Source organism: Triturus cristatus, chromosome 8 (assembly GCF_964204655.1).
Source record: "Triturus cristatus chromosome 8, aTriCri1.1, whole genome shotgun sequence".
NCBI classification, from domain to species: Eukaryota; Metazoa; Chordata; class Amphibia; order Caudata; family Salamandridae; genus Triturus; species Triturus cristatus.
Genome location: NC_140591.1, coordinates 1228193040 through 1228265128, shown reverse-complemented (window position 1 = coordinate 1228265128; position 72089 = coordinate 1228193040).

The following is a 72089-nucleotide window of genomic DNA, read 5'->3' as shown; positions in this document are numbered from 1 at the left end:
AATGAATGTTTCAGTCGGTTTTTCTGGTGCCCCGGTTAGCAACCCGATCTCAAGTCCTATGACCCTTTCTGTTGGACCTTGTGAGCTGAAAGCACCCCTTATCCTAACGACAGGATGTGGTGAAAACCTGTTAGGATTGGATTTGTTAAAGAGATTACATGCGACATTATATTGTTCCCCCTCGGGAGTACAACTTACGCTGGGTAGGGAAGTGATTTCTCCCATGTCTTTGTCAAAGACTAAACTGCCAGCTGAATTGTTGTCTCTTCCTGATGCCCTTTGGGCCACTGGCCCTAATGATGTGGGCCTTTTGGAAATACCGCCGTATGTTGTCACTTTGAAAGCCAATGTTAAATTGCCACGCATTCCCCAGTACAAGATCTCTAAGGAAGGTGAAAAAGCGTTGTTAGCAATTATCTATGATTTAATTGAGAAGGATGTAATTGAAGAGACAAGAGGCAACGTTTGTAATAGTCCTGTTCTGCCTGTTTTAAAACGTACTGACCCTTCTCAGCCACCTGTTTACAGATTTGTGATCGATCTTAGAGAGGTCAATAAGATAGTTGTGCCACAGTTTCCAGTCGTCCCTGATATAACTGCCTTGTTGACTATGATCCCAGCTTCCGCTGCCTGGTTCTCAGTGATCGATTTAAAGAATGCTTTCTTTAGTATCCCGATTGCAGAGGAAAGCAGGGATATTTTTGGCTTTTGTTTAGGAGGTCGAAGCTTCCGTTTTAAACGCGCTCCACAGGGCTACTGTGAAAGTCCATCAATATACAGTCAGGCTTTAAAAGCACAGCTTGATGCACTTGTTTTACCTAGTGGTGCTACCCTTATTCAGTATGTTGACGACTTATTAATCGCCGCAGATACTGAGGAGATTTGTAAAGGAGCTACATCGTCATTGTTGCGTCATTTGTCTGCCTTTCATCCCAAAGTGTCTCTCTCTAAACTGCAATATTGTCGACAAGAAGTGACCTATTTAAGTCATCTCTTATCGAAGGAGGGAAGGAAGCTGACCCCAGAAAGAATCCAGGCCACTGCACAATTAAGCGTGCCAAGGACACAGAGAGAAGTGCGTGCTTTCTTGGGCATTACTTCATACTGTAGGCACTGGATCCCGAGTTTTTCTTTGCTGGCAAAACCATTGATAGCATTAACATATAAAGATACACCGAATCCTGTCCCATGGTCTGAAGAGTGTCAGAAAAGTTTTTGGGGAATTACGCAAGGCATTATGTTCAGCTCCTGTGTTGGGTACCCCCGACTATAGTAAGCCTTTTACCTTGTATGTTTATGAAAAGGACGGTTGCGCATTGTCAGTGTTGTTAACACAGCCGTTTGGAGACAGACCGCGTCCATGCGCGTATTTTTCGTCGACTTTGGATCCGGTAGCGAGGGCATTGCCAAGTTGTTTAAGAGCCACAGCGGCAGCAGCTGTGTCTATTCGACAGTCTGCTGGATTAGTGATGAATAACACATTGATCGTAATGGTTCCCCATGCAGTGGACACATTGTTAAACAGGACCAAGACACAGCATTTAACTAATGCTCGATTGTCAGGGTATGAATTGACACTGTTAGCAAACCATGTGCACATAAAAAGGTGCAACACGCTGAATCCAGCTACATTATTGCCAATTTCAGCAGACACAGATGAGGTTGAACCGCATGATTGTCTGTTCAGAACAGAAGAAGAAACAAAAGGGAGAGTGGATCTTAAAGATACTCCCCTGGTTGAATGTGATGGTACCTTATGGGTGGATGGTTCGTGCTTCAAGCTTCCGAATGGTGATACGACTGCTGCATATGCTATCACGACTTTGCACACGATTGTTGAAACTGCACGTATACCACATAATTCAGCCCAAGCAGCAGAATTAATTGCACTTACAAGAGCATGCGTGTTGTCGAAAGGAATGAAAGTGAACATATATACTGACAGTCAGTATGCCTTTGACGTGGCCCATAGTTTTGGGCTTTTTTTGGAAAGAACGTGGGTTCCTCACCTCGCATGGAGCTAAGATTCAGAATGGTCAGTTAGTGAATGATCTCCTTGAGTCACTGACCTTGCCGTTACAAGTCGCGATTGTGAAATGCAGCGCACACAAGAAGGTTACCGATGATGTTGGGCATGGTAATGCATTTGCTGACGAAATCGCGAAAGAAACAGCAAAAGATGTGACAACTCGAATGTATGTTGCAGGCCCTGCAAGATGGGTTGGTGATGTTGGAATGTGTGAAGACACGATAGAGAGTGTGAAGTCCCTTCAAGCTGAACCCACAGAAAAAGAATTGAGTGTGTTGAAAGAAAGTAAGGGTAAATTAGATGAAAACGGTTGTTGGGTTGATTTGTCAGAACACCGGCAATGGTTGTTACCTGATGCATATGTGCTTCCAGTGGTTACGATGGCACATGGAATGGCACATATCAGTGTGAAAGGGATTTGTAAGTTGTTGGCTCCAGTATGGCAGAATGCTGGAATTCCCAAGTGTGCGGAGAATGTGGTCAAAAATTGCATGGTATGTTTGAAATACAATCCTGGTAGGGGAACCCCAACTCCAGCTGGTCATTTTGCACCTCTATCATATCCATTTGAGGTTCTGCAACTAGATTTCATCCACATGGAAAGGTGCAACAATTTGAAATATGTACTGGTTGTTGTTTTCGCTTTTTTAAGATGGATAGAAGCATATCCCCTAAAAGACAATACGGCTTTATCCACAGCTAAAGCCCTCGTCAAAGAATTTTTCCCTAGGTTCGGAATGCCAAGGATGGTATGGAGTGATAACGGGAGTGAATTCGTAGGTCGAGTGATGAAGGATGTGTGTGAGGGACTAGGCATTAAGCAGAAGTTCCATGCTGCAAATCACCCCCAATCAGCTGGATTAGTAGAGTGCTACAATGGCACCTTGAAACTTAAGTTGGCCAAATTTCAGGCGAGCTCCGGACTTAAATGGCCTGACGCTCTGCCCTTAGCACTCCTATCAACAAGAATGACTGTGCATTCACGAGTGGGACTTAGTCCGTATGAAATCGTGTTTGGCCGTCCGGCCAATATATGGGGAGTGCCAAGGCCGACAAAATTTAGTGAAATCGAACATCCAGTACTGCTTGATTATCTGTATGAATTGATGGCTAAATTGCGTGTCTTACACCAACAGGTTCACGATACTCTGCCCCATGCCTCTGAAGCCCCAGGACACCCTATTAATCCTGGAACGTGGGTGCTGATTAAGAATTTTCAACGTACGAAAAATGATGAGCCTCGTTGGATCGGCCCCCACCTAGTCCTTCTATCGACAAGATCAGCGGTTCGAGTGAAAGGGAAAAAGAATTGGATACACGGCATACATTGCAAGAGGATCCCTTTGCCCCTACCGTATGATCGGTGGGTCCAGGAGGGGATCGCTGACTCTAAGGCCGAGACTGTGCCTCGTTTTGTGCCTTTTAGCGATGCACGTGTAAAGGGAACAATTTCAGAGCAAGAAAGTGACGACATTCTGCAAGAAGCTATATCGCCATCAATTTGATTGGACACCACAGAGCCTGAACTCTTGTTTCAAGACCAGACAGTACCTGGGAAAAACAGGTATAATTTGAGGCCAAGGACAATGGACAAATAAAAATTCTTTCCTTTGATATTTTTGGATAGCGCAGCTCTCTCATCTGAGAAACTTTTCTATTTTTTATTTTTTGAACCACCATCCGGGTTTAGCTGTAGGGTCGCGGTGCCAAGACTTTGGGGAACAAGCCGGAGACGTTAGGTCAACGGTTCTGGTTGGTCTAGGGCGTTCCCTGAACTGACAGGTGTACTCCTTAGCAGAAGATACTCATCCGACGCGAACAGCACGATTAGAGGATGGAGTTTCTCGAGATGAAGAGACCCGCTGAGAAAATAAGTTTTAAGAGCAGAATATGTAAAATAATGAATAGCAAATGTTTTGTAGTATTATGTCTGTTTGTACTATCTAGCGTAATTATGTTTTCTGTAGGTTGTGTATTATTGTCTTTCCAAGTACCATTTGTACCCACTGTACAGCCCACACCTCCTCCTACTGTTTTTCCACACTCTTTTCACCCTCTGCCTGAACACGAACAAGCTAGACGCTCTGAATTGGTAAACATTTCATTTGTTCAACTCCTGCACCAGCACCAACTAGTTATGAACACAACGAATTGCTGGGTGTGTGGTTTGATGCCGCATACCATTGATAAGGGTATCCCATATCTAGTACTGCCGTTTAGCTATAATGGTTCATCATGGGCATTCCAGACTATGTTTCTATTTGCGCTTGAAACCTACTCCCCGCGACCACCGCGTTCCACTAGACTTAACTCGAACAATAAAGCCTTGATGAGAGGAGTTGCAGATATGAGTAGAGATATCGATGCATATACATCTATTCCCAAGGATGAGTTGCGAGCTTATGTAGGTTGGAACGCGACGGGGTATAGCATTAGTTTGGGTGAAAAACAGCGCAAAAGTTCATCCCCAATTTGGGTTGTACCACACATGGGTCGCCTTTGTTTGCAAGGCAATGGACAAAATCCGAGAGCTCAACTAGGAAAGAGTGACTGTACTGAAACGTACACTTTTCCATCACAGTTTTCCCCTGCGTTTTTGGCTGCCAAGGGTACATACTTTGTTTGTAGTGATCGAGCATATACATGGTTGCCCCCTGATTTCTCGGGCTGGTGTTATGTTGCGAATTTGCTGCCGCCGACATTTACTGCTGCCTCTGATTATCACAAGACCAGAGTTGTGAGAGGCGTTGTTAGTCAAGAGGATACTGCCGGTCAGGAAGCAGGAGACTTTTTCTTGGGTTTCCTGCCGTTTTGGGGAACAATGGTCAATAGTAGGAACCTGAGACAACTGACTCGTGTAGTGGAAACCACTGTTAATGTAACGGCTGGTGCCCTTGGTAATTTGACAGCTGAGCTCCAAGCGGATCACCTCATGACGTTGCAAAACCGTATGGTTTTAGATGTCATACTTGCAGATCGTGGTGGGGTATGTACTGTTATCCAATCAAGCTGTTGTATTTTCATACCAGATAACGCTCCGACAATCTATCAGGCCATCTCCAAACTGCATAAAATTTCCGAATCTATCCACGTGGATAAAGGAGATTGGTCGGTAATGGGGTGGTTCTGGGAACTGATATCAGCTTGGGGATGGAAGATTCTAATAGTCATTGGAACGATCTTAGCCATTCTTTTCCTGTTCTGTCTATGTATACAGTGTGCTCCTGTAATGTGTAGCCTCTGTGTTACATCATGTGTAAGGAAACCTGTATCAAGGGACGAGCTAAGCAATAGGATGATGCTACAGCAACATCTCCATGACTTTATGAACATAGACCTGGACTCAGATTAGTATAGTTATTGCCTATGTAAGGGTAAAAGGAGGGTCTGTGGTACTGTAAAATTCGGAACCATGTCGGTGGCATGGTCCCACCATGCCAATTTTGGTATCAGCGAACCGCAAATGAGTAACGCGGTATGTATGAGTGTTTTTGTCATGTTTCACTGATGAATTCACCGTGCATACGATACCACATATTGAACCCTTGGGTTCCATTTTAGAACAGTAGCCATTTTGTGGTTGCCCTCACATAGGCTGCGCTCTAAGGCCCTGCCTAGGCCTAAAGGACACGTACACCTTCTGTGACTTCTCTCTGACCTGTGCAAACTGACTCCGCTGCCCGAGGTCAATCCTGTCCGGCCAGTTCCTTTTCTCACGGCCTAATGTGATTAGCATCAGGGCTCGACCCATCATAAAGTCCTTGTTCACACACGATCTCTGACTAAGCTATTTTCACACCTGACTCTGTTTCCTACTCTATGGCTTGTCTTATGAGCAGGAGGTGCCCGTTTTATTGGCGTCCGCTGTTATCTGATGAGGGTTCTGAGCCTTGCTGGGTACAATGACTGTATGCTTAATGAACTGAAATGTGGGATTGTCATTATGGCTCTGCTGTTTCTTTGAAACTAAAATATGTGAATGACCACTTGTAAAACAGGGGCGGTGTTGCCCTCAAGCGTAATTTTGTGTATATAAGTAAAGACTGGTTTTCGGTTCGGGAGCAGTCTCCTGAGAACATACATCGTGGTGTACTTCTCAGATACCTGTGATTGGTCTGCAGCCAATAAATACGATCTTTGATTTCATCTAGAAGACTCTGTGTTTCTGTTGGTCTAAAACAGGAAGAACCCGAAGTCTTAGGGTGTGTTCCCCTGCACCGCTGGGTTCTAAAAACCCGGTACTTCAGTGTGGTTGTGGGTGTGGTTGTGTGTGGTTGTGTGTGTGTTGCTGTGTGTGTGGTTGTGTGTGTGGTTGTGGTTGGTTGTGTGGTTGTGTGTATGTGTGGTTGTGGTTGTGGGTGGGATTGTGGTTGTGTGTGTGGTTGTGTGTGTGTGTGGTTGTGGATGTGTGTGGGTGTGGTTGTGGGTGTGTGTGTGTGGTTATGTGGGTTGTTTGTGTGGTTGTGGTTGTGTGTGTGGTTGTGGTTGTGTGTGTGTGGTTGTGTGTGTGTGTGTGTGTGTGTGGGTGTGGTTATGTGTGGTTGTGGGTGTGATTGGGTGTGGTTGTGGTTGTGTGGTTGTGTGTGTGTGGTGGTTGTTGTGGTTGTGTGTGTGGTTGTGTGTGGTTGTGTGTGTGTGGTTGTGTGTGTTTGTGTGTGTTTGTGTGTGTGGTTGGGTGTGGTTGTGTGTGCGGTTGTGTGTGTGGTTGTGTGGTTGGGTGTGGGGTTGTGTGGGGGTTGTGTGTGGGGTTGTGTGTGTGGTTGTATGTGTGGTTGTGTGTGTGGTTGTGGGTGTGGTTGTGTGCGTGTGATTGTGTGTGTGTGTGGTTATGTGTGTGTGTGGTTGTATGTGTGGTTGTGTGTGGTTGTGTATGTGTGTGTGGGTGTGGTTGCATGTGCATGTGTGTGTGGTTGTGCGTGTGGTTGTGTGTGGTTGTGGTTGTGTGTGTGGTTGTGGTTGTGTATTTGATTGTGGTTGTTTGTGTGACATTAATACTAAAAGCATCTCAAAATAAATGAACACAAACATCGAGTTTGTGGAAAGAGAAAGCACGTTGTAAGTCAAACGGGCACAGCACAGCATTAACACAACAAAACAAACAAGATCACTTAGCGAAGACTGAGTGCTGATAATGGATACACACAGCCCATCATCTTAAGAGTTCGATTGCAGCCAATGTGTAGTCAAACCTGCCCCCTCCTTGTGAGTTGCACCCCATATTTCATGAGTTGTAACTGCTGCACCCACCATAGCGCTTTGAGATCTAAAGCGCTACATAGGTCTAATCGATTAACCTGTCACCAACATGCTGTGCTTTTAAAGAGAATGTGCCAAAAGTTTCCAGCTTCCTCATCATGTCCTCATGAAAGCGCAAACGAAAGGACTCCCTAAATGGTGCAACGGACATGAAGCAGCTGCTGCGATCAGAAATAAACAATGTGAACGTTGTCCAGTTTCCCAATAACATTTCCTTAATTTTCTTTAAGTCACAAAACAGTAATACTAAAAGTATCTCAAAATAAAGGAACACAAACATCGAGTTTGTGGAAAGAGAAAGCACATTGTAAGTCAAGCGGGCGCAGAAAAGCATTAACACAACATGTTCTTTGATGTTTGATGTTTTTTGAACGAGAACATCAAAGGGGCACCGCGAAAGTGATTGCGGGTGAAAGTGAAAGTGATCGCGGGCGCTTAGTGAGCATGACGAGGTTTGCCAGCCTCTGCTCCTAAGCACGCGCCTGCGCACATGCACTGTAGCTCTAGGCTGGCCATGGTAGCATTTATTGAGCCCTCACAAAAAGGCTCGCCAGACCAGTGCATGCGCTGGGTCAGGCGAGACCTAAAAAGGGGTCAGGCCCTGGGGGATGGGGTTCCCAGGGCCAAAATATTAGGAAAAGAAGGGGGGCCACTCAGCTTAAAAAAGAAAAAATGGTGTGTGTGGTTGTGTGTGGTTGTGTGTGTGGTTGTGTGTGTGTGTGGTTGTGTGTGTGGTTGTGTGTGTGTGGTTGTGTGTGTGTGTGGTTGTGTGTGTGGTTGTGTGTGTTGTGTGTGTGGTGTTGTGTGTGGTTGTGTGCGGGGTTGTGGGTATGTGTGTGGTTGTGGTTGTGTATGTGTGGTTGTGTGTGTGTGTGGTTGTGTGTGTGGTTGTGTGTGTGCAGTTGGGTGTGGTTGTGTGTGTACAGTTGTGTGTGGTTGTGTGTGTGTGGTTGTATGTATGGTTGTGGTTGTGTGTGGTTTATGTGGTTGTGTGTGTGATTGTGTGTGTGGTTGTGGGTGTGGTTGTGTGGTTGGGTGTGGTTGTGGTTGTGTGTGGTTATGGGTGTGGTTGTGTAGGTGTGGTTGTATGTGTGGTTGTGTGTGGTTGTTTGTGTGTGGTTGTGTGTGGTTGTATGTGTGGTTGTGTGTGTGGTTGTGTGTGTGTGGTTGTTTGTGTGGTTGCGTGTGTGGTTGTGGTGTGTGGTTGTGTGTGTATGGTTGTGTGTGTGCGTGTGTGGTTGTGTGTGTGGTTGTGCATGTGGTTGTGTGTGGTTGTGTGTGTGTGTGGTTGTGGTTGTGTGTGTGGTTGTGTGTGTGGTTGTGTGGTTTTGTATGTGGTTGTGTGTGTGTGGTTGTGTGTGTGGTTGTGGTTGTGTGTGTGTGTGGTTGTGCGTGTGGTTGTGGTTATGCAGTTCTGTGTGTGTGTGGTTGTGTGTATGGTTGTGGTTTTGTGTGGTTGTGTGTGTGGTTGTGTGTGGTTGTGTATGGTTGGGTGTGGTTGTGTATTTGGTTGTGTGTGTGGTTGTGTGTGGTTGTGTGTGTGTGTGGTTGTGTGTGTGGTTGTGTGTGTGTGGTTGGGTGTGGTTGTGAGTGTGCGGGTGTGTGTGGTTGTGTGTATGGTTGTGTGTGGTTTGTGTGGTTGTGTGTGTGCTTGTGTGTGTGGTTGTATGTGTGGTTATGGGTGCGGTTGTGTGGTTGTGGTTGTGTGTGTGTGTGGTTATGGGTGTGGTTGTGTGGGTGTGGTTTTGTGTGTGGTTGTGTGTGGTTGTGTGTGTGTGGTTGTATGTGTGGTTTTGTACGTGGTTGTTTGTGTGGTTGCATGTGTGGTTGTGGTTGTGTGTGGTTGTGTGTGTATGGTTGTGTGTGTGTGGTTGTGTGTGTGGTTGTGCATGTGGTTGTGTGTGTGGTTGTGTGTGTGTGGTTGTGTGTGTGTGGTTGTGTGTGTGGTTGTGGTTGTGTGTGTGTGTGGTTGTGGTTGTGCAGTTGTGTGTGTGTGTATTGTTTTGTGTATGGTTGTGGTTGTGTGCGGTTGTGTGTGTGGTTGTATGAGTGGTTGTGTATGGTTGTGTGTGGTTGTGTGTGTGGTTTTGTGTGGTGGTGGTTATGTGTGTGTGGTTGTGGGTGTGGTTGTGTATGTGTGGTTGTGGGTGTGGTTGTGTGGTTGTGTGTGGTTGTGTGTGGGTGTGGTTGTGTGGGTGTGGTTGTGGGTGTGGTTGTGTGTGGTTGTGTGTGTGTTGCTGTGTGTGTGGTTGTGTGTGTGGTTGTGGTTGGTTGTGTGGTTATGTGTGTGTGTGTGGTTTTGGTTGTGTGTGGGATTGTGGTTGTGTGTGTGGTTGTGTGTGTGTGGCTGTGGATGTGTGTGGGTGTGGTTGTGGGGGTGTGTGTGTGTGGTTGTGTGTGTTGTTTGTGTGGTTGTGGTTGTGTGTGTGTGGTTGTGTGTGTGTGTGTGGGTGTGTGTGTGTGGGTGTGGTTGTGTGTGGTTGTGGGTGTGGTTGGGTGTGGTTGTGGTTGTGTGTGGTTGTGTGTGTGTGGTTATGTGTGTGTGGTGGTTTGTGTGGTTGTGTGTGTGTGGTTGTGTGTGTGGTTGTGTGTGTGTGGTTGTGTGTGTTTGTGTGTGTGGTTGTGTGTGGGTGTGTGTGCGGTTGTGTGTGTGGTTGTGGTTGTGTGTGTGGTTGTGTAGTTGGGTGTGGGGTTGTGTGGGGGGTTGTGTGTGGGGTTGTGTGTGTGGTTGTGTGTGGTTGTGGGTGTGGTTGTGTGGGTGTGTGTGTGTGTGTGTGATTGTGTGTGTGTGTGGTTGTATGTGTGTGGTTGTATGTGTGGTTGTGTGTGTGTGTGGGTGTGGTTGTGTGGGTGTGGTTGTGTGTGCATGTGTGTGTGTGGTTGTGTGTGTGGTTGTGTGTGGTTGTGGTTGTGTGTGTGGTTGTGTATGTGATTGTGGTTGTTTGTGTGACATTAATACTAAAAGCATCTCAAAATAAAGGAACACAAACATCGAGTTTGTGGAAAGAGAAAGCACGTTGTAAGTCAAACAGGCACAGCACAGCATTAACAGAACAAAATAAACAAGATCACTTAGCGAAGACTGAGTGCTGATAATGGATACACACAGCCCATCATCTTAAGAGTTCGATTGCAGCCAATGTGTAGTCAAACCTGCCCCCTCCTTGTGAGTTGCACCCCATATTTCATGAGTTGTAACTGCTGCACCCACCATAGCGCTTTGAGATCTACAGCGCTACATAGGTCTAATCGATTAACCAGTCACCAACATGCTGTGCTTTTAAAGAGAATGTGCCAAAAGTTTCCAGCTTCCTCATCATGTCCTCATGAAAGCGCAAACAAAAGGACTCCCTAAATGGTGCAACGGACATGAAGCAGCCGCTGTGATCAGAAATAAACACTGTGAACGTTGTCCAGTTTCCCAATAACATTTCCTTAATGTTCTTTAAGTCACAAAACAGTAATACTAAAAGCATCTCAAAATAAAGGAACACAAACATCGAGTTTGTGGAAAGAGAAAGCACATTGTAAGTCAAACGGACGCAGAAAAGCATTAACACAACATGTTCTTTGATGTTTGATGTTTTTTGAATGAGAACATCAAAGGGGCACCGCGAAAGTGATCGCGGGCGATTAATGAGCATGACGAGGTTTGTCAGCCTCTGCTCCTAAGCGCGCGCCTGCGCACATGCACTGTAGCTCTAGGCTGGCCATGGTAGCATTTTTTGAGCCCTCACAAAAAGTCTCGCCAGACCAGTGCATGCGCTGGGTCAGGCGAGACCTAAAAAGGGGTCAGGCCCTGGGAGATGGGGTTCCCAGGGCCAAAATATTAGGAAAAGAAGGGGGCACTCAGCTTAAAAAAGAAACAATTGTGTGTGTGTGTGGTTGTGTGTGTGGTTGTGTGTGGTTGTGTGTGTGGTTGTGTGTGTGTGGTTGTGTGTGTGGTTGTGTGTGGTTGTGTGTGGTTGTGTGTGTGTGTGGTTGTGTGTGTGTGTGGTTGTGGTTGTGTGTGTTGTGTGTGTGGTTGTGTGTGTGGTTGTGTGTGTGGTTGGGTGTGGTTGCGTGTGTGTGGTTGTGTGTGGTTGTGTGTGTGGTTGTGTGTGTGTTTGTGAGTGGTTGTGTGTGGGGTTGTGGGTGTGTGTGTGGTTGTGGTTGTGTATGTGTGGTTGTGTGTGTGTGGTTGTGTGTGTGGTTGTGTGTGTGCGGTTGGGTGTGGTTGTGTGTGTACGGTTGTGTGTGGTTGTGTGTGTGTGTGGTTGTGTGTATGGTTGTGGTTGTGTGTGGTTTATGTGGTTGTGTGTGTGATTGTGGATGTGGTTGTGTGGTTGTGTGTGGTTGTGGTTGTGTGTGTGTGTGGTTATAGGTGTGGTTGTGTGGGTGTGGTTGTGTGTGTGGTTGTGTGTGGTTGTGTGTGTGTGGTTGTGTGTGTGGTTGTATGTGTGGTTGTGTGTGTGGTTGTGTGTATGGTTGTTTGTGTTGTTGCGTGTGTGGTTGTGGATGTGTGTGGTTGTGTGTGTATGGTTGTGTGTGTGTGTGTGGTTGTGTGTGTGGTTGTGCGTGTGGTTGTGTGTGTGGTTGTGTGTGTGTGTGGTTGTGGTTGTGTGTATGGTTGTGTGTGTGGTTGTGTGTGTGGTTGTGTGGTTTTGTATGCGGTTGTGTGTGTGGTTGTGTGTGTGTGGTTGTGTGTCTGGTTGTGGTTGTGTGTGTGTGGTTGTGTGTGTGGTTGTGGTTGTGTAGTTGTGTGTGTGGTTGTGTGTATGGTTGTGGTTTTGTGTAATTGTGTGTGTGGTTGTGTGAGTTGTTGTGTATGGTTGTGTGTGGTTGTGTGTGTGGTTGGGGGTGTGTGGTTGTGGTTGTGTATGTTTGGTTGTGTGTGTGTGTGTGGTTGTGTGTGTGCAGTTGGGTGTGGTTGTGTATGTGCAGTTGTGTGTGGTTGTATGTGTGTGTGGTTGTGTGTATGGTTGTGTGTGGTTTGTGTGGTTGTGTGTGTGCTTGTGTGTGTGGTTGTATATGTGGTTGTGGGTGTGGTTGTGTGGTTGGGTGTGGTTGTGATTGTGTGTGTGTGTGGTTATGTGTGTGGTTGTGTGGGTGTGGTTTTGTGTGTGGTTGTGTGTGTGTGGTTGTATGTGTGGTTTTGTGTGTGGTTGTGTGTGTGGTTGTTTGTGTGGTAGCATGTGTGGTTGTGGTTGTGTGTGGTTGTGTGTGTATGGTTGTGTGTGTGTGGTTGTATGTGTGGTTGTGCGTGTGGTTGTATGTGTGGTTGTGTGTGTATGGGTGTGTGGTTGTGGTTGTGTGTGTGTGTGGTTGTGGTTGTGTGTGTGGTTGTGTGTGTGTGGTTGTGTGGTTTTGTGTGTGGTTGTGTGTGTGTGGTTGTGTGTGCGTGGTTGTGTGTGGTTGTGGTTGTGCAGTTGTGTGTGTGTGTATGGTTGTGTGTATGGTTGTGGTTGTGTGTGGTTGTGTGTGTGGTTGTGTGAGTTGTTGTGTATGGTTGTGTGTGGTTGTGTGTGTGGTTTTGTGTGGTGGTGGTTATGTGTGTGTGGTTGTGGGTGTGGTTGTGTATGTGTGGTTGTGGGTGTGGTTGTGTCGTTGGGTGTGGTTGTGTGTGTGTGTGGGTGCAGTTGTGTGTGTGGTTGTGGTTGTGTGTGTGGTTGTGTGTGGTTGTGGGTGTGGTTGTGTTTGTGGTTGTGTGTGTGTGGTTGTGTGCGTGTGTGGTTGTATGTGTGGTTGTGTGTGGTTGTGTGTGTGTGTGGGAGTGGTTGTGTGTGTGTGGTTGTGCGTGTGGTTGTGTGTGGTTGTGGTTTTGTGTGTGTGGTTGTGTGTGTGATTGTGGTTGTTTGTGTGACATTAATACTAAAAGCATCACAAAATAAAGGAACACAAACATAGAGTTTGTGGAAAGAGAAAGCACGTTGTAAGTCAAACGGGCACAGCACAGCATTAACACAACAAAACAAACAAGATTACTTAGCGAAGACTGAGTGCTGATAATGGATACACACAGCCAATCATCTTAAGAGTTCGATTGCAGCCAATGTGCAGTCAAACCTGCCCCCTCCTTGTGAGTTGCACCCCATATTTCATGAGTTGTAACTGCTGCACCCACCATAGCGCTTTGAGATCTAAAGCGCTACATAGGTCTAATCGATTAACCAGTAGCCAACATGCTGTGCTTTTAAAGATAATGTGCCAAAAGTTTCCTGCTTCCTCATCATGTCCTCATGAAAGCGCAAACGAAAGGACTCCCTGAATGGTGCAACGGACATGAAGCAGCCGCTGCGATCAGAAATAAACACTGTGAATGTTGTCCAGTTTCACAGTAACATTTCCTTAATGTTCTTTAAGTTACAAAACAGTAATACTAAAAGCATCTCAAAATAAAGGAACACAAACATCGAGTTTGTGGAGAGAGAAAACACATTGTAAGTCAAACGGGCGCAGAAAAGCATTAACACAACAACATGTTCTTTGATGTTTGATGTTTTTTGAACGAGAACATCAAAGGGGCGCCGCGAAAGTGATCACGGGCGAAAGTGAAAGTGATCGCGGGCGCTTAATGAGCATGACGAGGTTTGCCAGCCTCTGCTCATGCACTGTAGCTCTAGGCTGGCCATGGTAGCATTTTTTGAGCCCTCACAAAAAGTCTCGCCAGTCCAGCGCATGCGCTGGGTCAGGCGAGACCTAAAAAAGGGACAGGCCCTGGGGAATGGGGTTCCCATGGCCAAAATATTAGGAAAAGAAGGGGTCCACACAGCCCCCCTTCTTAAAAAAGAAAAAATTTAAAAAGACCGACACCGCGACCCTCAGGATTCAAGGGGACTTAATCTCCCAAATTAAAACGACCACAGGGTGCATTTACACAATGGCGAAGGGAGGGGACGGGGCCAGAGGTGACGTGTGCAAACACGCCCTATGGTGTGTTTTAAGTTGGGGAAATAATTCCCCTTCAATCCTGAGAGCCCCTGGTGGTCAACTAGCCCACCAGGGGCTTCCAGTAAGCACCATTGCGCTGCAGATAGGTGGTCCAGGCCATACCCCTTTTTATACCTCTCTGCAACGGCGCTAACTGGAGGTACCTAGTGGGCTAGTTTGACCCTGGGGACGTTCAGGATTCAAGGGGACTTAATCTCCCAACTTAAAACGGCCACAGAGTGCGTTTACACAGTGGTGAAGGGAGGGGGCGAGGCCTGAGGTGACGTGTGCAAACACGCCCTGTGGCGTGTTTTAAGTTGGGGAAATAGATCCCCTTCAATCCTGAGGGCCCCTGGGGGCCAACTAGCCCACCAGGTGCTTCCAGTAAGTGCCATTGCGCTGCGTTGCAGAGAGGTGGTCCAGGACGTGCCCCTTTTGACACCTCTCTGCAATGGCACTTACTGGAGGTACCTGGTGGACTAGTTGGACCCAAGGGACACTCAGGATTCAAGGGGACTTTATCCACCTAATTAAAACGGCCACAGGGCATGTTTGCACACGTCAGCTCAGCCCCCCCCCCCCCCTTCACCAGTGCACCAGTGTGCAAACGTGCCCTGTGGCGCGTTTTAAGAGGTAGTTTTAATCCCCCTGCCCTATTATGTACTAGGGTCTTCCAGAGGAGCCCATGGTAATCACAGGGGTACCCCAACACATAGTGTTCCCTAGTGTATGTAGGTGTTTTAACTGTATTCTAAGTGTCTTTTCGCATAGCACTGGCTCTAGGACTGGTTAGTCAGAGTCAGTTACCACCAGCACCCATCTGAAAAAGTTGAGGGTACAGGATGATTTTGCAACAAGGCCTCTTTCTGCTCCTCTGTTGATTCTTTCTGCACATGTCTTGCTTCTTCCTGCACTTTTCTTTGTCTTTGTGGACTTGTGTTGCTTCTTTTTGCATTTATTTTGCTTCTTTCTGTGCGTTTTTTCTTCTTTCTTCACATGTCCCACATCTGTAGGCATAGTTAGAAACTAGCATTTAAAAAACCTTAGAAATTCACTTAAAAAACCATAGGTTTCAGGCAGGTTATAGTTAGAAATTAGCATTTAAAAAACCTTTGAAATTCACTGAAAAAACATAGGTTTCAGGCATGTTATAGTTAGAAATTAGCATTTAAAAAACCTTTGAAATTCACTGAAAAAACCATAGGTTTTAGGGAAAGTTATAGTTAGTTGTACATTTCACTCGTACGAAACCCGTGAAATTCCCCCGTTATAGTTAGTTCAGCTAACTATAACTCGCGCCCCCGCAATGTACTGCTGATGACGTCACATATTACATCACTCATGACATGGTCAGTGACATCACTGATGACATCACTGATGACATCTCAAATGACATCACTGATGACATCATCCAGTGACTGTGTGTTTCTGTAAAGTTTAAATATGTTTAATGTATATAGGTAAAGGCATATTGAAGAATAAGTGGGTGTATAAGTGTCTGAATGGATGTTTTACTAGTTGCATGACTGACTCTATAAGTGAGTGGTTAAACAATCTGGCATGACAAATAAAGTGAGAACGGACAACCGCCTGCATGCGAAGTTTAGCAAACTGGAACGGATCTATGAGAGAGAGATGCACAAGTGGTGGTAGGCGACCTCTCTCCAGGGGTACATTGATTTCAACATAGTACGGAGGGGGCTGCGCATTTACTCCGTGCCAGCCTATGAAAATCCCGACCCGCTCCTGCTCGAAGAATTGGCTACGCATACAGCGGAATCCAGCAGGGGAATGCTGAGCATTCAAGTTAAATTTGCGTGGAGCGATAGGGATAAAGCCCTCAAAGAAATTCAGGAAATTGAAGAGGAACTGTCAAAAAAGGAAGATAAGAACAAAGTGGAAGAATTAAGGAAACATATGAAAAAGTGTTTGATCAAGTATGAAGAAAAAATAAAATCAATGAAAATATGAGAGGGACGAGAGGGATTACCAACAAGGAAGGGTATTGACTTTTGAAAAAAAGTTCAATGGGCCGAGAAAGGAACTGCTTTCAAGACCACCAAGTAAATCTGTTACTGAGAGGGTGGAAACCTCAGATTCAGAGGTAACTGAGAGAGACTTTTCGGGCGATGAAAATGCCGGTGCCTCGAACAGCAAAGCCAAGCCTACACCTTTTCACCAGGAATTTGAGATAACACGCCAATCATGGTTGAGAGGCAGGAAGAGCAAACCCCTGGAAAAAAGCGCAGAAAAACCTGAAGGGGGGTTGGCGCAAGAAAAGACAACACGACTCCCAGAGTAACATGCAGCAGCAGAGGCAAGAAGTGGTAACGACTGGTGACAATTTAACAGTGGTCAACCTTATGCCAAGGGTTTTATCGCCATCAGAGGAAGAAGTTCTTAAATTAGGACTTACTTTCTGCCCTAACAACCAACTTGAATATACTCAGACGAGGATTGACCTCTTTAAATTCGTCCGAAAGTTGAAACTACACAAAATATTTCAAAGTTAAACCCACAACTAAGACTATGAAAAAGAGATCTAATACTGGGCCTGCAACTGATATTTTGATAGGAGGTGATTTGCTAGTTTTGGAAACATTGGAACATCTATACAGGGAGGGAACTGATGATATTGGGAACATTACAGATATTGTACAACGAACAGAGTATGTGGGCATTGAACAACAGACTGAAGAAAGTCCTTTCAAGCCAGTTTCACAATTTGTTCCGCAAATGCCTTATGACGCTATCGACGTGTTTTCGGAAGCAGTCAATAATGATCTACTTAAATTAATAACTAAAAAGTATCAAAACAAAAGAGCTATGAGTATCACGAAGGATCAAAGAGATGCACTGAAAAATCTAGAAAAAGACCTTACACTGGTTTGCCAGCCTTCGGATAAAGGCGGAAACGTTGTTCTTCAGACCAAGGAACAATACTGTAATGAAGCAAGAAGACAATTATCGGACAGTGGAACTAAAGAGAAATCTAATGACAGCATTAAACAATACCATCTACTAATAAAGAAATGGTATGACAAAACCATATTGGGGACAGATGAATATTTGATTTTGAGAAACTTGAACCCTATTACACCAACAATTTATCATATTCCCAAACTCCACTAGGACAGTCAAAATCCTCCTGGCCGACCTATAATATCCTCACAAGGAGGTCTCACGGAACACCTGTCCATGTTCATTGACCATTTTTTTTATTTCAGACAGTGTCACAGTTGTCATCCTATGTAAAAGATACAAAAGATTTTTTAAACCTTTCACATTCACAATAAGTAGGACAGACATGGGCCATAGTTTTAAAGGTTTATATAAAGAATTAAGGCAAAATACATGAAATAGACCATTCAATAAAGCTAGCATATAAATCATAAGTACAAAGTTCTCTGTAAGTTCTATAGTGAATCCAGCATATATTCACCTTCTAAGAACAGGAAAATGGAGTCTCTCTAAACAGAGGAAAGTACGTCCATTCATAGGCCTCTAGGCAAAGGATTTCATGCATTACTACACAAATACATTGTTCTCAGGATATGTACCAATGAGAAACAAGCAAGAAAAAACATTTTACTGCAGAATACATTCTCTCCTAATACTATTACATTGAATTCAGAAGTTCTCAGAGTCTATTCAGGTAATGCAGGTTGGAACACTGTATACAATACGGTCTGGGATCGCTAGGTTGTCCTTGGTTAGGACCCGTGCTCACTACGCCACTGGAGTCAAGCTATCCTGGCTGATGACGGCTGATAGCCAGAAACCGGTCCTAGGATGCTTGATTCCGGTCCAGGGAAGACATGGCTTGGCAGTTCGGGCTGGACTGTTCCCATGAGGCACAGGGTCAAGACTGATTTGCAAATGGCCATGTCTGAACTGGGGTGGTGTAGTGGGCAAAAGAACGATGGATTTAACCCAGATCTCTTGACTGGGGGAGAATGTATGCATTGTCAGCATTCCGTCCATCATTTGTTTGTTGTAACGCTTTTCGCCCTAAGTAGGATGGGTATTCCCAGACGTGGGACCCGTGCTCACTACGCCACTGGAGTCAAGCTATCCTGGCTGATGACGGCTGATAGCCAGAAACCGGTCCTAGGATGCTTGATTCCGGTCCAGGGAAGACATGGCTTGGCAGTTCGGGCTGGACTGTTCCCATGAGGCACAGGGTCAAGACTGATTTGCATATGGCCATGTCTGAACTGGGGTGGTGTAGTGGGCAAAAGAATGATGGATTTAACCCAGATCTCTTGACTAGGGGAGAATGTATGCATTGTCAGCATTCCGTCCATCATTTGTTTGTTGTAACGCTTGGTTAGGTACAGCATGGTTAGAAGACTAGGGAACCCTCCACGTCTTTCATTACAGAGCTGACAAATAAAGCAGGGAAACAACAACAAAGATCATGTGGTGGATGACGACGTAATTTTAAAATGGAAATAAGCTCAAATTCAGTTCAAGTTAGCATAAGTTCGATTCCTAGTATATTAGAAGATAAGAAATGCTAAAACAGCTCCCACAACATCCCTAAATCATTACATCGACATCTTTATTAAAACACGGCTTTCATCAACTTGGGTTCTCCAAATTTTTCATGGTGTCGTAGAGTTTGCTTTGCATCTCTTCAACCATTACGTCAGTTCTTTTTCTCTTTCTTCTTCTTGTTGCTGACAGCTTCTTAAACCCACAATTAAGTCCATTGTTTAATGATATTCTGTTGCAAAAGTTTAGGAAGAAAAGCATGTGTTACCAATATGTATGATCAAAAGAGAAGTTAGGAGAATTTTCAGTATTCCTCCCCCTATGGTCCCTAACCATTCACCTATCTTAGCAAAAACGTTTTGAATAGATATACATACTAAACCTTTTCCTTCCTAAGCACCTGTCTGCTCCATTTCAGTTAGTTTGTACATGATGTTTGTGATGTTAGTGACATAACTATTAGGATGGTTATCTTTATTTGGAATATATGCACAGCATTCCCTAGTATGGATAACCTTGCAGACTTCGCCTTCATTAATGAGAAGCACATCTAATGCAAGGCGGTTCTGCATAATCGTAGCTCTAGTAGCAAGCAATTCTTTGTTAATAACTGTGAAGGTGCCTGCAGCACAGTTGGCAAGCTTGTCTACTAAAGTCAACAGCTTTATACTCTTAACGTCATTTAATGCAACTTCTGCTGAAAGGGTATGAACTCTCCAAAGATTTTGTAAAGGTTCTGCTTAACGTCGCACCTTCTCCGTTTTATATAGCGGTCAAGGGATGAATCTAACTTATTAATTTGATAGATTTTTGGCAAGACTAAAGCTGCATAACAACTACCTACGCAATTATGCTGTAACTGGAAATAGGCTGATTTACAACATACATAGTAGGGATCCTTGATACTTACCTATAATTCAGCAAAGTTTCTACCTTTTACTGAATAACTATGCTCACATTCGCTGCCACCCAGTACCTTGATAGTCGCATTTTGTTCTTGTTTCCTTATCATTCATAAAGTCTCCTTCTTAGCAACACCAATACTCAAGCTTGGAGGTGGTTCCCCCACAAATTACGTGCATTTTCCAATAATGTGTTCTGTATTAACTTTCTTGCTCCCTTTCTCTTTGTCTAATTTTATTCGTTCATTCAACTCATCTACAAACTCTCTTTCATATTTGCTATTTTTTTTAGTTAAATCTTGTATGTTTTGATTAGTACCGCTCATGTTAGTCACAGGAACAAAGAATTTTATTATATACTCACACCAATCCCTTGTTTTGAAAGCTCTAGAGAAACGATAAACATGTTTGGTAGACCACAAATACATATGTGCATTAGTCACGCTTATATGTCTTCTAGATGTCTGTCCTAGTTCACGTAGAACAGTTCAATAAAATGTTGCTGATAGAGCAGGTTGAGGAAAACGATATATGAAAAAGAGTAGGACAAAGATAAATGGAAATAGGCTTCCCTTTCAGCAGCAGAAACTAAATGGTAGTAGCGGGCAAAACAATTCTCTACCTGCATGACCTTCACATATTCAGCTAACATTTGGAAATAAACGTTATAGCAATAAAAACTCTCAGCGATGAGGAATGTGTGAGTCTTTACCATCATGCCCTGTTTTGTTGAGAACAAACATAATTGTCCTATTAACAGGAGTGTGAAAAAATATCTGTGCCCAGCAGATAGATGTACAGCAGTCACCCAGCCATAGAAACAGAAGTGCAACTGCCAAAACTGCAAGTAAACATTTGTAGCATTGCTGTGTCGTGCTAGCTGAAATCAGACTAAGCAAATAGGTTGTAATTTCAAGTGAAGTTTGTAGTCCTCCTGTGTCTCCCCTATTGTCACTACTCTTTCTCGAAATCTACAGTAATTTTTATTCTGCATCAGCCAGAGGACTAAGGCTCTAAAGTACTCTGACCATTACCCTAGCTCTCTATTTGGCCTTCTCGACTTTCGTCAGCAGCTTGCGTAAGTGACCTCCGCTTGTTGTTTGGTCTCGGCTTAAGGAGGTTAGTCATTGTCGGTCAGGCATTCATCAGATTCAATTTCGTTTCTTGCAAGGTATGTCCAACCCTGACCTGAATATTTGTGATCAATTTTTCTCTCTCTTTTGGGTCATTTTGGGGATGTCAAGTCTATGCTCCCGTCTCCAATGTCTGGTTGTTCTGCAAGTTTGTGTTCTTCTAACTCGCTAACTTCTTATATTGTCCCCAGTTGTTTGCTGGTTGTCAATAGCTTATTTTGGCCAGACTTTTTCTTTGGCCAAACTCCCTCTGTTGATACACAATCCTTGAAGATGCTTGTGATTTCTGGCTCTGATGATGCTGTTTCGCTCTCAGAAGTAGAGCTTTCTCTGGCAGTACTGTTCTCTCGTTCCTGTAACCCTGACTCAGGCAGGTTAGATTTTGCTCTCCACAGGTTCTCGCTGTCCGTGTGAATGTGTATTCTTAACCCAGCATTTTGCATCCCAGTTGTCACTAGGATGACACCACTATTATCTTGCTATCACTCTTGTTGATGTTTTGCTGTGGGAGGCTGGTCTTCATCTTCTTCTTCTTCTTCTTGTTCTCTTCTCATCCTCTTGGTATGTGAGGCATGGATTCAGTTTGGTAGTCTAGTGCAGCCGTGGCCCGTGCAGGTAAGAGTGGTGGGGCGGTGGGGCCGGGTAGGGGGGTGGATTTCAACATACGACCATGAGGGAAAATTAAATAAATAATTAATTTCCCTCATGGTCCTATGTTGAAATCCCCCCTCCCTCCCCAGGCCTCACCGCTCTTACCTGCATGGACCGCAGCTGGTCAAGTGCTCCTGACAGCATTGTTGGCGACCAAAACTCACCTGGTAGGGGCCTCTCCAATGCTCTTCCAGACATGACTTGCTAACAAACTTCTTCATGTGAACCAAATCACCGGGGTTCACGTTGTGACCTGGAGACCCACGGCTAACTGGTGTAGCAACATCAACGTGGTGGGAGACAGAACACACCAGCTCAGTCAATCCTTTGCAGTGTTTAAGAACCAGATCATCTGTGGTATTCACACGAGCAGCAGCTGGAACAGAAGGAATTCACATGGCTCTTCCAATCAACACTTCATGAGGAAACAGTTCTGGTTTTCAACAGGGCATGCTTAAAATGTTCATCAATACCAGAGGAAGTGTGTCAGGCCATTTAAGACCTGTAGATGCACAGGTGTTTGCCAATTAGGCTTTGAGAGTTCCATTCAGTCTTTCTAACCATGCCTGATGCTTCTGGTCTTTAACTACAGTGGAATCTCTGATCTATCCTTAATGCTGTGCATAGCACCTGCATTACTTCATTTTTAAGTGACTTCCTTGATCTGATTCAAGATGAACTGGCATCCTGAAGTGCAGTATTAACTTACTCTTGTAAGTATATTGGGGACTGCCAGACTCTCACATCTAGTGGTGGGATATGCCTCAACCCAACAATAAATAAAGCAAACACTTGATTACATTGGGGCATCTCCATGAAATCGATCTAGTGATGTTTGAAAGGAACATCAGACTTCCCTATATGGCTCATGGTAACCACAGCCTTTTTACCCACATTTTGCTTCTGAACAAATTGCACAGTGCTGGCAGAAGCTCTCTGCCATTGATCAATAGTGTGGATTAAGTTGCACCATCACATCTCTTCCCACATGCCTTGGTCGATGCATATGTTCTGTTAGACCTACCAGCCTTAGAGTGGTCTTCCCACAAACTTTTTGTCTTCCTCTTCCATTTTGTCCTGAACTTGTTTTTGCTGGCGTTAAAACTCTGCACACTTTGCCATTACTAACTAACCAGTGCTAAAGTGCATGTTCTCACTCCTTACAACATGGTAAAATAGGCTTATCACCAAATTGCATATTTAATTTACTTGTAAGTCCCTACTATAGTGTCACTACATGTGCCTAGGACCTGAAAGTTAAATGCTACTAGTGGGTCTGCAGCACTGATTGTGTGTCCCACTTAAGTAGCCCTTTAAACATGTCTCAGGCCTACCTTTGTAAAATGACCTGATTGCCAGGCCCAAACCTTCCTTTTTAATACACATAAGTAACCCCTAGGGAAAGCCAGGGACAGCTCAGAGGACAGGGTGCAGTGTATTTAAAAAGTAAGATATGTACCTTTAAGTTTTACATGTCCTGGTAGTGGAAAACTCTTAAATTTGTTTTTCACTACTGCAAGGCATACCTCTCCCATAGGATAACACTGGAGTTACGTTATTTCCTTTAATAAGCTGTACTTTCCAAATGGGAACAGGTGACCAGTTCATGTTTGGCGTCTTTGGAATTAAAATGAAAAATCCTAAATTATGGATAAATTGGATTTTAAATTACAATTTTGAAAATCCCACTTTTAGAAAGTTGGCATTTTCCTGTCTTAGTCATTTAGGGAAACATGCATCAAGCCTGTATTTTGCGATCCCCAAATAGTAAATTTTACCGATTCGCTATTTGAGAATTGCAAAATGCTATGCATGTAGGAATCGCAGAAAAAGTTGGGATACCTTAGAATTGCCTAATACCGATTCAGAAAATGCGAATCACTATTTGATAATGTGACTCCATTCATTCCTATGGGCCTACAGGCCCATAGAAATGAATAGTATTGCATTCGCTAATTGAAATTATCAAATTGGTAATCTCAAATGGCGAATGCAAATCCAAGGGTGCCCGGGGGCCTAAGGCCCCCCTGAAGCACCCCACTAAAAAAGGTAAGTGTGCATATGTAAAGCATACGCTTGTCCTCTGGGCATGTGTGCGCTACATGGCACTTTGAAAAATGCATTTTTGTGCCTTTTTCAAAGCATGCACATATTACCATCAACTTGAAGTTGATGGTATTTAGCGTTTCTTAAATGCACAGTTAGCATTTCGGAAAGGCTACATGCATCGGCATTAGGGAATCGCAAATTCTGATTCCCTAAATGCATTCGCAATTTAGGTAATCGCAAAAAAATATGATTCCCTAAATTGCAAATGCCAAATCATACATGCATAGGAAAAGGCCCTTTTTCATTCACAAATGGGCCGATTCTGCGAATCGGCCCGTTTGCGAATGGGAAAAGGTTTGATGCATGTGCCGCTTAGTGCCTGTGGCCTGTCTCAGGTCACATGACTGGGTGTAGCTGACAGTTGGGCTTTGTGTATTCCTCCTAGACAGCTACACACCCGAGACCATTGTGTGCCTGGATGGGCCATCACTGGTAGGATGGCAGGGCTGAGCTGGACCCAGCTCTACTTACACTTGAATTGGCTGTGTCCTGCCTCCATTCAAAGGGCCTCATACCTCCTGTAGTTAGTCTGAAGCCAGGGCAAAGAAGGCAAGACGCCTGAGGGCTTTAAAGGGAAACCTCTGGAAGTTTCTCACCCACTTCAAAGGCACGACTGGGTATAAATACTGCATCTCAGACACCAACTCTCCAGTACACTGTGGATACTCTGCCAGGAACAAGGACAGCTGTTCTGCTGAAGGACTGCCACTCTGTGGGAATGCTGTCCTGATGGACTACTGCTTTACTGGACTGCTGCCTTGATGTGCCTACCTGCTGCCTAGAGCTCTTTTGCTTGAGTGAGATGGACTGGACCTGCATATTCTGAACCCAGAGTGACTCCAAGGGCAAATTTGCTGGCCTCCTGATCTGAAGCCTCGGGGGCACAAAAGGCTTCCAACAACCTTGAACCTGGACTCTGCTACCTGTGATTCTACCCTGCCAAGTGGTGCCACCCCTGTCCTAGACCCTTGGAAGTGGGCTTAAGGTGCTCTGCTAGACTCTGTGGATCCAGTGAACCGACACATCTCCTATAATGCACGGCAAGAAAACTGCCGCAAAGACCCACATTGCATCACAGGCTGGTCGCCGCCTTCGAACCTCCACTGTGTGACGCCTCTTCAACACAGGCCCTTGCAGGCAGTGGCGGCCTTGACAATGACACCGTACTCTACATTGCAGCTTCGCAGCTCTTCAGAACCAACGCATCACCCCGACTGCGTGACACTTCCTCAACACAGGACGTTGCATCGCAAGCCCTTGTTGACGGGATCCTCGACGACGATACAGGTCCTTCCACCCCAGTCACAGCACATCTCAGAACCAACCCATCGCTTCCTATGCGCGATGCATCTTCAAAGCGGATCCTCGCAATGCTCCACAAACTAGGATTTAAGGTACTCTGTTCAGCGTTCCTAACTTGTTCTCTGAGTCTGGCTAACGCTCCATCGTGGTTAGCCTGAACTTGTGACTTTTTCTCAGTCTGATGTGACCGGATATTGACAGTTGGCACTATTTCTACTAAAAACCTTTCAAATTGAATATCTCCGGTTCTACTGATGTTTGTCATTTTGTATTTGTTTTATTTATTAAAAATTACTCTATTTTTATAAACTAGTGTGGGATCCTTTTGTGGTGTGTTTTCACTGTGTTATAATTTGAAGTGTTGCACAAATACTTTACACATTGGCTATGAGTTAAGCCTGACTGCTACCTGCCAAGCTACCTGAGGGTTAAGCACAGGTTAATTTAGGGTTTTCTTGTGACTTCACTCTGTGGGGAATTGTGGTTGCTGCTTGAGAAGGGTTTCTCCGCACCTTACAGAGTAACCCAATTTCTTACATCTTACCATTGCATGGAGTCAGGAAGTATCAGCTTTTTGTCACTGGTCACACAAATGTTACTAGCATCCTCTACACATCTCATGTTTTCCCAATTGGCCTTTTCAATTTCTGAGGCGGTGTTTTGCACTGAAAGTCTTACAGTATTTAACTGCATATTTGATACAGTTTCCCCGCTCTGCATTGCATGGTTCATCCTTGTGAAGGGTACTGGACTCAAGAGCACAATATTGTGTGATCTCATCTACATAGCAGCTGCCTCTAATAACAAGGCAATTGCTACTGTGTTGTGCAGCACATTTTACCACTGCAATTATTTTTGGTGCCTGAAGGAATTCCAATAGAATTGAGACATACAGCCCATTCATAATCAATGAGCTGGCAGCGGTCATGAATCCTCTCTGTGACCACATCTGCCCGAATCATAAAGAACAGCGAACCTGTACTGGCTGTTAGTGTAAAGGGCTTCTCACAAGCATTCAGAGGTACAGCAGGCTTTGGTAAGGTCAATCAGTTCAGCTACTTGTGCAGACATTACATGGCACAGGTAAGATGCTTCCATGACCCCACTCATGGTGAACATAGTATATGCGGCTCTCAAAATGCTGTGTCGATCTCTCAAACAAGACCCATCGACAAAAAGTGTATGATCAGGTTCAGGAAGAGGAACATCCAATATGTCAGGCCTTGGTTTTGTACATAACTCAGTGACACTCACGCAGTCACGGTCAAAATCTTTCTCTTCATCTTCCTCTGGGGTTGGCAATAGAGAAGCAGGGTTTAAGACATTACATCTCCTTATGAAGTATTTGCGTCAGCCAGAATGATTCTCTGATAGCAGATTAAGCAGCTCTTGGTCCAATTTTGAGTGTGGGTAGAAGTCATGAGACTTTGATTGAGTCTGGGACCATCACAATGAGTGGACAACCCATCATTATTCTTTCCGTTTGCTGAATGCTAAGCCTTAATGCTGCAACCAGTTTGAGACAACCAGGAAATTCTGTGGTCACTGGATCAAGAGTTGCTGAGAAGTAACCTATAGGCCGATTAGTCTCCTCATATATTTGTGTCATAATAGGCAATGCACATCCATCTCACTCATGGCAAAAGAGTACAAACTCTTTGGTGTAGTTTGGCATTCCAAGAGTGGGTGCACCACAAAGTGATCTCCTGGAAGGCTACAATGCTTTCCTCATCCTATGGTAGTGGGTCACTGACATCTGTGTGCATCAGCCTCAGTAAAGGCTTCGCCACAAAGTAAAAATTCAGGATCCACTGTCGGCAATAATCAATCATGCCCAAGAACATTTATACTTCTCTCTTTGTGGGCAGAAACTTAATTTTAAGGACCGTTTCAATGCAGTAATGGGGCACTCTTCTGACTCCATTTTCAATCTGATGTCCCAAGTATGCAACTTTTTTTGGTAATACTGCAACTTTACAGGGAAAGCCTTGTGCCAATGCTCAGCCAAATGGTTGAGCAGAGCAATAGTGTCTTGCTTACAAGTTTCTTTTGTCATTGATGCAATGAGTAAATCATCTATGTACTGGATCAGGGTTGAGCTACATGGTAACTGGAGAGACTACGAGGCATATTATCAAGCCAGGCGATAAAATTATCGCCGCTTTAGTGGCAGAAAACTGCCGCTATAACGGCGATAATGGGCTTGATAATATGCTCTATGGAATTTCAATAGAAGCCCATGTTAGACATCCTTCACATTTAACATGGGCTTCAATTGGAATTCCATAGAGCATATTATCAAGCCCATTATCGCCGTTTTAGCAGCAGTTTTCTGCCACCAAAGCGGCGATAATTTTATCGCCTGGCTTGATAATATGCCCCAATATTCTTTTTAAGTACCTGATAGAAATAGGATGGGCTCTCTGTATCCCATTGAGGAGCTTGTTACCACACAAGAGTGTTCTTTTGAAACCGAAACGTAAAGAGAAACTGGCTCTCTTCGTGAAGGGAAACCAAGAAGAATATCTGGCAAAGGTCAATGACCATGAACAACTCTGCTTCTGGCGGAATTTGGAAAAGGATCATGGAGGGAATCTGTACCACAGGATAGCATGAAACAACAATCTGGTTTATCTTTCTTTAATCCCGCTCTATTCTCCACTTTTTATTTGCCTTTTGCAAGGCCATAATTCGAGAGTTACATGGACTCCCGATGACTTCCTTTAGAGAGCTCTTGTCTATCATATTGACAGGAGTGACTACTGCAATAGACTCTGGGGGCATCTTGTAAAAATGTGTTTGAGGAAATATCGCCTTGGGCCGAAGGATTGTCTTTATAGGTTTGACTCACTTAATCAACCCATTCTCTCTACTGGTGAAATCCCAAACAATGGGGCATATTTACAAGTAGGCGATAGAAAATTATTGCCGCTTTTGCGGCCGTTTTCGTCTGAAAAGCGGCAATAATTTTATCGCCTAATTAGCAAGGTCACGCTAACGCGTGAAACCTTGCATTAGCGCACAAATTCTTAACGCCCAGCTTTGCATCTCTAATGAGATGCAAAGTGGGCGTTCCTGACCTGACATGACAGGAGAAATGTCGCTAAGCGACATTTCTCCTATCATCAAGCCCCACGCTATGAAGCATAGCGGCAGGAAAAGTAGCGATAACCCCTGTTATCGCTACTTTCCTTACGCCTGTTTCAGGACTGAATTAGCCATGATATCCTATGGAAGGTGGATATCATGGCTAAGTTTGTGGGGCCCTATCAACAAGCTAACACCACATTTCGTGAGATTATGGCTGGGTTTCCAGCGATAATCTCACGTTAGGCAGTTAGCTCTAGGATTTTTATCGCTTTTGAGATAAGCGTTGCTAATAGAACGCTATCTCAGCGATAAAAATCCACGCTAGCCAGCGATAATTATCCTAGCGCTAAGTGCGCTTAGCGACAATTATCGCCGGTTGTTGCTGATATGCCCCTATATTCTGACTGTCTCTTTTAAATCAATGGGTAAGTCTTCTTTAGTAATGACAGGGCATAACCAGACTACAGGTTCCGGTGCCTAGAATTCAAACTCTGCATCTGCTGCTTGGGTCTCTGTCTGACCTCCATCTTTTTTACAAAATATGGTGCAATTGAGTTTATAGAGAAGATCCCTTCCTAGCAAATGTATAGGGCTTGCAAACTTGTGTTGTTCCCTGATATTTCCAATTTTTGCTGGAACTGGGAGGGCAGTCTGATATGTGTGTTGCTGATTTGTGATGCCTACATTTTGGACTTCTTTTCCCAAGAGGGGTAGGTTCAGGACCTCAACTTTTCTAACAGTCAAACAAGTGGCTCCTGTGTATCAAGAAGGAGACAGGATGTCTGTTAACCGCTCCATTTATGTATAGCCCACTCTGATCCACTTTTAGTACTGCGCAAGTACGCACTACTCCTCTCCCGTCAGGCACCTGTTCAAAATTTGTGGAGCTCTCCAGCAATATGGGAATCGTGGCAGCCTGGGACACAAATGGGTTATGAAGGACTGCCTTGCTCAGTTGAAAATGGGAATTCCCTCCTTGCATCTGCATAGATCCAAAGGGATTTTGAGATGTACCTGATTTCAGAATCTTTGAGGTCGGCATAAGAGGTCTGGGTACTCTGAGATGCTCTCCCTGAACTGCAATAATTGTGGCTTGTGCATCAATCATTGCTTAATCAGGATTATAGCAACACTCCTCCTTCAAATGCCCAATCACATTACAAATGTCATAAGGAGTAACCTTCTGAAGGGCTCTTTTACTGTTTACAGGCATGCTTTCACAACCTCTTCCTACTCCCTGAGCATTGCCTCCATATGCCATGGAGAATCTGTGAATGTTTAGTCCTGCACTGAGCTCAACTTTGGTCCTTGAATGGGCAATGTAGGTCCTTTCACACCTCCGTTCTGTGCTACCTGGGTTATGGCAATCATGAACTTCTCTTTCAGCCCCTTGTGTTTAGCTTCTAAGACATTGCTGCAATATTTGCATGCTGTAGGATCTCGTCTGTGTGTTTGCCAGCAAAGAACAACCTTCATGATCTGACTGCTAATTTCAGGTTGCCGTCATTACACAAAGGAGACGTGAAGCCCTCTCATACTATCTCCAGGCGGGTCATTTAAGCCGTTATGTTCACTGTACACCTCCATCACTCTTTCAAAATATACATGCAAAGACTCCTTGGGGGGCGTTTGGAAGATCCTGAGCCAATAATTGTTTGGAGAGGAAACCATAGTCTTTAGGCGATTACAATACGCTTAATATTTGGCATTGTTAAGGGATGAAGGTGCATTCGTACCTGCTACACTAAGGGGTTCCTGTGTCGGCCATTCCACTTCTCTCTTACATGCTGCCCATAGGTCCTTTGGGTCTTTCACTTCAAACAACACATCCAAATCCTCCCACAGGGCCTTTGAAATGGTCACAATCAGCTCTATCTGTATGTACTACTTATCAGGATTCTCCCTTAACCTTGGATGGGAATTTGTAAAATGGAAGAGATCTGTCCAGGACCACGGAGCATGTACATATGTTCCTCCCTGTACGTCCCTCAAAGGGTATTTCCCTACTGCCTCCCCTGTAGCCTCTCACCCTCATCTTCTTTGGCAACTTCTTTGCATGTGCCATTAGCACCATTATCGCAGCTTCCTCATTGTAGTGTCCTAGGAAATCCACCCCTACATTACCCTCAACGATTTCTTCAAATTCAGCTATTTATTGGGCAATAGTAAGACTCTGTGGAATCTGTTCTGTACCTTGTCTGGTGGCTGGTAGAGTTGCAGTGACCTCCTGTCACAAGGGTTGTCAAAACCTCTCCCTGCGAAGGGCCTGACCCTATTACGCTGGGTATTTATGTGGCATCCTGGGAGATGCTTGGAAGGGTCTGACTTAGTGGCATCCTAACAACTGTCACAACAGGGGAAATGTTGGGTGCATCTGATTATGGTGGTGTACCCGTTGCTACAAGTGTTGAGGTCTGAACAGGGGTTGAAGCAGTGGTTTCTAAATAACTTGGGCACACCCTAACTTCCGAAGGGCTTAGAGCATCTGCTTCAATTTCGGTCACCACTTGAGCTGTAGTGCTCATTGCGGATGCTGAATTATATGGGTGAGGTCTTAATCTAAGAAATTTGTCTATGAAGTAGTCCTCCTGCTCACTCTGCTTCTACCTCATCCTTAGATTTCTTCTTACTTGTTTCTGCTTGCCTATTTCCTTGCTCTCTATCAGTGGGTAAACTCCAATCATCTCAATAACTTCCTTCCTCCATCTTCTTTCTTTCCCTCCCTCCATCTTCTGTCTCTCATCTGTCTCTCATCGTCCTGCGCTTTTATCCATAAGTAAACCTTATTGCTGACCTTAAATGCAAATGTGTTCCTTTTCTTCTATCTTACAACTTGTTCCCAAAAGTTCAGAGCCTCAAACTGTGGGAATCTAGGCTGAGGTCTCAAATCATACATTCTCCTTCTAAATGTTTCTTTTCTAGGAATGTGGAAAGCCCTCTCAGTGGGAATTGTGATCTTTGAACATATATTTGTTCAATTTGCTAAGCCACAAGCATGTGTGTGTAACCCTTTCTTTGCTGTCATTTCCCTAGCTGGAGTGCCTTAGGGCAGGAATTAGTCTTCTTTGCATCTTTATCTATTTTTAAGAAGGTATTTCCCATGTCTCATACTCTCTATACTATGGTATTCACAATCTGCCCACCAATATCAGCGCGCCTCAGTCAAAGGTCACCCTATCGCAGCACGGCTTCAGTGCTCGCCAGCCAATTCCTGCACAGTAACAAATAATGTAAGCGTCCGTATACTGCCACGATCTCCTGAACTACTTTTCACCACAGTTACTGCCTGCTCTGCCTCTACTAGCCAGAAGTCTCCATAGTACAATGAAACTGCTTAATTTCCCACAATAGTAGACTCAAACTGCCTGTCACTAAACTCATCATGCTCACTCCCCTGCACCAAGGAATGAGCCACCAGTGAGCCCTAATAATGCACTCACACAATAGAAAGGTTGCGTCCATATCTTTATGTAACAGACAGAACCTTACAGTACTTAGCAGACAAGTTCAACAATTCGATAAATCTCACTTACGGTATCGCTCTTCAACTTTGTGCTGATCATATAAACAACTCACACATTATCGAATTGAAAAACTGAAATTTTTCATCAAGAAAACAATAACTGACATACCCACAAATCCAAGAACTGATGCCACATAATAATTAATTCCAAAGTCTGTCCACTGCACTCCAGCGTACCATGAATCCCATCATGCACTATCTTGTAGCTCACTTCTCATCCATCTTTGGCGTGCACATAGGTCCTTATTGATAGTCACGTTGTTCCTCGACAGCCAAATTATCTTTGGGGAATCACATTGGGCCGGGACTTTTTCAATTTGGAGCTTGGGACAAATCCTCCTGAACCATGAAGGTACAGTTTTCGGTTCTCAGGATATGCACCAATGACAAACAAGCAAAATGAACCATTGTACTACAGAATACATTCAAAGATTCTCTCATAATACTATTATATTGAATTCAGAGGTTCTCAGACTCTATTCAGGTAATGCAGGTTGCATACAATTACGTCTGGGACAGCTAGCATGTCCTTAGTTAGGTACAGCATGGTTAGAAGAAGTGGGAATGCTCCCCGTCTTTCAGTACAAAGCTCACAATTAAATCAGGGAAACAACAACAGTCACGTAGCATATGACAACATCTTATAAAAATGGAAGAAAGCACATGGTCGGTTCATGTTAGCACAAGTTCGATTCCCAGTATATTAGAAGCTAATAAAAGATAAAACAGCTCCCCCAGCTGGAACTACCTTTAAGTCTGATTATATTTCAACATACTTTATTTTTTGTCACATAATTTATTGAGATTGATTGTATTTAGGAAACATTTGGCGTGCTTTACAAAGCCTAGTCTTTCGTAGTTATGAGCCTAACACTATGGCTTTGACTGTTCCTGGTCCATCTAGGTCTATATGCGGACAGTAATTAAACCCCGACCATGAAACAGGTCCCTATTGGGTTATATATTCATGCCCCTAGCTTTACAGGAGAAAACACGGATCAATTTCTGAACAATGAGTGTAAATATTGTTATGGTAATTCATGTCTGCAATGTAGTTCCTGTGTACATTTCACATATTTTATTTAATCTTGCATCCCATAAAGACTGTTTACTTTTCCCAGGATAATTTCTGTAAAAAAATGTCTATGCCTTTTATTCTTGTATGGGGCCTACTACGAAGTGTGCAGCCTCTAGGTGTATGTGTGTCTTCCGGTTGTGGGTGGGTGTTTATAATGGGCCACGATCAAGACCTCCTGAGTTGAGGCTGAAGATAGTGCAAGTTTCTCACAGAACCTATCTACAGGTCTTAAAGGTGTCCAGAACACATACTCTTCCAATTGTTGGGCTCTCGGCACCTGCACAGCACACAGAGAAATAGTAATGCGTGCCAATTATAAATGTGATTCTATGTGAAAGTGTGTGAAGTGGTGCACAGCTGTAGAAACATTGACTGAGCAAAACAAAATGCTGTTTTTTACAGAACAACATGTGTGTGTTTTGGGGAATGGTGAAGTGGTGAAGTGAAGGAGATACAAGGAAGTAGGTGCAGGAGAGAAACAAAAGAGGGTGCTAAAGAGGAAAGAGGTGAGGTGTGAGAAATGCAGACAGAGGATTTCAGAAAGATGTGGGGAGAAAAGGGGATAATGTGTCTTAACAGAGTGAGAGGCTGCAGAGCAAATTGTTGTCAGCGGTGTGGAATTTAATAAAAAATCTACTTGTCCATGGGGCAGGTTACTTCATAAATGTACTTGTCCTGTAACAAAATCCACTTGTCCCTTTGGTGCCATGTAGTGCGGCTACAAATTATGGCAGCAATCTCATTATATAAGAGCTCTGATAAAGCGTCTCTGATTATGCCAGGGCTCATACCATAGTAGTGTTTGAATACTTGCAATCCCCTTATTTTGCCGCGTTTCCTCAGATCTACATACTGGGGCTGAAGGTAGTGGTAAGCAATAGTTCCAGGGTTAGAATGCCCTTTTGAGTCTGTGCAAACCTACTAACTTGCATGTTTTAAGGGTTTTTAACTACTCTTCTCTAATCGTTTCCCATACTGAGAAATGTTGGAAATTTTTTCCTGACAATGGCAGACATAAACCTTCTTCCAGAGTTGGGAAAAAAGTGGTTGGAGGGAAAGTGAACTTGCAAATACTCAGATTTTCACATGAGCAAATCTAAACACGCATAAAATGCAGTTTACAAATATTTTCTAGGAGAACGATTTCTTGTCCTACTTCTGTAAATTCTTGGGAATTCACGAAAGCCATATAGCTGCACTTAATGCAAGGACATATACAATGGGTGCACTTTTGAGACTTTCTTTAATAATTTGGCCCCTAATTTGGTTTGGCGTTGACCATGACCTTTTGCGTTAATTAAAATGTTGTCTACATCTCTCTGTATCAGGTGGCTTCACTGTGAGAGACAGCATTCTGCTCTTTCACAAGGAGCCTATCGGCACACAAAGTAGTTTTGTTCAGTGCCAGTAACTACTGTGGCAGTGTATGCTTTTTGAGACCAAAAATAATTTTTGCTTTTGCCAATGTTTGTTATAATGGTGAGGGCCCGGCAGCTCCCACACCAATAAGGTTTTACAAAAATCATGCCAAAAAAATTCACACATTGACAAAACTGAAAAGCTGACCACCAAATTCAGACCTACTGGCTTTGCCAATGCTTGTTTATTTTTGTTTCCCATAATCTTATTGAAACTGGTTACACTGATTTTCCATTATGAATATTTTTGGGAAATACTAGCATGAATCAACACATGTTACTAAATGATGCTGCACAGAAATGGTACCTGAAATGTTACAGTAGTTTAGCTAAAAAAAAAATTCCTGCTTTTAATTTTTTATCAACATTTTATTTTGAAAGCAAAGAGTCATCAATCTTGCTTTCAAGCATCTGCAAATATTTGCAAAAAATCAGAGAGCATTCTGGGAGCATTATACATAGCCTCATATTGCTAAACTTTGAAAATGTGTTTACACATTTTTATACTGGAACCACTGTCAGTAGTGCATTCAGAACTTACATTTCTTGAGAGCGCTCACCCTAATAATAAATGCGTTCAATTAATGAACCATAAATATAAGTTTGAACAGCATTAACATATGGACAAAAATATTATCTTAACTGCAGACAGCCCCCTTCTCTGATTCATAATGTGTTACTGCTAAGTGGCAGCCAAAGGGTTTGTGCTTCAGGGGGTTGGGCCTACTTGTCCCAAGGACAAAATGCACATGAAAACCTGTTGCCCTTGCCACCAAACAATAAATCCTGGGCTTTGGGCTATAGGAATTTCACATCCCTGGGAACAGAAGTGGTTGAGAAACTCCAAAGACCACTACTCCTTCCACAGACGTTTGTGATGTTTAATTCACAATCTCATATTTTAAGAATTGAAATATTTTCCTTTCTAATTATTCGCAACAAAATCATTGTTGTTTCTTATTGATATGAGACTGCTAATAAGCAAAAAACCTGAATTCTATTGTCTGATGTCTCACAGAGAGGCACCAAAATACTGTTCGGGTTGCATGCTATGGTAAGTGCAGGATTTTATTTTAGTGTTTTAAGCCATGACCTTATTTACATCAACAACAACAACAACAAGGGTCAGACTGATTTGCATATGGCCATGTCTGAACTGGGGTGGCGGAGTAAGCTAAAGAATGATGATGGATTAAACCCAAACCAGTTGACTGGGGTGAGTGCTTGCAATGTTCAACACTCCGTCCATCATCCCCCTTTGGTCTTGCTTAGTTCGCCCTAAGTTGGCAGGGTATGCCCAGACGTGGGTCCCTTGCTCACTTTGCCACTGGATTCAAGCTAGCCTGGCTGATGACGGCTCATTAGCCAGAAACCGGTCCAAGGATGCTTGTTTCCGGTCCAGGGAAGACATGGCTTGGCAGTTCGGGCTGGACTGTTCCCATGAGGCACAGGGTCAGACTGATTTGCATATGGCCGTATCTGAACTGGGGTGGCGGAGTGAGCTAAAGAATGATGATGGATTAAACCCAGATCAGTTGACTGGTGGTGAGTGTTTGCAATGTTCAACACTCCATCATCATCCCCCTTTGGTTTTGCTTTGTTCGCCCTAAGTTGGCAGGGTATGCCCAGACGTGGGTCCCTTGCTCACTTTGCCACTGGATTCAAACTAGCCTGGCTGATGACGGCTGATTAGCCAGAAACCAGACCCAGGATGCTTGTTTCTGGGCCAGGGAAGACATGGCTTGGCAGTTCGGTCTGGACTGTTTCCATGAGGCACAGGGTCAGACTGATTTGCATATGGCCATGTCTGAACTGGGGTGGCGGAGTGAGCTAAAGAATGATGATGGATTAAGCCCAGATCAGTTGACTGGGGGTGAGTGCTTGCAATGTTCAACACTCCGTCCATCATCCCCTTTGGTTTTGCTTTATTCGCCCTAAGTTGGTAGGGTATGCCCAGACGTGGGTCCCTTGCTCACTTTGCCACTGGATTCAAGCTAGCCTGGCTGATTACGGCTGATTAGCCAGAAACCGGTCCCAGGATGCTTGTTTCCGGTCCAGGGAAGACATGACTTGGCAAGGAGATTGGTGCAGGGCTTGGTTTTCAGTTGGTGCCCCGCAAGGAGTTAGGCAAAGACACTGTCATTGATACACTTTTATTGATCATTTGTCCCTAGAATCTAGAGGACATCATGAATGTGATTCTTATTCACAATCATAGGTAGCCTTCACCACAAGCAAATACACCACAACAGAGTTGATACAGTGCATCCCTCTGATACTGCCGTATACCATTCCACAGTTGCTCTAAAAATGTAGAAGGTACTACACAACCATAAAAGGCCGTCACAACTGATGTATGTCCAGGATCACAGATGGCAAGACAAACCAAAAACCCACAAAGGTGAATGCACATGTAGACATGTTGCTTCCTAACAAAAAAATAAAACAAGAGCTGAAAATAATAACAATCCTAGTTGACATCATGCATATCTGAGTGGGACATGATTGGCCTCCATAGTCATTGTCAATGCTGCCGATCACTGACTACAGGCTCATAAAAACCTAAAGTATATCATAAAACTCTATGAAAATGTTGTGGAATGCAATTAAAGAACTGTAGCTATTGGTTATCATCAGTGCATGAGCTGTTTCACAACGCATTCCAAGATATACTGAAATGCTCTAATACTCATACTTCTTCTTCAATTTGAGTGATAACATGGTCATTCTCTCTTTCACAATGCAGCAGTATCATGAAAGAATATAGAAAGTACTCAGGTGCCTTAAAGAAAGTGGGCCGATGCTGAATTAGAGAACGTAGGAATTATCCAAGCTGAGAGCGTAGATCCTGATGCCGAGGAGAACAGAGGCATCTAGTTAGAGCAGGTTGACGCAGGCCGCAGGTCACAAATAAGCGACCTGTAAATATGCATGCTTTGAAACTGACAGGGAATAGCATCTGACCAGGTGAAAGGGAAAAGAGGCACACCCACCTTCCATGCTTGCAAAGGTCCAAAGGGTGCTAAAGGGCTGGGATTGAGACAGATGGGTGCCAATGTGCGAGAAGCGTGCTGAGAGCACCTTGGACCCAGGAATCAAGTGGTCCAGATCAAGAGAGGACTAGGAGAATATAAGACATCTTAAATATCACACTGAGAGAAAAGATCACTGGCACTATACTATAAGAGAAAGCTTCTAACTTGCAATTTGAAATAAGAAAAGCAGACTGTGGGTGGTGGTGGCCATATTGAGTGAAACACTGGGGAGGTAAACCAAAGAACCCATAGTATTCATTGCAAAGCAAGCAGAGACGTCAATATACTTTTGAGTTCAAATGGAATTGTCCAGTTTACTCACACATTAGTAAAAGTGGCAAAATATGGCAAGATTACCTAAGTTGCATGTGACTGTAGTCAAGTGCCGAACGTGGCTTGCAGATATTATAGGGCCAGTGGCACTGTAGTGCACTGATATATTCTTACCCCACAAAAGGTATTGGTGATAAACAACATGAAGACAAATGTTAACCTCTGACAGTAAGTAATATAGATCTGGTTGATATAGCAGAGCAGGGGGAATGTAATCCACCTCAGGAATGTCAAGGGCAAAGCACTTGAGACAGCCACCTAGAAACAAAGGCAATGTGTTTAAAAAAAGGCTAGAATTGTTGGAGGCCAGAATTGTAGAGATGGAAAAGATGCTTGATGACTAACTGTAATGGGGGGATTAGGCATGGTGAAGAAACGCCATCTTTATATGCTCATGTTCTTAAGTTGCCTTCTCTCCCCTTAAACACGATGACATTTGACACATTCATTTGCATGCACACACAGGATAACATTCCTCAAACTCAATTTGCTTACAATACCACTTTGTAGGCACCATATCAAAACACCTTCAACAATCTGTACAATGGCTAAGTTCAGCAAGCAAGATTTTGATATTTCTTTTTAGCCACTCGGCTAACGAGCTATCACAATAGAATAAAGAATAGCGGCCTGATTGGGGCTGCGGCATGGTGACATGGAGGATGTTATTATCTATATTTGACATCAAGTTTTGTTTAGTCAGAGGAGCATTTCACTGTCACTGAGAGGTCGGTCCTGGCCCTTTTCCATCTCAGCTGATTCCTGTCACCTCATTCAAGGGATGCTGTCCAACTCTACACCTAGACAGGCAGCTTGCTGATGCGTACACACAGGTAATGGAGAGTTAGACCACCCAACAGGGATTTGGCAGATCCACTCACCATAGACACGATGGGGTTGAATGTGCTAGGTAGGAGTACACTATATTACAGTACTTGTATGCCAGCATATCGTTTTCTGTAATCAGCAAAATGATTGAATTGTTCATCTTTTCACCATTCCCATAATGCTAATCAAATTATTATGTTTCCTTTGATTAATCATTGTAGCACACAAATGTTACTCAAGAATCACAATGCTTCAATAAATATTGATAAAGCAGGTTGTGTATTTCATGTGTATCTCTTTAGGTATACATAAGTGGCTGAGTGAAAGGGTTGTAGATCTGTTACCATGATTTCCTTCGGGGGATCAGGGTTGTCATGTTCTGACGTTGCACATCCATTTGTTACCATGTAAGATTAGGGGTACAGATGGTGCACTGTGAACTAGCAAGACTATAGGCCAAGATATCCCGAGGGGTGCTCAGAGTCAGTCTCGCAGCAGTCCAACATTTATGTTGTCCAACAAATGCATAGTTTTAGTTGAGAAAGTACAAGCTGTACGACAAGAGCTCTGGACCATGCATGGCAAAATCACAGCCCCGGAGGCCAGGAGCAGAAGGGACAAAGTTAGAATTTCTGGAGTCCCTGAGAAGCCATTATGCATTTTCTTGGAGAATTCTTAACAACCCTGCTCAAGATCATTTTTGATCCTCCACTGGAATTCCAAATGGTGCACAGGGTGAGAAGACAATATAATGACAACCTGCCAAAGCAACACAGATTCTGGCCTTTTTCCCACACCATCAACAAGTGTGACAAATCATTATAGCAGCCAAGAAGAATTGTCTTTATATCTATATGAGAACAAACAGTTCTATATTTCAGCAGAACACTCACAGGACAAAATGTTTAATTGAAGAACGTTCCTTTGACTGAGACCATGTCTACTCAAACACATCATCAGAGACAGACTGATAGATTCAGCAGTTATGTTTTTCACATTGGAATGGAGAACCCGAGAATATGAGGACTTTTAGCACTTGGAAAAATTGCAAAATATCTGGTTCCCACAATTTTGTTGATCTCTGTGAATGACCCTGCGCCAATATCATCAACAGCAAAGAGAGGCAACAGGACTTCAATTAAGGACCAGGAAGATGGAACAAGACTGGAGAAAAAGACACAGACAAATGACAATATACATAAATACTGGAAATGCTCTGTGATTAGAAATAAATCAAGATCAAACCTTAAAGAATGAACTACAAAAATATGCTTGAACGTCTGGGGCAGCTTGGTAAGCAAATTGTTTACAAAATACGAATTCTATTTCCTGATTGGCTGAGTAGGCATCAAATAGGCCTAAGTGGCCCAATGAACAGCAAATGTTTATTTGGGCTGGATATAATGGGCATACATTTACAGCTCTATTGTTCTCATTCATTTGTCTGCCTCTTACCTTTGTGTTCTTTCAAGGAAGCTTAATCCACCCTTTGGTCAATACTTGTACCTTAGTCCAAAAGCACACAAATTAGACGCAGGATCACTGTAGAAAATCGAATGCACAAACACTCTTTGGTGATATGAATACAATCAAGTGTTCAGAAGCTTAATCAGAAGGAGAAAGGAAGACTGGTTTATATCCTCTTCAGTTTAGTGGAAATTGACAAATAAGACCATGACTTACTAAGACGGTTAGGGAGGAATAGGGGTATAGAATCCCCAAAAACATTTTGAAGACAGCAACCAGTAGTGGTAGACTATTAGGTAGGCCACAGCTAGACCACAGTTAGAGGTTTTTAAGCCCAGTGAAAAGATAACCTATAGACTCATCCATCCACAGCACTCTTGGCTCTCTAAAGTATACATTTCCCCTGTAAGAACTATGCACAGATCAGTTTGATATCTCATAGAGGGAAGGGATGGGAGAGGAGGGGGTCAGCAAGAACACATTCAAATCAGAGATACATCCATGGGCTCTCTGTCAGCTCCACGGTTCTTGTCTCCAAATTACAGGATTGGTTTGATGCTCAAGGTGACCCTTCTCCATGCAATATCGGGGCTGTTTTATATACCAATATGAATTATTGGGGTGGCTTGATAAGGGGAAAGGTTTTGGGAATGGGAACAGTGGGGAAGAAGACCTGAAAGAGTATAAAGTTATCAATAAACATTTTGGTTAGCTTTCCCTCATTTCACATGAATTGTTGTGCACAGCTTTAATCACCTTAGGTTTCTTTTTATGTTGCACTCAAAGGGCCAGATTTAGAATTTGGCGGATGGTGTAAAGACAGTCAAATTAACTGAGTACTCATGTACGCCACCCTGCCTTTAATCCACCTTCTCAATTGAGGGTCCTTCGCTGACCTGGCGGTGAACTCTATGAATTTGTCTGAACAGTCTCCACTGCAGTTCATACAAAGCCTTTGTAAAGTATGACATGTCATGTCCATGGTGTGGGGGTAATTTTTCATTTTTATTGTTTATATTTTGTACTGACTCTGGTTTTACCTTGCGGTGACAGGCACCAAAAAAAACCATCCGTATTCTCAATCTATATTAGGCCAATGGTCGAATTGCTTATCTACGGTGGCCAGTACTCCGTCTGGAGTATGTCGGTGATGGAGTCATAATGTTGGTCCGCCTAGCCCTGAATCAGGATGGTAGATTGAGAGTTGGCTTTAAGTTTCTTCTGAACGAGTAGATATTACAAGCTGAGTATAGAAACAATAACAATAGGTTACATTAACGATTCTCTCTCTTTCCTTGCAGTAACTAAGCAAAAACTATTCCCATTCAAAATATAACAACAATGGTGTACCAGAGCTTTCTGTACTAGATCAGTTCTAACACTTTATTTATTTATTTATGCTAAGAATGCAACTTGAGTCTGAGACCAGGATAGAGTTTCTTAATTCTACCTTTTCTGTAAATCACCTAAGTGTTTACTGGAATAATGGTTAATTTAGATAGTATGGTGTTTCTTCACTCCAAACCCTGAATTTAAAAGGGCAAAGTCAATGTCTGATCATTTTCTGTGCAGTAAGTGTAAAAGAACAGGTTGCCAAAACAATGCTTTTCTTGTCATTTTTGACATGGCACACTAATAAGTGTGCACCCCTATTGTACATCATGGATTCTTAGAAAGTATGGAGGGATTAAAGTCAAAACAACTGAATTCTTAAACATACTACATCTCTAAAGCTACCTAACACTGTTCACTTCAGCCCTTACCACATTTGTATGGGGGGGCCCTCAACAAGTGGCATTTTACAGATGCTGCAAGTCCAACTTTGATGGTGCCTGGTGATGGTTGACTTACCATCATACTATATAGAGCTTCCCATCTTCTCGCCCTTAACGATTGGATCAATGGCACGGTGGGCGGCCCAGCTTAGGGCTGAACGCTGATTCATAGGCAACTGCCCCCTCCTTCATTATATCTTTGGAGGTCGACTGTCCTCACAGGCTCCCCCATTGAAGAGAATGGCTCTGCAGATTTGGAAGTCGATGCTTAAGGACCTCTGTTGGGAGGGTAAGCAGAAGGGAGAAACGCCCCTATGCCGTGGAACTGTCCTTCAGGATGTTACATCTTTGATGGGATACCTAGAATGGGACACTCCGGGTAGCTCCTCTCTTGGTCATATTGTGCACGGCACTGTCTTCAAAACTTTACTACACTTCAGGATGATTTTCGACTGGAATGCTCACAGTCCTATAGGTACCTGCAACTAAGGCAAGCCTAAAGTGCCTCAACAAACGATTGACTTTTTTCCGATTTAGGGCATCACAAGACACCCCTGACCGACTCCAGTTGCATTATCTTCTACTGCTCATACAGCTTTCTAATTCAGGCAAAAAGGTCTTCACCTGGGCAAGTGCGTCTAAGCTGGAACCTCTCTCCAGTGAAATCATGGGTGTCGCTCCATTTATAAATAGATCACTTCGAAGATGTCTGCCACTCTAAGGCACCTGCTACATGAAGACCTAAACACGTTTGTCTACACTTGTTTACAGTGTAACCTTCACCACAGACCACAATGTACTTTGCCACATCTTACCTCAGTGCAACGTTGCCAATTCTGCCGTTTCATCTTGTTTACACTTGCCATGCAATGCAATCTTGATGCGGAAGCATGTGTTCTCGGTACTGACCCGCTTTGGGCACTGAGTTTCCTTACATTTCCCATTACCAGGATTCAGTTACTTCCTTTCGCAATACTGCACTGAGGAGAAAGAGCGATGGCGTGGTAATTTTGTCTGATTAGAATACTAAAGAACAGGTTTCCCCAAGAATTAGCCAAGCCAGCCCAAAAATTCTTTGTTAACATCTATATAGAGAGTGGATGGGGTTTGCTCAAACGCTGAAATGCTGAAGAATGTCAAGTCAGATTCAGTACCCTTCAATGTACCGGAGGCAGAGCTCTTTTTTGATTGTGACCTTTGTGAATGGTTCATGCCAAACCAAGCATGCCCCACCAAGTCTTTGCAGAAACTCCGGGAAAATTAATCAAATAGAATTAGTCTTCATGCTTCCAATGCGCATTGTATGTGACAAAGATCGTCTCCTGGATTATACCACAAAGACCTACTTGGATCCACAAAGGAGGATTTAAGTGGTGGTTGATGCCAGCCTCTTTGGAATAGGCACAGCGTTCTGACAAGGGGAAGATCACAGGCATTTTTTAACCTATAGCCTAAGTAAGCTAGGCATTGATTCCAAGAGAACAGAGGTACACACAAATAGAAACAGAAGCAGGAAAGAAAGGAAGGAAGGGAGGGAGGGAGGAAGGGAGGGAGGGAGGGAGGGAAGAAGGGAGGGAGGGAGGGAAGGAGAAAGGGAGGGAGAGAGGAAGGAAGGAAGGAAGAGAAAGGAAGAGGAAGGAAGGAAGGAAGGAAGGAAGGAAGGAAGGAAGGAAGGAAGGAAGGAAGGAAGGAAGGAAGGAAGGAAGGAAGGAAGGAAGGAAGGAAGGAAGGAAGGAAGGAAGGAGGTACTCTGCTTGAGTGACAGTGGACCACGCCGTATATTAAATAATGAAATAAGCGCGTCCGGTAAAGTTAAAGCGGACCGTGCTGTAATTTGAATAAATACATTACTATTAAAATAAAAGCATGCGGGTGCTGAGATGTCGTGGGTGGAATAGGGGAAGAGCATTAAAGAAAATAGTGCTCACTGACTTATCAAGCAGACCATGTAACAACACCAGTAAAAGGTCCAGTCGTTATGGGAGGTAAAAAATGCAGACAAGGCGGTACCAAGGAGGAAATAACAAGCCTATTCTCAAATGAAAAGCAACCATTTAGCAAGGACAGTAACAGGAGCCAATTAAAAAGATGAGCGTGGAAATGGGCGGACCTTTTATGCCATACCTCAATACAGCATGCCGTAGGGCAGCGCATGTGCTGCACAAGCTCGGCCTAATGAAGGACACTTCAAATGGAATTTAGAACTGCATTGAAGTATATTATGCTTATACTTATAATTTTGGTAAAATCAAAAGGTCTTGACTAACCCCAGACATAACAATATATAAAAATTTGAATAAAAAATAAAGGAAAAGAGGGGGCGTGGCATGGCACGTCAAGATGGCGGTTGCACTCTAAGAGTGCTCTGGACCCCTCCGTCATCCGTGCCTTGATCTACGACCATCAGCTCGCCACTTACCTTCCCAAACCGCTGCTGTGGCCTCCGCCTCGACCCACGCTATCCGGCGATGTGCCCGATGTCGCCCTACCTTCCCACGGAGTCGGCTTTACTGTCCTTGACACGGACGCACCTGCACCCACAAAATGGTGATGGTGGTCCTCTGAGGCTTCCCTGAGCCCTGAAGCCTGGCGTTGTGGCCTACCTGACCGGTACGTGGGACTTGATAATCTGCCTGGGTCCCCCTCTGCATATTTCCCGCTGCTGGTGTAGCGGATTCCCGGTCTCCCCACAGTGGTCCTCTGGAGTGGGTTCTCCTCCCAAACCGGGCCTGCCAACACCGCCGGCCCGCTCCACGGTGCCGGCGGAGTGCTCCTGGGGGCACGGGAGGCTGAGCGGCACCTCGGCAACTAGATCGGGTGGCGGTGACTGGATGCCTCGGCTTCCCCTGTGAACGTCCTGTTTCCTGTGCCCTGATCTTCATCTGGCTGCCGCTGAGGGTCCTGGATGTCCTGAGGCCTACCTGAAGGCCTGTTCCCCTCCGTGACTTCTGCCCCAGCCGGCCTTACTCCTAATTGCTATCCAGGCTGCCTTTGCGATTTCACCGGCCGGACCCCTGCCCTTCCCCAGACGAACGGCGGATTTGGCCTTCTGTGGCTGCTCCGGTCCACTGCCCGAACCTGCAGCACCCCCTGGGGATTCTGGGCCTGCTGGTGCTCCGGGGCCTGACGGCTGGCTCACCAGGACTGTGAGGGAGATCCCCCCTCTGCTGGGGCAGGCGGAGAGCCCTGTCACGTCTGCAGGGGCCGCTGCAACTCCGGTGCCCTTCCATCGGTGCACGACTCGGCCTGGACATGAATTGAGGGTGGGGGACTGCTCTCCTCATGCCAGGCCAGCATCACGGACCTGCAGATCCACACTGAGGTGCCTCCCCCCTCCACGTTGTGCGCATTGGGGGCTGGGGGTCCGGCCTGCAGCTGCGCTCTCCTCCTGGGCCGGGGGTGCCCCCCCTCCCCGACCCCGCTTCAGCTCTGCACATGCGGAGTTAGGCTGTCGGGCAGCTTGGGGTTCCGGTGGTGGGCCCCGCGGCGACTCCCGGCCTGGTGCCCTGACCCTGGAGTGCCCACGTGGGATTGTGGTCACCAGCCTTTGTTGGCGGCATCCATCGAGCGGCTTGGGGCCCCCTGGTGCTGGCCCTTTCCTTCTCCATGAAGTGGTCACCCTATTGCCCCCTCTGCAAACCTAGCCTGACGCTGCTGACTGGTCGCCTGGTTTCGCCTGCCTTTGGCTCATAGGCCACGTCCATCTCACGAGCAACCCTGAAGGCGAAGCTGAGCTGGCCGCACCCATCGAGCAGCGGAGACGCCCCACTATCCTCTGGTCTGGCATCATCCACGCCTGGGCTGGAGAGGCGGTGTTCCCCCTGATTCGGCCGTTGTCTCGGACGTGGTCCACGGATTGACTGGACTGGTCCCTCAGGGTTGGGGGGCAGGTGTGGGCGTGGTCTCGGTGCCCGTGCCTGAGCATTGACGGCGTGGGTGTTGGGGTCCTTCAGGCTGTCGGACTGGTCAATTGCTCTTGGTCTGTGTGACGCCTGGAGGATCTGGAATCCCCGTAGGAAACAATACACTCACACTTCCGCGGTCCCACCACACCCATTCCCGCATCAACCTGATCCTCCTCCCGGTCACTGACTACCAACAGGTCTCTGGTGTCTCTGTTCTTCCCCGTGGAATCTCAGATCACTCTGCCATCTCCCTCCGCCTGGGAAGTCCCACTAGTGCGGAGCATACGGTTTGGCGATTAAATGCGTGGTTCTTGCAAGATATGGAGATCAAAGATGCGCTCGCAGTAGAATTGGAGAATTATTTTCTTGCCAACAAAGGATTGGTCTCATCTCCAGGTACACTGTGGGAGGCCTTTAAGGCTTCCTTACGTGGCTTGGCCAGAGGTTTTGTCCACACGAAACGGGTGATGCAGACTGCTCGCCTGTCCCAGTTTGAAGCTCAGGCCACACAGCTAGAGTTGACCCTTGGAGACTCGGACGCCGCCCATCCTGCTAGGCAGCTCGTGCTGCTCCGAGACGAGATCCGCAAGATCTCCCTTGACTCCGCTAAGATGTTATGGCACTCCTCTGTGGCCCAGGTTTATGGATGGGGCGACAAAAATGCTTCATAATTTAGTCTCCTACGCTAAGGCCAACAGAATTATCCCTGAAATCCGCAATGCTGCGTGTACCCACCACTGTACTTCACGGGCCATTGCACAAGCCTTCGTGAGCTTCTACGCCCAGCTCTACTCAGCTCGGCCCCCTAGGACCTCCTTGGTTGACTTGCTGGAGCGAGCGAGGTCCAGCTCCCCTGTCTCGCTCAGGTCGAATCGGGGGACCTCGACTTTCCCTTTACCCCTGAAGAGATACATGGTGTGATCTCCCTATTGCACTCTGGGAAGACAACAGGGCCGGACGGCTTCCCGCAGGAATACTACGCCACCTAGCGTGACTTATTGGTCCCCCACTTGGTTGACCTCTTCCAGCATGTGTTCGAGATGGGTTCCTTCCCCTCGGAGACTGACGTGGCGACTTTTGTGGTGATTCCAAAGACCCAGCCACCTTCTCCCTCATGTGCAGACTACCACCCGAGATCTATGCCACTGTCCTGGCTCAACGTCTCCGTCCCTTGCTACACCAATTGATCCACCCGGATCAATGTGGCTTCATGCCAGCCCGCGGCACTTGGCACTGCATAATGCTCCTCCACCTTGCCATAGCTCATCGCCACCTACTCACCCCATACCTGGCCCTGTTGCTCATCGATTTTGAGAAGGCCTTCGATACGGTTGACTGGAGTTACCTGGAGGCCCCCATTTTCGACACCACATTCATCTCCTGTTCTCCAACCCCACGGCAAGAGTCCTGACTAACGGTGCTATCTCAGAGGCGTTCCCCATCCAAAGAGGCACCCGTCAAGGGTGCCCTCTCTCGCCGCTCTTATTCGCGCTGGCAATGGAGCCCCTGGCCTGCCTCATACATACTGACCCCCAAATTCGAGGGTTGTCCTGGGATCCACATCAATTGCCCTATACGTGAACTACGTCCTCCTTTTCTTGGCCAACCCGGAGAACTCCAGCTCACACTGTCTGGAGGTCCTTCAGGCCTTTGAGAGTGTCTCGGGCCTGCGGCTCAATTCAGCGAAGTCCACTCTGATCCCCCTACGGAGGCAATCAAGGCAAACGGTGCCAGTCGAGAGCCTGCTTCGACTGGCAATCCACATCCCCCTACGGAGGCAATAGTTTAAATATCTTGGGATCTGGGTGGCCCTTCTTCCAGAGCTGGAATGGGCTCTCAACCTGATGCCCCTGGTCACGAAAGCCAAAGATGACCTTAAGCGCTAGCAATCCCTCCCACTCAATCCGCTTGGAAGAGGGGCACTTTTTAAAATGATGATCCTTCCCCGTTTTTTATATATCCTTCAAAATATCACCTTTCACCTCCCAGATGGTTGGTTCCGTGAGTTCGATGGGGTACTTACCATATTCTTATGGGGGGGTGGAAGGCCTGGTATGGCGCTGGCTCGCTGCCGAATACCTCCCTTTGATGGTGGCATGGGTGTGACCAACCTTCACTTCCACTAGACTCATTGTCTTCCACAACTGGTTCGCTTGAGGCTGGTCTGACCCGGCTTATCGCACCGAGCTAAGAACTATGGAATTCCCACAAATCCAAGCCTACTTGTATGGCCCACCCATTCCACAAACTATTCCACCCATCACTAGGGCGGTCCTAACGGCTTGGCGCTCTGCTCTGCGCTATACGAGATGGGATTAGAAGCTCACCCAAAATACGCCTTTGTGGTACGGTACATAGCTGCATGATGCATTGGCCCTTCAGGGTTTTCAGCAATGGGACCGGGTCGGGATTTCACTCCTTGAGGACATTTGGGTGGGAGATCACGTCAGGGCCTTCTCCGACCTGCAGCAACACCACTCCCTTCACGCCACTCAATTCTACAAATACCTGCAGCTCCGTCGCGCCCTCACTAAACATATTTCACCAGGCACTTCACTCCCTGAGTTTAGTCCGCTAGAAGCCCAAGTCATGATGGGGGACCTGGGTAGAGGGGGGGTGTTGCATATTTACCGCTCCCTCGTGAACAATGGCCCTACTACCTTAGACTCACTGCGAATCCACTGGGAGGGGTGGCTGGGTCCCCTGGAAGAAGCCGACTGGCGAGACGCCCTTATGGCTCCCAAGACCCTGACTACCTCCTCTAAGCTATGTCTCATCCAACTTTATTACCTTCACGCGACATATCTCACCCCCGCTCGCTTACACAGAGCAGGATTACGCCCCTCCCCTGATTGTAAACGATGTGGCCATGTCCCGGACGATTTTTACCACATGGTCTGGCTGTGCCGTGGACTCGCTCCATTCTGGTTTGGTGTGGAATTAGAGCTCACGCAGACTCTGGGGTGGCAGGTCCCTCATGACCCTTTACGCCTTCTCCTGCGAGTATTTGATGGCCTGGACGGCTCTAGAGCCGATAAAAGCTTCTTGGGCACTGCGGTGGCCAAGCGAGATATTGCAGCAGCTCGGACATGAGCCACACCCCCTACCATACGTGGGTGGCAGCGGGGAGTGGACTGGTGCGCGGCCCAGGAGGAACCCCTCTTCGAGGCCCGGGGATGAGCCGAAAAATGTAAAAAGGTTTGGGGCAAGTGGCTCAATCTATTGGTTTGAGTTTGGTACTTATTTTTCTCCCATAATGTTATATTGTGCTTGCACGAGCTGGTTTGTCCGAGGGCCTTACAATTAGGCCAGGTCTCCTGTTGTTTGCCGTTGATGGGATTGCTACAATGTGCTTTTTTATGCTGTCTATGTTTGTTTTGCTATCTCAAATGCGAATAAACTTGATTATCAAAAAAAAAAAAGAAAAGGGGCCGGACCCACTTGAAGGCTGTGCACAGTAGGGGTTGTCCACTCACTGTAGGTTGGTTACAGAACCTGGCCGTCCACCCAGTTCACAGCCAAAGACTAGGCCCTGCGGCCAACCCTGATTGGCTGGTTGCACATAGCTGGTTGGGTGCAGGGCTTTACCAAAGGTCCCGAGGTCTTAACCCTACAAGCACAGCCTGGGATTCTGTTGCTTCTGGGTTGATTCCATATAGTATTTAATTGTTGCCAATATTGTTAGACTGGTTGCATTCTCTACACCACATCCTGTGCAATCTACAGAATGACTGCCTACAGTTAGTATAGCGCAAGTCATTATCCCTTCAGTCCCTCACTGTGAAGCGATAGGCAATGACTTCACAGACAAAATAGACAGAATCTATTCTACTTTTGATACTCAACCTTCTCGAGATGAGTTTCCATGGACTCAGACTGAACCACACTCGGGAGCAAGACCCCACTTAGGCAGTCTCACTAGTGTATCTAGGAAAAGGTTGAGAAAATAATGCCAGAAGTTAAGTCAGGCGCTACACCTGACCCCTGCCCATATTTCATTTTTTCTCATCTAACATCCATCTTGAGTAATTATTTAACTAAAATGCTTAACTTTTCACTGACAAATGCTGTGTACCTGGACTCCTGGAAGATACCATTAATCCTCCCCTTGGCCAAAAAAAGCAGGCCTTGACATATCTATTCTGTCTATCGTCCTATTTCCTTGCTTCCGTACGTCTAAAGTCCTTGAAAGACTTGTCAGGAACCAAATGACAGCTTTCTTGGAGAACAACAATTTATTAGATACTTCCCAGATGGGATTCCGAGCCAAGAACATTACAGAATGCATTCCACTTGCTGTTCTGGATAACATTAGATTAGACGTAGATCAGGGCAAGGCTGTTGCCCTGATTCTAATAATTTGTTTCGCAGCTTTCAACATCATCTCACACAGCCAAATGATTTAAAAACTCCATGAGATAGAGCTTCATTCTTCCACCCTTCAATGGTTTGGATCTTTTTGTGCAAAAGGACTCAGTCTGTTCAGTGGAATACTGTCAGATTGTTCCCCTACAGCTCAAAATGCAGCATTCCACAAGACTCTTCGCTGAGCTCAACACTTTTCAACATGTACATCCCACCTCTTGCCACGTTGGTCAAAAATTGGTGTTTTGACATATGCTCTAATGTAAATAATACCCAACTGGTCATCTCGATAGGACAGAGTTACGAAGAGAATAGGAAAAACCTTGCTGAGGTTGCCAGTTGAATGATGGCCCACTGCTTAAAACTAATCCCAAAATAAACAAGATTCTCTTATTCAGGGGAGTCAGACCTATTTGGGATGCACCAAGGTGGTCCGCAACCCTGGGTAGCGCTCCTGAACCGAAAAAAGTGGCAGACAATTTTGGAGTGCTCATTGTTCGGTCATTATCCATGCAGGACCAGGTCAGAACCACATGCGGCAAATGTTTCAGACTCCTTAAACTTCTCAGGAAATGTTTCTGTTTGATTCAAATTGACTGGCGTAGACCCGTGATCCAAGCTTTAACTGCCAGTAGATTGGATTACAGAAATGCCCTATATAAGGGGATGGCTGAGTATCTGTTCACTCATCTGCAGATGATACACAATGCAGTTGTGAAACTCATCTGCAACAAAGACAGATACAGCTCTGCTCTGCCTGTCTGAAAACCCTGCACTGGTTTCCCATACGAAAGAGAGCAAAATTCTAGCTACTCTGCCATGCTCATAGGGGGAAACATTGTTTACAACGCGGGGATTACATCGCGATGCCATTACATTGCGGTTATTACAGCGCAAGTCATTACAACGACTTGCGCTAGATGGCGCTCTAGGACAAGGAATAGTATAATTTACTATCCAACACCTTCCCTACTGTACGTAGACTGGAGTTGGAATAGTAAATTATACTACTCCTAAGTCCAGCGCCCTCCAACGCAAGTCGTTGTAACGACTTGCGTTGTCAAAACCGGGATGTAATGTACCGCGATGTAAATGTATGCGTTGTAACGTCATACATTCCTCATAGGGCCCTTCATGACTCCTGTCCTTCAATTCTCAGATCCAAGGTGGAATTTTATCAACCCACCAGAAATCTGAGCTCTGCAAATCTAGCTTTAGCAAAAACAAAATGCATCAGGAAAGTTTGAGCCGGAGGCCACTCTTTTACTTATCTGGCTGCATCCCAATGGGATTTACTTCCCTTGGTTATCCGCCTTCCTGATAATTATATTAGATTCAGGAAAAAAACTTAAAACATCGCTTTTCCCAGAGTAATGGACCGGTATCCACTAATCTGTTCTTTCTCCAGTATATTGGCTGATTAAATGTATGGCAATATTAGCCCCATGATATCCCTCTGGGGATGAGTGTTTGTGCTTTATAAATACCGCAAATAAATAAATAAATGTCTCTGATATTGTAATTATCCAGTGGAGTAGTGTGCTAGCTATGAGCAAAGAATTTTATCACTTCAGCCTCATTAGGGGTAGAAACTCGCATGAGGTTTATATTCCAAAATACATTGCCCTCTGGCAGCTTGGCACAAAGCAGTCATGCTTAACTTAGAGGCAATGGTAACCCTGGTGGGTGAGGGTTTCACAGAAAACGTTATGTTTTCTTCTAGGGCACAAGCTAGACTTTCCTAAATTTTGTTGGGTGCCTTTTTTCTGTGTTATGAATCGTGTTTGCAGGGTGGCCCCGGCTCTTATCCTCTAACTCCCTCTATATTTATGTTTTCAACAATTGAAGTTCCTTATTTCTTTATCCAGGGTTTGGTGCTGAGCTCTTAGGGTGTTCAAGTAAACGTTATGTTTCCTTTGCGTTGCATATGGGAAATACTTATTGCATGATGGTAACAAGAAAGGTTTTAATTATCCTTGGGTTGTTTACCAAGCTGTTATTGTGTTTCAGCCTGGCAGATTTACGCATTTTTGTTGGTTTTCCACTCATTGTAGCTTGATGAAGAGTGAGTGTTCAATTGACACTTTTCCAGCAGAATTGTGGAGCTTGGAGCCTAATTACTTTTATTGGTACCGCTAGACTGTTGTTATTCCTTATGCAAACTCTCCCTTAGGTTGACATCACGCTAAAATGATTAGGAGTAATGGGGTTGCATTCCTACTTCAGGGCCATACCTTTCCCTCAGAGTAAATGCCTTCAAATCCTTCTCCGCACTGTTTTTCCACTTGCAGGATCACATTCCTATATCATAGTCGCATTTATTGCTCAGGACTGATACGCGCCCTCAGGGAGAGATCACACCCTCTTAATCATATCCTTCTCTCCGAGTGATATCTTCTACATCTTTCTCTCATCTATCCTCCCTGCACCAGGGTCACATCCAGTGCTTAATTTGAGCCGGTGCTTTCTGGTGCTCAGCACCGGCACTTTGTTCACAGGGCCGGGGCTACGATTTCTGACCCTGCAGGTGGTGGTCTCAATATTAATTGCCCAACTTCAAGTTAAAAAGAACAACATACTTGCATGGTGACGGGCTGATATATTTTCATAGGCAGGCGTAAACTGTCCAGGCAGGCATGATTGTGTATCACTACGTTAGTGATGATGTCATCATGCCTGTCACGAATCAAAGAAGTCATCATTTATCGAATAGCTTGAATTCTATTCCCCGAGTCTGCTGCACCATGTTATGTTATGTTATGTTATGTTATGTTATGTTATTTTTATTTATACCGCGCACAGCTGCCCCAGCAAAGGGGCGTCCTGGCGCTTTGAGAAGGTAAACACAACACAGCACTAAAAGCGGACAAAAGGAAACGAGACACAACAGATGAGCTAAACAAATAAAAAGGTCTTGATAGCCCGTCTAAACTGAAGGAGCTCATCAATGGCCCGGATTTGTGGAGGAAGAGAATTCCACCAACTCGCTGCCAGGACTCGAAAGGAGCGGCCACCAATTCTGCTCAACTTAAAACACGGGACCACTGCTAAGTTCTGGCCTAGCGATCTAAGAGTGCGAGAGGGGACATAGGGGATCAGCAATTTCTCCAAGATTTGTGGGGGAGTACCCTTTAGGATTTTAAATGCAAAGCAGAGAACCTTAAATCTAATCCTCTGCTGCACAGGGAGCCAGTGGAGAGAGCGCAGAGTATTGGACACCGAGCATCGCCTAGGCAGACCTGTCACCAGTCGGGCCGCAGCGTTTTGAACCCGCTGGAGCCGCAGAAATTCTGACTGGTTTATCCCCGCCAGTAGGGAGCTGGCATAGTCCAGCCTGGACAGCACTGATGCTTGGACCACCAGCTGTCTTGTGGGTGCATCAAAGAATTTGAGGATGGGTCGAAGTCCTCTGATGATGCCATAACAAGAAGCTGCCACCTTCTTGGTATGACAGATGAAACTCAGAGAAGGATCAAGCCACACCCCCAAGTTTTTTATCTCTGCCGCTGGGAGGGGAGTCACACCCAACTCCGAAGGCCACCATTTGTCATCCCACAAAGCCACCTGTTTACCAACCACCATAATCTCCGTCTTCTTGGTGTTTAACTGGAGACAGTTGGAATTCATCCAGTTAGCCACTTCCCGCAGACCGTCACAGAACCTGGGAGCCTCCAGGTCTGAGTCCCCACTCAGTGTGACCGCCAGCTGCGTGTCATCTGCGTAAGAGACCATGGTCAGGCCCCACCGCTTGACGACCGCAGCCAACGGTCTCACATACAGATTGAAAAGGGTGGGACTCAGTGAGGACCCCTGTGGGACTCCCTGGTCTAGCGGGTAGGATGACGACTTACCGGGCGGGATCGCCACCTGGAATGACCTATCCGTAAGGAAGGAACGAAACCAGTGCAAGGCGGAGCCAGAAACGCCCACCTCCTCAAGACGCCGAATCAGAATCCCGTGCGAGACCGTGTCGAAGGCGGCACTAAGATCTAATAACAGTAGTGCCGCCGTCCGACCGGAATCCAGCACGGAACGCAGATGCTCGACCATCGAGAGAAGGGCCGTCTCCGTGCTATGACCCGCACGGAACCCGTTCTGGGTAGGGTCGAGAATGTTGAGCCTACCAAGATGGTCTGTAAGAGTGGCATTCACATGGGCCTCCGCTATTTTCGTGGCCCAAGGGAGAAGGGAGATAGGGCGGTAGCTTTCAGGTTTAAGGGGATTAAGGGTCGCCTTCTTCAGAATTGGCGTGACTACTGCCTGCTTCCATCTAACGGGAACCACTCCAGAAGAGAGAGACAGGTTGATCAAGGACAGCACCGGGGTACGGCAAACCGGTGCCAGGGTCTTGAGTTGGGCCGGTTTCAGCGGGTCTGCTGGAGATCCAGACTTGATGTTGGCGCTGAGAAAATCAAACACCTCCAAAGATAAGGGGGGTAAGATGGAAAGACATTCCCCCTCACCTAATGTGCGACCAACCTGCTCTAGCATCAGGGAACCCGTTGGGAAAGTGCGATAGATGGCTTGCATTTTTTCATGGAAGAAAGAGGCCAAACCCTCACAATGTGAGTCCGAGCATATTTCCACTGCAGTTGCTCTCTTCGCCATCAAGTCCTTTAATACTTTAAAAATAAGTTTCGATGGATTGGCAGAGTTCTGAAACTGTTGAGCATAAAAGGAAGCGCGAGTTTGACACACTGCCCTGTGATAAATCTTGACCTTGGCCAGGTAACATATTTTCAGATCTGGGTCGTACGACTTCCTCCATAATCTTTCGGCCTGTCTACAGGCCCTCTTAAGACATGCCAAGGAAGTATCATACCAAGGGCTCGACTCCTTCCGGTGACACTTGGACCAACACATAGGAATCAGAGAATCGAGGGCACCAGATATCCACTCACAGAAGGAGTCGTAACCACAATCGACCTCGGTGAGCGGACCTAAAGGAACCTTCTCGAGCTGATTGTAAAAATCCTCCAGTCTTAATTTGTTCCAGTGTTGTTTAAGAACAAGTCTATCCTGAGATAGAAAAGGAGAGTCAGACAAAGAGTATGCCGTTTTCACCAGCATGTGGTCTGTCCAGACCAACTGGGAGGAACCAAGAACTCTGAATCCTTCTAGATTTGTGAAGAACGGGTCAAGAATATGACCACCTTTATGTGTGGGGAAAGTAATCATCTGCGAGAGCTGTAGAGCCTCAAGATCCGCCAGGAAGCTCCTAATAGTGGGTAAAGAAGGGCAGTCCAAATGGAAATTAAGATCTCCCACAAAATTAAAATTTGCGCATCCTAGTGCCTCTATGCTAATATACTCAGGAAGAGCAGCCCTAACAACAGAGTCACAGCCCGGAGGCCGGTAAATTAATAGCCCAGAGAAGGTAAACTGGTGACTAAACGCTATTTTAAATAGGGCACCCTCACACCCCAAAAGTTCAGCGGCTTTCCACTCACAGGGATAACACCGTTTGGTGGCCATCGCAATACCTCCACCTCTAGTCGTCCGATTTAAAGTGAAAATAGCATACTCTGGGGGAAAGGCTAGGTTAATTATCGAGGAGTCAGAGTCCTGGAGCCACGTTTCCGTCAGAAAACACACATCCGGCGAACCATCAATAAGAAGGTCATAAACCTCCTGATGGTGCTTTACCACAGATCTGACGTTTAAGCTCCAGATACTCAGGTCCCGTTGTCCTACCCTCTTTATAACAGGCCCCAAGGAGCGTATAAAAGAGGGGGGTTCCAATGACCAAGCACCACACCTACAATGATATGGGCCACACAGCGGGACTACAGGCGAAAACTCACAGCGTGTACATTGGTCCCGAAGGGCCAATAGATCGGCCCTACTATAAGTTCTCAAAGGGCGCAGACGGGCAGGACTCTGGCACGACTCAGGCACAGCGAAGGCACGCCCACTGCACGTAACCGCTGCGCGTTGGAGGGAGCTTTAAATAGGCGTCCCTCCACTCAGCCGGAGCGCTAGACCGCTCGTCAGCAACACCTACCCAGAGTGACCACCACTCCAAGATGGCGCCCAAAGTGACCACCACTCCAAGATGGCGCCCAAAGCCAATCCCACCCCAGAGACCGGACCCGCCAAAACAGCGGTGAAGGAACCGATTAGAGTGCAGGTGAGGGGGTTACAATAAATCCTATTAAAATCAGGGCAAAATACAACTAAGAAGAACACAAATAATTATAAGGGTAGCTTTAAAAATGATAGCGCGGTATTGAGGCGCATAGCGCGATGCAAAGCGTGAGTACCTTCTCAGGGCAGTCCACAGGGCAGGTCGCCTTAAATAGGCATCCCTCCACTCAGCCAGAGCGCTAGACCGCTCGTCAGCAACACCCACCCAGAGTGACCACCACTCCAAGATGGCGCCCAAAGTGACCACCACTCCAAGATGGCGCCCAAAGCCAATCCCACCCCAGAGACCGGACCCGCCAAAACAGCGGTGAAGGAACCGATTAGAGTGCAGGTGAGGGGGTTACAATAAATCCTATTAAAATCAGGGCAAAATACAACTAAGAAGAACACAAATAATTATAAGGGTAGCTTTAAAAATGATAGCGCGGTATTGAGGCGCATAGCGCGATGCAAAGGGCGAGTACCTTCTCAGGGCAGTCCACAGGGCAGGTCGCCTTAAATAGGCGTCCCTCCACTCAGCCGGAGCGCTAGACCGCTCGTCAGCAACACCCACCCAGAGTGACCACCACTCCAAGATGGCGCCCAAAGTGACCACCACTCCAAGATGGCGCCCAAAGCCAATCCCACCCCAGAGACCGGACCCGCCAAAACAGCGGTGAAGGAACCGATTAGAGTGCAGGTGAGGGGGTTACAATAAATCCTATTAAAATCAGGGCAAAATACAACTAAGAAAAACACAAATAATTATAAGGGTAGCTTTAAAAATGATAGTGCGGTATTGAGGCGCATAGCGTGATGCAAAGCGCGAGTGCCACTGCCTGAGCCTAAGCCTCCCATTGGATAATTGTAGTGGAGGCTGGCTTATGACCGAGTCAAGGCAAGGAAGCTGCGAGAGCGCAGTTTGAAATTGGGAGTGAGGGATCGTGAGGAAGAATAAATATAAGTAAGTGTGGACCTTCACCTTGCTGCATAGCCAGAGTAGTATAACCTGCAGCCCTGCATTTTAACCATCCTCAACTTGCTCAGTGCGGCTGTGGCCCACCTCAACTTTTGTACGCTATGGAGTCACCTGCAGTTTTGGAGCACTGTCTCCCAGCATACTAATTGCTGAGTGTGCGTGATCCCAGTGGGCGCAACTGCCATATTCACGTCTCACAGGCATTAACAGCATTACGGCTGGGGACAGTGCTTGTGCTGTAGCATGCAGGGTGACAGAAAGCTGAGTAGTGGATGCCAATGCCGTCGCCATAACTGGACCAAACTAATTATAGGCAGCACTAGCAGTGAAATGACCTGCTGTGCTCTAGCAGCCGCCTGATCCACAAAAAACCCAGTCAGACCAGACTGATTAATATGTTCAAATAAAGCATTTTCATTTGGTGTACAATTTGTTTTTCAATCAATCAATCAATCAATCATAGAACTTATATCGCGCACTACTCACCCGTAAGGGTCTCAAGGCGCTTGGGGAAGGGGGTCTGCTACTGCTCGAACAGCCAGGTCTTGAGCTGTTTCCTGAAGGCCAGGTGGTCCTGGGTCATCCGCAGGTGGACGGGTAGGGAGTTCCAAGTCTTAGCTGCCAGGTAGGAGAATGACCTTCCTCCAGCGGTGGCTCTCTGGATGCGAGGGACGATGGCGAGGGCGAGGTTAGCGGAACGTAGCCGGCGGGTGGGCGTGTAGAAGGTGAGGCGGCTGTTGAGGTACCCTGGGCCTAGGTCGTGGAGGGACTTGTGTGCATGGGTGAGGAGTCTGAACGTGATCCTCTTGTTGACAGGGAGCCAGTGCAGGTCTCTCAGGTGGCACGAGATGTGGCTGCGTCGGGGGACGTCCAGGATGAGTCGGGCGGAGGCGTTCTGGATACGCTGAAGTCTTTTCTGAAGCTTGGCTGTAGTACCGGCGTAGAGGGTGTTTCCGTAGTCTAGTCTGCTGGTGACGAGAGCGTTGGTGACCATCTTCCTGGTCTCGGTCGGGATCCATCGGAAGATCTTTCGGAGCATGCGGAGGTTGTGGAAGCAAGCTGAGGAGACGGCATTGACTTGTCTGGTCATCGATAGGGAGGAGTCCAGTATGACGCCCAAGTTGCGTGCGTGGTCCGTCGGTTCAGGTGCGGTGCCTAGTGCCGGGGGCCACCAGGAGTCGTCCCATGCGGAGGGTGATGGTCCCAGGATGAGGACTTCTGTCTTGTCCGTGTTCAGTTTCAGGCGGCTGATGTTCATCCATTCAGCGACGTCTGTCATCCCTTCGTGCAGGCTGGCTTTGGCGGTGTCGGGGTCTCTGGAGAGGGAGAGAATTAGCTGGGTGTCATCGGCGTAGGAAATGATGTTGAGGTTGTGTTGGCGTGCGATGGCAGCGAGGGGTTTCATGTAGATGTTGAAGAGAGTGGGGCTGAGTGACGATCCTTGTGGGACGCCGCAGATGACTTCGGTGGCCTCGGAGCGGAACGGAGGGAGGCGTACTCTCTGTGTTCTGCCGGAGAGGTATGAGCCTTCCCTTGGATGCCGGTGTCGTTGAGGCGTTGGACTAGTGTGCTGTGGCAGATAGTGTCAAATGCTGCGGAGAGGTCTAGGAGGATGAGTGCCGCTGTTTCGCCGTTGTCGAGCAGGGCTCGGATGTCGTCGGTGGCTGCGATGAGGGCGGTCTCAGTGCTGTGGTTGGCTCTGAATCCGGACTGTGATGGGTCGAGGGATCCGTTCGTCTCGAGGAAGGCTGCCAGTTGCTTGTTGACGACCTTCTCGATGACTTTGGCGGGGAAAGGAAGGAGCGAGATGGGGCGGAAGTTCTTGAGGTCGGTCGGGTCCGCTGTTGGTTTCTTCAGCAGAGCGCAGAGTTCGGCGTGCTTCCAGCTCTCCGGGAAGGTTGCTGTGTTGAAGGAGGTGTTGATGATGTCTCAGAGGTGGGGTCCGATGGTAGAGGCTGCCTTGTTGAAGACATGATGGGGGCACGGGTCGGTCGGAGATCCGGAGTGGATGGTGTTCATCATGCGTGACGTGTCTTCGGGGGTCACCTCGGTCCATGTCTGGAGGGTGGCGGCGGGGTGCGAAGGTACGACCGATGGGTGCGGGGGTGAAATGTCGAAGCTGTTGTGGATGTTGGCGATCTTGCGGTGGAAGTACGAGGCGAGGGAGTCGCAGAGGTCCTGTGAGGGAGTGATGTCGTTGTTGCCGGTGCTGGGGTTGGAGAACTCCTTGACGATGTTGAAGTGCTCCTTGCTGTCATGGGCGTTCTTGTCCAGTCGTTCCCGCAGAGATTTCTTCTTGGTGGTGCGGATGAGCTGGTGATGTCTGCGAGTGGCGAGTTTAAGTGCTGTTCTGTTATCGGCGGTCTTGTTGAGGAGCCAGGCCTTCTCGAGGGTGCGGCAGGCCTTCTTGGAGTCCTTAAGTTCGTCGGTGAACCAGGGGGCCTTCTTGCTTCTGGGCCTGGTGAGGGGGTTCTTCAGTGGCGCGAGGTCGTCGGCACAGGAGGTCAGCCACTGCGTGAGGTCGAGGGCAGCTGTGTTAGGGTCCGTGGTCCTGACAGGTGGGCTCTGGCTGAGGGAGGTGGCGAGCTGGTCGGCGGTGATCTTGCTCCAGTTTCTGTGGGGAGCCTGCTTCGGGTGATGGTGGACCGTGTTCTTTCTGAAGCTGAAATGGACGCAGCTGTGGTCGGTCCAGTGAAGTCCGGTGGAGTGGCTGAAGGTGACGTGCTTGCTGAACGAGAAGAGTGGGTCGAGCGTGTGGCCGGCGAAGTGGGTGGGGGTGTTGACCAGTTGCTGAAGTCCGAGGTTGGCGAGGTTATCCAGCAGGGCGGTGGTGTTGCGGTCATTGTTGTTCTCCAGGTGGAAGTTGAGGTCCCCGAGGAGGATGTAGTCGGCGGAGGGGAGGGCGTGAGGGCTGATGAAGTCCGCGATGTCTTCGCAGAACTGTGCGCGTGGTCCCGGGGGTCTGTAGATGAGGGTGCCTCTGAGGGTAGTCTTGGGGTCGGTGTGGATCTGGAAGTGCAGGTATTCGGCGGCGTTGAATACGTCGATGGAGTCAGTCGAGATGCGAATGGTGCTCTTGTGTACGATGGCGATGCCTCCTCCGGTCTGGTTGACGCGATCCTTCCTGATGATCTTGTAGCCGTCCGGGATGGCTATGGCGATGTCGGGGGCTGAAGAGTCGTTCATCCAGGTTTCCGTGAGGAAGGCGACGTCTGGAGATGCGGTGTCGAGGAGGTTCCAGAGTTCCACGGCGTGTCTGTGGACGGAGCGGGTGTTGAGCAGGATGCCCTTGAGGTGGTTGCTGTTGTCCGTCTTGGTGGGCGTGGTGCTTGTTTGGAGGCAAGAGAAGTTGCAGGATCGGCAGGCGAAGGGTCCATGGGTGCGTCGCGGGGACGCTCGGTAGCATCCGGGGGCTCGGGCGGTTTTGAGTGCGATGAGCGTAGCGAAGTCGTAGATCCTGCGGGGGGGCTGGCGGGTGCGGGGACCAGGGGGTCTGGCGCTGGGCACGGACGGGCGCAGACGGGCTTACCTTTGGCGCACCTTCGGCGCACATAAGGCGCTCCCGCTGCGCGCGTCCGCTGCGCAGTCGCGGAGGGGGCGTCATAAATAAGGAGCCGGGAGGGAGGGTCAGCGGGAGGCGGGAGCGGGGTGGCCAATGGGCAGGGAGGGGGGGCGGGAGCGGGAGTGTGCACCTGGGGCAGCGGCGCCGAGAAAAAACGGCGGGAAAACCGGCGGGAAGCGACGGAGCCCAAGGAGTGACCAGGTAAGTGGCGGTGGTCAGCGGGCGTGAGGAGTGAAGGTAGCGGCGTGGGTAGCGACCAGGAAGCAGCAGGCGTTACCTGGGAGGCGGAGGCGAGATGCAGGCAGCGGCGTCAGGTAGGTGGTGAGGAGCGGCAAACAGGCGTCAGGCAGCGGAGGCAGGTAGGTAGCAGCAGTGGGAGGGAGCGTCCGTCTGTGAAGGCACAGTTTTTGCACTCATCTGTCAGTGTAGGTAAAGAAGTAAAACGCATGACTTAGGGAACAGACAGCAGAGCATGGTTACAGGATAGAGACTGAGGCAGTGCAGGAGTTGAAAGTTGGGCAGACCGGAGGTAGACGTGGGATGTGGCCTCCTTGGCAACATTTTCGGCACCGGCACTTCTGTTTTTTACAAATTAAGTACTGGTCACATCCCTTTCTACCCCTCTCTCATTGGTAAATACATTGTTTATTCCTACTATGAGTGTCACTTGCATTTTTATACCATATTCAGGATCAAGTCTATCTGCTAGGGTCAGCTGCCTTCCTCAGGGTCTCCTCCACATCAGAACATCACATTCTTTGACATCTACCTCTCTGGTTCACATCACTTCTTCAGTGTCACCTCAATTTCTGAGGAAAGCACACATTGTTCAGTGTCACTCGCTTTCACATCCCACCATCAAGTATCCTTCCTCCCTTAGAATCACATCCCTTCTGCATTCTCACATGGTTTCATCCATTGACGTTGGTCAAATCTCACTATTACCAACACATAGATCTTTATCCTATTTTCATGATCATATTGATCTCTCATGACCAGATTTCTCTCTAAGGGTTGCATCCCTCTCCCAGCTTCACAATCTACAATATCTCTTTCTCAAGTCCAGCCCCTCCCTTAGAGTTACCACCTGCTCTTGGGGTCTCATTTAATTTCTCTGGGTTGCATCCCTATCTTGGACCACTTCCCTTTGCCAGGGTCATATTCCTCACCAATAATACCTTCAGGTTACCCTTCTCCCCAGGGTACCTCTCTCAAGTACACCTCAAACAAGGTCACTTCTCCTTTGGGATCACATCGATCTCTTATGGTCCCATTCTTCCACACTCATTCCTTAGGGTCCAATCCTTATCTGCTTTCCACACCTTGTACAACTTTTCAATGTGTAGAATGCCCCTGTTCAATTTTGTGTATGCTTCTCAGTCTCCACTTGTGCTGAGTAAAGCCCTCTGATGGAACTCGTTTGTAACAAGAGTAGGGTCAGCATTTTATTGTAAATGGTTCCACATACAAGTAGCAGAGGAAGGCTTGGAGGTACATTGGGCTGACAAGGGCGATCTACAGCTAGGAGGTCTGCGCTGATTCACCGAGGATGTGGTGGCCAGGAGTCTTCAGTCACCTAGACTCATCATTTTTCACATATGTTGCAATGACTTGGAGTGTAATGGGGAAAGAGTCCATTTCAAGGCATTCATGGTTGAGATATCCTGATTAGCGGAAGTTTCCCTAGGACAGTGATTGCATGGATGTACATCATTCCCTGTCATGTATGGACAGTTGATTCTCTTTCCAGGGCAAGTCAGTCATCTTAAGAGACACCTGAGGAGGTTGCTAAATACAGCCGTTCTGAAATTGATGCCCCATTGTTGCCTCAGAGGAGAGGCCTATTTTCAAAGTGATGGTATTCATCTATCCACACAGGACAACAACTTGTTCATTTGCTTTTGCTATGTGACACTGTCTGACTTTCCGGAGTACCAGCTCAGTAGTGGTGTCTGGGGTTGGGGCCCAGACAGACTGTTAACTACTCAGTGCTGTCGTGGGGGTGTAGTCATGGTTGGCCACAAAGGAGGAAGACACCTTGGCATGAAGTTGTTAAAAGTCAGGTAAATTATGGATTGATCTGGCTCTAAATCTTATACGAAGCTGGGACAGTGGTATAGTGGCATTCAGTGTGGGTCCAGGGGCGGGCACTTCAGCGATTGACAATATCCCTCCAAGTACCCTATGTCACTGTCCTGGGGAATGTAGGAGTTTTTGCTTGCACCAGGGGAACATGGGATGCCCAGTTGCCTAAGTTTCTCCCAAAAGGTGTGCAAGGGATTGGCTCTGGCATGGTTGATTAAGGACTCAGCTCACTTGTTGGTCCAGGCTCCCTCGATGAGGAGGTATGTGAGCGATATCATCTGGGTTTGCCTGGATGTTCTAATTATGCACCAAATCACTTGATAAGTGCTGTAAGCCCAGCAAACTTAAGAGACTTGGATAGGTGACTCAATGTCTAGATTATTGTCAACATTTCATAATGTTACTTTATACAAATGATAAATATTTATCCAGTTCTTTTTTTGGCATGTGTAAGTAAACACGCCTGGAGAATTGTTTGTTCTCTATTGTAACACCCAGACCCTGGCTATTATGATTATGGTGGTGTATTGCTGTGAGAATATGTATAGTTGACCCTTGAACCTTCTTCACCCCTGATTCTGGGGGGGGGGGTCCCAACCTGCGCACAGGTCTCTCCTGTGTAGTGCATAGCTTAATACGAACCTCAAATACTGCTGCTCCGGAAAGGGTGATAGAGAAACTGAGGTTCTTACCGGTACTTAAACGAGTCAGGATAGAAGTAATCTGTTTGCACCTTCCTCGTCTTCACCAGCAGAAAGTTCGACCCTAGGGGCAGATGACAACATACTAATTGAGCACGGGACTCAAGTAACAGAAAATACACATACTGGCGCCATACAGTGCGTTGTCTATTTTTGTTTGTTTTTATCTCTGCCCTGTGGATGCATTTAGTGCATGCACCGGAGGGAGAACTGTCACCAAACTCAGGCTCTTACAAGTGAGGACAGGGCAAGGAACTGCCAGATTCCTTGGCCAGTACGCCTATGGGGCAGGTAGAAATGACCTTCTCTAGTTCTGTAGTTCTAACTCAAACATACGTGGTTGCTGGGTCAGAAAATAGAGTGTCTGACCAAAGTTGTGCACAAATATCAACGTACTTGTGAGAAGCGTTTGATGAGAAAACCTGAAGCAACAATGGAGCCCTCAGCATTTCAAGGTATGCCATCTTGGATCGGGCAGCTTTTCCAAGCAGTTGATAAAATCCCCTCTATATATCAAGCCCCTCTGATCCTGCTACTTCGATCACTGCCCGAGGCCTCACTGTCGCGATCAGATATTCAGGATGGGAGGAGACCCACCACATGCTGTGCCTCCACTATTTGGCTTCTTGCCCTACAGCACATGACAATGAGCCAGCCAAGCTATGAATTTGGTCTTACTGACCTCTGCTCTAAGGCTGCAGCAGACTTTCGGGTTGAGCACCAGAGGGCAAGATGGCCACTGAGAATGTAATGAGGTAAATTACAGCCAAGGCGATTATTTCACTGTATCAGGAGACATGGGTAAGGGCCCCACTCCTTTTTAATCTCTACACTGCTGATTTGAGGGCAGCCCTGCAAGGTGCCAATTTAGTGACTCCAAGGCTGGGCGGGGTGAGACTGCCTATTCTTCAGTATGCTCATGATGCCGCAATTATGACCACACTGGAACCGGGCTACACGGACCCTTCTATGCTCAACACCATTACAACCAGGAGAACAAACTGCTGGTAATTCAGAGCAATACCAAGGTAGTCAAGTTCGGCAAATACTCTAACAAAAAACAAACCCCTTGGCACTTGGGAGATCTGATAAAAGGGACAGAACCAGTTTACAACTCCCTTGGGATTTTGTTCTCAGAGGGGGTCAAACCAGCAGTTCACCTTAGACACCTCAGAACTAAATCTACTTGCATTATCCATGCATTGAGGCACCTAAGCAATTGCCTACAAAGTGCTGCTGCAGAGCCAATGTTGACAGTTCTGAAAGCAAAACTGATTCCAGCCCTCAACCATGTCCATTTGGCCTAACGTGGCGTTTTTTCGCCCGGCCATAAATAGACTCTTGGATTAAGACGTACAAGGCAGTGCTGCTGGCCCTTCGGCAAGCCAGCAGAAACTGGAACTAGGCCTCTGAATCCCTGATGTTTGGTATCAGGGGGACCGAATGAAGTACTATATCAGAGTATTGCGAGCCTCAGAGGTATCCCTTAAGCATCACCTAAAAACAATCTTTGTAGAGGTGAGCTCTCCATGGTAAGTATGGCTAGGAACGGCAACTAGCACCCTGAAGATCAGGGCAGAAAGTCTACACTCCTACAAAATACAATTTTCTGCCTGGAAGAAAGTGGTGAACAGACAGGTGACAATAACCTAATTTGAACGGGACGCTGAAAGACTTCATGCCAGCTCCATTACTGAAACTTTGGATGCATCTTACCTCCTGGGGAAAGCACAGCCCTACATCTAACAAGCACCATCAGCACAGGCTCAGAAAAAAATCCTCTAAATAAGGGTCATTCCTCTGCAAATTTTGGACTTTAACTCTGCTTGGGCATGTAAGGAAGAGATACTCTCATGTAGACTATGGAGCTGTCACAAAGAATCGTGGCTCCATCTTATGTGCTGCTACTCCAGACTGACTGACAAGCGACGCCTCTTGCTCCTCCCTATAGTTCGGGCCAAGGACATCAGGAGCTGCAGAGAGGCTTCAGTCTTGTGCTTTTCTGAAAATACGGCATACACCCTAGCCAGACTGGGGAAGTTTACGAACTCCTTCAGACTTCTATATACAGAAGCTGCCATTAGCCGATAGTAGCTCCTGACTGGACTGCACCCTGTATTTTAAGCTTTGCTTTTTACAAATCAGAAAGCACCGCCTAGGCCTGAATGTGCTAACAGCACTCAAACCCGTTATTACTTAGCTTTAACTTGGTGTTAGTTTGAGAAATTATTCTAATCATAAAATGTTATTGGCCAGCACTTTGAAATGTATTCTTTTTCCCTAGTACTCATTGACGCTCTTGTTTATTCGCGTAGGTGGGACGCAAACTAGGTTTCACCTTGTATTTGGTTTTTAGTGTGTGATATGATATATTTATGAAACATCACTGCTCGCATTCTCTTATATGCTCCCGTTCCGCTTCAAGGTGCTAACTCTATGAGAACTAAGATGTATCTAGTTTTAATCTGTACTTAGAGTGTGATATGATCTAATTTAAGAAATATTATTGATTGTGTTCTTTTATATGCTTTTCCTGTCCAATCGCCAGCACTACAAATTGTTGCTTTCTTTTATGCATAACTACAACGGACATTTGCTTTCTTTTTACTTTCGTAGACATTCTTAGTAATGATGACAATTAATTGAACATGATTAAACTTTATTTTACTCACTGCCATGTCAACTTGGCAAAACAACCATTTTGCAGGGTCCAAACCTTCCCTTTTTATACATATAAATCATCCCCTAAGGTAGGCCCTGTATAACCCACAAGGCAGGGTGCAATGTATTTAAAAGGTAGGACATGTACATTTAAGTTTTGCATGTCGTGGCAGTGAAAAACTCCCAAAGTCATTTTTCACTATTGAAAGGCCTATTTCTCCCGTTGGATAACATTGGGATTACCTTATTACATGTTATGCATGTAATTTCTGATTGGGAAGAGATAAGCCCAAGTCTGGTGTCTCTGGAATCAAAATTTAAAGTCACAACTTACAGTGAAGTTGCATCTCAAATTGCAATTCTGAAAATGTCACTTTTAGAAAGCTGGCATTTTCTTACTTCAGCCATTTGGTGCCTGCTAGCTGTCTCTGTTCAGTCTGGGGTGGGTGACAGTTGGGCTTTGTATGTTCCCTATAGACAGACACACACAAAGGGAGCTTACGTGTGACTTGATTTGCCATCCTGATAAATTGGAGGGAGGAGCTGGATACATCCTCACACTTACACTTGAATGGGCTGTGTCTTGTCCACACACAAAGGGCTGCTAACCCCCTGTAGTTAGTCTGGAGCCAGGGCAGAAAGGGAGGACCTCTGTACACTTCAAAGACCCTTCTTTGATGTCTCCCCCACTTCAAAGGCACAACTAGGTATAAGTACTGGACCTCTAACATAATGACTTCATTACACTTCTGGACAGGAAAAAGGACTGCTATGCAAAAGAAGGACTGTCACTCTGCGGGGCTGCTACTTTGCTGGACTTCTGCCGTGCTGTGCTGCCCTGCTGCCTACTGTTCGCCTGTCTGGGTGAGAAGGACTGAACCTGCTTCAATTGTACCCAGAGTGACTCTACGGGCTTACGGGCTTGTCTCCTGATTTGAAGTCTCAGGGACATAAAAGACTTCCATCCATGCTGCTCCTACAATGGAACTCTACATTCTGTGAGTCTGCCCTATCAAGTAGTGCAGGATCCTTAGACATGATCCTAAAGTGTTTGCTCCAGCAGAACCGACGCATCCTCTGATGCGTGAGCAGAATCGACACATAGCCGCTGTTGTGGGAGCAGGACCGGACCATTGCCACCAGAACCAGCGAATTGCCTTTAGAACCACTACTGCTGAACCGACACATTACCACCACTGCATGGAGAAGATTGATGCATCACCTCTACTGTGTGGAGAAACCTGATGCATCGCCTTTGGCACCGTTGAATCTTGGAACTTCATCCCCTTCGGAACCTATGCAATGCCGCTGCTGCATGTAGAAAATTGACATTGTACCTCTACTGCGTGGGGAACACCAACACATTGCTCGGCTGCACCCCACATCCTCGTCGATGCAACCAGGATTAAGACAGTTTTGTGCAATGGACTTGCTGGGTCCCTGTATCTGGTTCGCGCTCGATCGTGGTCAACCTGAACTTTTAACTTTGTCCCGGTCCGGTGCAACCAGCAGTTATATAAACTGATGTACTACAAGGAAACACTTCTGCATGTTAATTGTTAGGATGAAAAAGTCCTCTGCATGCTTAAAGACGTGTACCCCTGCCCTGAGTGCCCAGCTGTACTGTTGTCTGGAACTCTAATGCAGATCTTTTTTATCATAGTTGATTATATGGATCATGCGTGTACGCCATGACATAGGCCTGCCTCGTGGATTGTGGTCTTATTGGACCGGGAAGGATGCCCAAAGAGCTACCCTCAAAATCGTGGAAGGCTATCGACTTCACCAAGAGTTAAGCAGCACGAACACGGTGGTGGCAGCATATCGTGTAGTAATATTAGCAGTGAATAGGTCCTCTTTACCCTGTGTCACTGGAGCCCTACATGCCCACTGGCCTTTTTAAAAGTTCCGCTGCTGTGTGCTTAACTCACCATTGGCCATCAGGTAGATGTGGAGTGCTGTGCAGCACAGAATTAGTGATTCTGCGCTGGATGAATGTGTGCTTGGGAAGGATACAGTACAGGGACAGAGCAGTACTGTGTAGTACATGTGGGATTTGTGCATGTGCATATTGTCTATATGGCTGCGAGAAATACATGAAATGAAAGATGTAGCGCTGTGCAGTGCATGCGCAATGAAAGCATGTGCTGGGTGTATGTGTGCTTGCATAAAGTACAATACATGAAGGGTGAAGTGTTGTATGGTGCTCACATGGTGAGTGTGTGTGCTTACAGAGTGTTTCTTTGTAAATAGGATACTCTGGTACAATACAGAAAAGCTGCAGTACTGAGAAGAGTGTGCAAACTGAATGTGTGCACTAAATGCATATCTGGCTGTGGTGATATAGTGCATGGAGATAATAGTACTGGAGAGAATGTGTGCTGTAAATGTACACCAAGTGCAAGCGGGCCTCCAATGGAACATTACATGTAGGACTCTGGATTCCATTTTGGTAAGCCCAGGCCTGACCATTGAAGGCATGAGGAGGAGAGGAATCCCCCAGACAGATTTGTGTATTGCTACGTTCCTGTGAGTTGGGTGGGACATACTGGAGGTCGAGAGGAAGGGAGGAACGGACTCTCCCTTTACACTTCTGAAGGTTGCTCATTTGATTCAGTGATAAATCACAAGGAAAGGGCCTGGACACATCTCAGAAAAGCAGATTGGCCTGATAAGGGAATCATACCAACTAGTCTGGGAGCCTGTGATTAACCTTTTGATGCACAGATCACTGTGCCTGACATCCAGGTGTCAACTCTGGTCACTTCCATGAATTATGTTGTGGGTCAATCAGCTTCAGAGTCTTGTCTGCTGTGACGGACATCCTTCCAGGAGGAAAGAAGAAACGTACACTTCAAAATAAGCAGAACCCTAACATAAAACGTCTAAGACTCAGACCCTAAATCACATTTGTTATCTATAAAAGGACTATAAGAAGGGGAGGTTGAGATCCCAAACTTTGTTGTCTGCCAAGCAGCCAGAAGACTGTGTGAGGAAGGGAAGATCTGCAAGACCTCTGCCTGTCATCAAGACTAGAGGCAAAGGCCTGCTAGTCTCCCTGCTGGATGAGGGGACATCACCCAAGAAAACCAAGGCCACCTGGCCTGGAGCACAAGCGCCTGCCTGCTTGCCAAAGGCCAATGTGCCCTGTGAGGAAGATGAGAGTATTGGAAGGAGCGAGGCCCAGTGGTGAGTCCTACCATGAGGACTCCTGTGAAAGGTGTGAGGATTCAGCTGTGCACCAACCAGGTCACAGCCATGTGCGGGGGTGTTGGTTCAGTGAAGCTCTGTATGCCAGAAGAGGGCTGCCATGCAAAAACCGTGAGATAGCACCATGCAGGACTTGCTAAGCCCATACCGCCATGCTGCAGTGACCCCGTATGCCAGGAGAGGCCACCAGTAAAGATGCTACTGTGAGAGTGCTGAGACTCGTAATCGCTGTGGTGGAGAAATTTGCCGCCGAGGAGTCTATGGCCATGCGGCAAAGTACTGCGGCAACCCTGTATATGCCAAGAGGGGCTGCCTGTACCAATGTTGCATGAAGTTTCGGGCCTTCATCCTAGAAAATGTCTAAGGCGGTGGACAGTCAAAATATCGACTTTTAAATATCGACCTACATTAAAATCGAGTTTTAAATACCGTAGGGACAGAATATCGACATCAAGAATATCGATGACCAGAATATCAACCTGAAGGTAAGAAATATTGTTTTTGTTAATATCAAAGTTATTAATATCGATAGTAAAAATATCGATGTTAATAATATCGATGTTTTTATTAGTGTTATGTATTTTAGTATGTATTTTATATGTATGTGTTCTATATTTTTTGTTAAGTATAGTACTGTTTTTTAAATATATGTATACATTTTTTTAGAAATTAGTAAAAAAAAGTTTAAAGTAAATTATGCGTTTTAGTACCGTAGCGGGTTGTGGGTTTATAGGGGAATAGGGTGGGAAGTAATTTAAATATAGTAAATTAAATAATAATTTTTGGGATTTATTAATCATTTTAAATTAAATTGTGTGTTTTAATTCTGTAGCGGGTGGTGGGTTTATAGGGGAATAGGGTGGGAAGTAATTTAAATGTAATTAAGTAATTATTAATTTTTAACTATTGGTATTGATAATTAATTTTTTGTTAATTATTAATTGGGAAATATTTGTTATTAATATATTAATTGATAATTATATTAATTGCATTAATGTATTATTGGAGCAGGTTGTGGGTTTATAGGGGAATAGGGTAATTTAATTGTAATGAGGTAATTATTAATTTTTGGGGGATATTGATAAATAATTTTTTGTTAATTATTAATTGGTTATTACTTTGTATTCATTATTATTTATTGGTATTGATTATTAGGTTATTGTTAATTAATTATTAATTGCTAATTAATTTTTAATAATTGATTAAATGAAAATTAATTTAATTGTGTGGAATTTTATGTGGAGTGTGTTGTGTGTTTATTGGGAATAGGGTGGGAAGTGATTTAATATTATTAAAGTAATTATTAATTTTAATTTATTTGTATTTTTATTCTATTTATTGTTAATTCATTAATAAATCATAATTTAATTACAATAATTATTTGGTTTATAAGTATGTTATTTTTAACCCCTACGCTATCCAACGCTTTCCCTACTGTTGCACTCTCTGGAGTGGGCATAGTAATTTTTATCCCTACGCTATCCAACGCTTTCCCTACTGTTGCACTCTCTGGAGTGGGAATAGTAATGTTTTACCCCTATGCTATCCAACGCTTTCCCTACTGTTGCACTCACTGGAGTGGGAATAGTTATTTTTACCCCTACGCTATCCAACGCTTTCCCTACTGTTGTACTCTTTGGAGTGGGAATAGTAATTTTTAGCCCTACGCTATCAAACGCTTTCTCTACTGTTGCACTCACTGGAGTGGGAATAGTCATTTTTATCCCTACGCTATTCAATGCTTTCCCTACTGTTGCCGTCTCTGGAGTGGGAATAGTAATTTTGACCCCTACGCTATCCAAAGCTTTCCCTACTGTTGCACTCTCTGAAGTGGGAATAGTATTTTTTACCCCTACGCTATCCAACGCTTTCCCTACTGTTGCACTCTTTGGAGTGGGAATAGTAATTTTTTACCCCTATGCTATCCAACGCTTTCCCTACTGTTGCACTCACTGGAGTGGGAATAGTAATTTTTAGCCCTACGCTATCAAACGCTTTCTCTACTGTTGCACTCACTGGAGTGGGAATAGTAATTTTTAGCCCTACGCTATTCAATGCTTTCCCTACTGTTGCCGTCTCTGGAGTGGGAATAGTAATTTTGACCCCTACGCTATCCAAAGCTTTCTCCACTGTTGCACTCTCTGAAGTGGGAATAGTATTTTTTACCCCTACGCTATCCAACGCTTTCCCTACTGTTGTACTCTTTGGAGTGGGAATAGTAATTTTTTACCCCTATGCTATCCAACGCTTTCCCTACTGTTGCACTCACTGGAGTGGGAATAGTTATTTTTACCCCTACGCTATCCAACGCTTTCCCTACTGTTGTACTCTTTGGAGTGGGAATAGTAATTTTTAGCCCTATGCTATCAAACGCTTTCTCTACTGTTGCACTCACTGGAGTGGGAATAGTAATTTTTAGTCCTACGCTATTCAATGGTTTCCCTACTGTTGCCGTCTCTGGAGTGGGAATAGTAATTTTGACCCCTATGCTATCCAAAGCTTTCCCTACTGTTGCACTCTCTGAAGTAGGAATAGTATTTTTTACCCCTACGCTGTTCAACGCTTTCCCTACTGTTGCACTCACTGGAGTGGGAATAGTAATTTTTACCCCTACGCTGTCCAATGTTTTCCCTACTGTTGCACTCTCTGGAGTGGGAATAGTAATTTTTGCCCCTACGCTATCCAACGCTTTCCTTACGGTTGCACTATGTGGAGTAAGTATATATATTATTTTATATGTATATGTTTAATTTATTTTTTACATTATATGTATTAGTTATAAATATAAACATTTTAAAATATTTTTAACTATGTTTCTTTTAATTATATGTATTATTTACTTTATTTTACATTATTTTTTAAACTTTAAAAAAAACGATATTTTTAACAACTATATTTTTGACATCGATATGTTTTTTTCCGATATTTTTGTACTTACCATTATGTAGATAGGACTTCGATATTCTTGACATCGATATTTTTGTGTCAATATTTTTGTAGGTCGATTTTCTGTCAGTCGATATTCTATCAGTGATTCGTCTAAGGCTGGGTTCTGCGGGTCGACCCCTAAGAGTGAGAGAACTGCCCCCGGCAAACTCCAGAGAACTACTCAGGATGCCGCTGACACCGTTGCACTCTCGCTGGGCTCCAGTCGGGAGCT